The sequence below is a fragment of the Erpetoichthys calabaricus genome, chromosome 5, assembly GCF_900747795.2.
Source record: "Erpetoichthys calabaricus chromosome 5, fErpCal1.3, whole genome shotgun sequence".
Taxonomy (NCBI): domain Eukaryota; kingdom Metazoa; phylum Chordata; class Cladistia; order Polypteriformes; family Polypteridae; genus Erpetoichthys; species Erpetoichthys calabaricus.
The window spans coordinates 169,605,226-169,675,605 of NC_041398.2; the positions used below are offsets into that span (position 1 = coordinate 169,605,226).

General features: G+C 39.1%; 1 long non-coding RNA gene and 2 other non-coding genes across 4 annotated transcripts; all 3 read left to right on the forward strand.

Moving 5' to 3' along the window:
* Positions 1 to 21,232: 21,232 nt before the first annotated feature.
* On the forward strand, positions 21,233 to 30,459 carry LOC114652048 (uncharacterized). 2 transcript variants are annotated; one of them, XR_003716289.2, is made up of 4 exons: positions 21,272 to 23,201; positions 23,767 to 25,048; positions 25,367 to 25,449; positions 27,458 to 30,459. It is a non-coding gene; the product is annotated as an uncharacterized LOC114652048 (long non-coding RNA). The 2 variants fall into 2 exon arrangements; XR_003716288.2 differs by lacking the exons at positions 21,272 to 23,201; positions 23,767 to 25,048 and adding an exon at positions 21,233 to 21,262.
* On the forward strand, positions 25,169 to 25,285 carry LOC114652917 (small nucleolar RNA SNORA26). The gene has a single exon (XR_003716456.1). It is a non-coding gene; the product is annotated as a small nucleolar RNA SNORA26 (small nucleolar RNA).
* On the forward strand, positions 25,509 to 25,629 carry LOC114652918 (small nucleolar RNA SNORA26). The gene has a single exon (XR_003716457.1). It is a non-coding gene; the product is annotated as a small nucleolar RNA SNORA26 (small nucleolar RNA).
* Positions 30,460 to 70,380: the final 39,921 nt, after the last annotated feature.

The following is a 70,380-nucleotide window of genomic DNA, read 5'->3' on the forward strand; positions in this document are numbered from 1 at the left end:
GTATTTGCAACAGCTTTTAAACATTAACAATGATGTAATTTTGACATAGACAAAACACATTAGCTTGCCAAAGCCCTACCAAACAAAATTGTCAAAAAAGGTCTAAAAGGTCTCGTAGTAAAGTTTATTAAAAAGTGTTCCCCCTATAAAATTGCCATCCGGGGTGGACTGTCCCCTCCGCCTCCTAGCTATGCCAGTGTCACTCACACTCATACAAGTGTGCATATCTTTGTAGGAGGAGTAACAGAATACCTAAAACAAAAGTGCCACCTTGAGTAAGATTCTCAGAAGGAAGAATTTGACAAAGAAAAATCACTGTTAATAGTCCAAAGCCTTAGCTCCTAAGTATATATTTCTTTCCTCTCTTCCCTTACATACATTAACATGACATTCCCCATACCTGAAGACTCACCAAGAGTTAGGGTTGCAATCTAGAGACAGAAAAGTTTAACATGTTGTGATTTGATAAGATGCAAAAAGAGAAGTTATCAGGTCTTGATTGTGAAATCTGTACATGTAAGCAGTTTTCTCCTTGAGTTTACTTGTATGAGATTTGTGTGTTAAAGCACGCTCCTAATTGTATGCATTGTGCTGTGGTCATTCAGTCTGTATTTGCAAAACACTCCAGCAGCGAAAATTAAATTAACATTTTAAATATTCAAAAATGTTAAAAAAATAGTCAGTGAGGTAAGAAAAGCTCCAGAAAAGGAGAGAAGTCCTGCAGGCATGCTAAATGAGACTCTAAGCATTGTGTGTTGACAATGAAAGGCAGCCAATGCTAGGGAGTTTCTATAGTGACCCTTATATAAATCTGCTTTCTTGACAAACACAAACAATGCAAAATTCCTTGCATACTAAAAGAAATAATATGATTATGCTATATGAGTCAGACTGTTATTTCATATAACATTACAATAGAAGTGAAAGTTTCGTATTAACAAACTCTCTCAAAGCTGCCTTAAAAGTGCTATGAGTTGCATACAAGAAAAAGCACATAAAGAGTTATAGGTCAAGAAATATTTATACTTTAGAGTGTAAACATTCAGTTTACATGCAGGCTCTTTATTATCCTCAAGTTTAATGGTTTAATATTGTATTGTAACAATTTTAAGTACAGAGTACAGTGCACATTTAATTTCTCCAAAATAAGTCACCATACTATGCCTCTTGAATTTCTCTCTACATTGCTTTAACCTTCTTAGTCTGTTCAGGGTGCCAGAGCCTATTCCTGTAGCATTTAGCAGATGTATTCTGTCACAAATGTGATAACAATTTATTTTTATCATTTGTTTATATTTGTAATATGTTATTCTTTTTTAAACAATTGCTAATATTTATATAGTTCTTTGATTATGTCATTTTGTTGCCAGTTGGTGAAGTTTTTCTGCATGGCTGCCACCATTTTGTGCATCTAGATTTCACAGGTTCCACTGTTTTGTGGGTTTGTTGGCTATGATGCTGTACAGTTGTTTGAAATGTGGGTAATGTGCCATGTGATCTATGACATAATGATGGTAGTGATGTATAAATTAGCTGTTCAAATTTAATAGCATCTGAACTTTAAACTATTAATAGAATAGCCTCATGAGAGAAACTAAGAAACAATTTAAGGAAGCATTTTAAGCAATTTAAGGAAGCGACCTGCGCCTCCACCACCTAATCAAAGAACCATGATGTCCCCACATTGATGGGTTAAAGGCCAGAAGTCCATGTGACCGTCATCATCAAGTCCTTCCATGAAAACCCTGAATACAATGAGGACTGATCATTTATGTTAGGTAGAATGCCTAGAGGAGGCTGGGCGGTCTCATGGCCTGGAACCCCTGCAGATTTTATTTTTTTTCTCCAGCCGTCTGGAGTTTTTTTTTGTTTTTTTCTGTACTCCCTGGCCATCTGACCTTACTTTTATTCTATGTTAATTAGTGTTCTCTTATTTTAATTCTTACTTTGTCTTTTTCCCCTTTCTTCATCATGTAAAGCACTTTCAGCTACATTATTTGTATGAAAATGTGCTATATAAATAAATGTTGTTGTTGTTGTTTTGATTTTGACTTTTGTTCTGTTTCAACTTCAAGTTTAGATTTGTCCTTAAAATGTTTGAACAATCTTAATTGTGATGAATCGAACTTTGCTTACATGTGTGGTTATCCTAGTTTTGTTTGACTCTTAAAGAAAACCCCATTTTGATTTTTGTCGCTTGAAATCAAAATCTGCTTGACAGAAGATGTACAATTTGCATTTGAACACTATATACTGTATAATCAACCCAGGACAGCTTCTAATTTGATAACAAGACTCAAACACTAAGAATCATTCATACTGGACTCATCTAAAGATGTTAATTAACCTAACATGCATATACTGTAGTAAACATGTAGCAGAAAACCAGACAAAGAAATGTGAAGATGCTGACTAGGCCAGGAATTCAACCTTTCATATAGCTAAAACAGTGACAAAATATTCAAAAGTCATAAGAGCATCACAAATATTTACATTTAATGCATATACATGTTCACACAAGTTTTACTTCAGCCTTTAGTGCCCAAGATGTGTCAAATAAACTAGAAATTGTTACTTATACGCAATAAAAAAAATTAAAAACACATGTAAAAGTCAAAATTACTCTTGACTAACTTATATAGATTTGAGTAGGCTATGTGTCTTGTTTATATAAAATGTAGAGGAAATGCTTTTTACACATATCAGCATCAATGCTTTTCATGTGTATTTATGTATTTAAAGAGCTTCCGTGAAAAGCCAAATTCCCCCCCATCCCCCCCCCCCCCACAGGGGAGAGATAAAGTTCTATCTAATCTAATCTAAATCCCACCATTATCTTTTAATAACTGTGCAATGATTATGTTTCTAAATCCAATGATGATTAATTCAATATTTTCATTTTCTAACCAAAATGATTTTATTATTCTATAAGGAACTACCTTGTGGACTAATGTGAGAAAAATTATTTCCTGTATAAAAGATCTTATTTATGAAAAGCTGACTGTTTCAGAAAAGGTCTTGGAGCCCTGTTGCCTTATTCAGTATGCAAACAACACAGACACTGTCTTGGTGACTTGACCCTTTACCGCCACATCAGAATAAAGGAATTAGGGCTCTCAGGGACTACCATGAAGTATTAATGTTCCTCATGGTCTGGAGACACTGGAGACCTGCAACTTGCCCAAGAAGTAAAACATATATGAATTTCAAAAACTATGTTTTTTGTCATGGGGCCGTGGGATGAGGATATAAAAGATGAACTGAGATAAAAACTTACTGGCAACATTAAGACGGGGCGGGATCTAGAGAGAGAGAGACAAAGGTATATCTGGAGGTGGGAAAGTGGGAAAGCCACACCATCAGTTAGAAAAAAATAATAAATTTATAGGACACCTCAGTTGTTAAGTACAGTTTATTTTGAACTATGTCTGTTCCTTTGGTGCTTTGTGTTCTGTTATGATTGGTAGTTTTCTTAAACTTCTTATGCTTTATCCTGAATAAAAACTGGCTAATTATATGTCTCTTCTGGCATTATGAAACTTAGGGATTCTAATTATGAAGTCAGATTTCGGGTTTTATGAGAAATTTATGTGTGTTTGGCCTCAACACCAATTTGTTTTTTCTTGTTTACTGCCATTTTGTGGATTCCATTGTCAAACTGTGGATCCTGGTTGCTAGTGGCACGGCCTGTGGGGTCACAATTTTGAGAGGTTGATTGGTGAGAGGTTAAAAGGTCATCTTGTTGGCCATTTTGTATCCAAGTTTGTGGATAACAAATCTATCTTGTTTTGCAACTTTCAAGACTGTTATTTTTGATTTCCTGGTTCTCAAATCTTTTTCTCTTATCACTGACCTTTGATTTTGTTCTCATTTTGGATTTGTTGATAGATCTAGTGACTCACCTCAACTAGTTTTATGACTTTTGGTTTCTTTTTCATAAAAAATTCATTGTCTCAATTCGAGTCAGTAAAATGTCCCCCCATATTCATCCCTCCCATTGATGTTTTGTGTTCTTAATATGGAGAACCTTTAAAAAAACTTACAGAAACATGCTTTTTAAATTTCGATATCTCATAATTCCTTTTTTGTGCCAGTTTCAATATGTACTGCAATATCATATACTTTGCATTTACTAACCTCTACTATTCTCTGTTTTCTGCTCCAGTTTTCTCTGGGGCATCTTCTGCCACTGCCCTTTGATGAAAGTACTCTGCAACTGCCGCTGATGTTGGAAGGAATGTGGATACTCCAACTTCTAATTTTCTAGTATGTGCATCACAACAATGATGAATTACTTTAAAACATTTATGTTTTGTAGAATGCCAAGACAGGAGTGAGTGGTCATTTGGCTCTGGAACCCCCTAGATGTTTATTTTCTCTCAGCTGGACTTTTTGTTTTCCTTTTCTTCATCTGACCAAAACATCAGACTAAGTCATCAACCATTATAAACATCAGAGACTTAAAAACTGAGTTTAGTTGATACTAATTTAGGCCCTGCTCACAGACTTTTCAATGTCTATTACTTATTTGTTTATTTGCATTGTATAAGTTTGCTTTTATTATTTTTCTTTGTCATTATGATTCTTTCTTTTACTTCTTATAAATCACTTTGAGCTATACTTCTTGTCAGAAAATGTGATCTGTGAATAATTGTTGTTATTGTTGGCCAAATCTCTTTGCATGTAGAAAACCACCAGTTTTATAAGTGAAAAGTTTTATTATGTTATTATGAAGTAGAGAGATGCCTGAACCCATAGTTCTATTCACTTATTCAAACTGATACAGGGTTAAAGGGATAGTCATGTGATGACTGGGGCTCTCCATTCTTAAGTACGTTCTTCCACTAAGTCTCTTGCAGTTGAGGCATTTGGGCTATATAAGTTCACCTCCTGTGTATTGCTCTGGCTAATCTTTTTTTCTTTTTATTTCTGCACTTTTTATCTCATAATTATTAACGTGAAACTGTTCTGGATTTTGCCCCTACATGATTTTAAGGGGAAAAAAAATCTCATCAGCTGCTTTCAGTTTTTGACTATTGACCGTATTTCTGTTTGTGACAATGACTCTTTATAATGAAGCTGGAGAAATCAAAAAGATAAGTTGAAAAACTGATTTGTTTTTTTAAGTGATCTCAGTATCCTGGCTCTTTCAAAAACGTTCCCTCTCAAAAGCTAGTTGCACATTAGGGTGGAAAAGGAGGAAAAATATGTAAATATACAATGTGCACCTGAAATCTAAAATTGACATTAACATTTGCCAGTAATTACTTGAGGTTTATGGTTTTCTGTTAAATGGTCATTTATAGTGGAGCAACAGATTCCAGACCATGTGGTTTGTTACTTTAGTGCATAAATCAAGGTTAGCTAATGCAATATAGTACCATGATTCATTGTTTTTGCAAGTGTATTTAAAAACAAATAAGACTTTGTCTTTTCAGCTTTAGGCTTATTTCTTCAAATCTCTCCACTGAAAAAAGCTGTTCTTTCCCTACCATTCAATCTCTACTCCACATGAGACACAATTAATGTTTTTCTTACTCTTTTGCGTTAAAGTAATAAACAAAACACAGTATAAGTTAAAAAAAACTAACAGTTGCATTTATTTTATCTTTATTCATCTGTTACACTTATAGCGGTGAAAAAAAAGAAATACACAGTCTATGAATTTAAGTGCAATTTACTCAAAGAATGAAACACAAGAGATCAAAATTTTAAAGAACAAATTTTGTATGTAGTAATTTTTGAAGGTCATAATTTTAAATTTTAAAATCTAAACATGTGTATGTGATGGTGTAAAAGCCTGCTTCTGCTCCACGATATCCTCACTGGTTTATCGTATAGTGACAGTGAATGGATGTTGGGTTCAAAAGCTGGACACTGGATCCATGAGGCAGCAGCACCAATATGTTACCCATCAAAATAATATTCTTTTAATGCAGAATAAAATTCAGTTATATTTTTACAGAATGTGCATAAGATCACTACATTGTATGGCATGACTTAATAAGACAAACTGTGAGCATGGATTTTTTTTGTGGCATTGCTAGACAGTTGAGTCAATTGCAGTCAACTGAATATCTCATTTTAGGAACCCTCAGCATAAACGTATAATCGTTTAACCAGTTTCTGCTTTTTGTTTTCTGAAAAATATATTTTATTTTATAACACACATCAGAATATCAGAATGAACTCCAAAAGATCAAATCAGTTTATAGGTTATTCAAAATCAGGGATACTCAATTCCACTCCTGAAAGGTTGCAGTACCTGCAGGTTTTCATTCAAGCTATTTTTGTAATTAGAAACAAGGCTTACCAGATAATGAAACTTGGTATTTAATTATATGGTTTGTTATTGCTTTCATTCTTCCAAGACAAATCCTTATTGCATTGTAGATGATTTGTTTTCTAAGAACATTATTCACATGTTTTGTGGTCCGGAACAGATTTGTACCTCTTGGTCCTTCCCTTCTGTGTCATTTATTTCAAAACATTGTATTAACACAGATACTTTAGCGTGCACTTACACAGGTTTAAATGGAAGCACGTCAGCTGAGGAGGTGGTGGCTTCTATGTCATTTGCACCTCATTATTAACTGACGGCTGGTTAAGAAAACAGACAATTAAAAACTGAAAGTGGTTGTTTAAAACTAAAATAAGCAATTAAGGATTCTGAACTGTTAAAGAAAATTAATTAAAACTGAGGTTAAAAAAAATCATATTGTGTAGTAGTAATTAAAAAGTTTCTAATTAAACATTTGGTTAAAGCAAAAACTGTAACTATTGCAGACCTCCATGACTGGAGCTGATTACCCCTGTTTTAAATAATCCATTATACACATTAATTTGAATTATAGATAGATAAATGAACAATGCTGTATTTGTCCCAAGAAGAAACTTAGCTTTTTAGAGAAGCTCAAGGAATACAGAAATATTATAACATACAAAAAATATATAAAACAACCCCCCTTAAATACACAAAAAAGATTTATACAAAAGAAGAACGAAGCCCTCTGGCATGGATAATGCCAAAAGAGTAGCCTGAGTGAGGCATTATGCATATGTATTGGTGTTAGTCTAAAGGAGCCACAAGTAGCATTTCTTGACACACTTCCACTAAATAATTTGTTGGCTGAAAGTACTCAGTGTGTCAGAGAGATGATGGGCCACATTGTTCATAATGGTACTCAGGTTAGTTTTAATTCTCTCCTACTCTACTACCTCCAGGGGGTCCAGAGCACTTTTAATTAGCTTGTTGATTGTCAAATTGTCAATTTATTTATATAGCACATTTAAAACAACATAGTAATGCTGTGGCTAAAGTGCTTTACAATAATAGAATAAAAGAAAAACAAAACAGTTGATTCGATGGGCCTCTCTTGAAGTGATGTTACCAGCCCAGTACACTACACCATAGAAAATCACTTGGACTATCAGAGCTATAGAACTTTTAAAAAATGTCACAACCCATATTAAAGGAATGCAATCTTCTAATATGAGCCTTCTCAGCCCTTTCTTATGTAGTTCCTCTGTATTACAAGACCAGTCCAGTCTGTAACTGATATGGACCCCAAGTACTTGTAGGAGTGCATCACCTCTACATTCACTTCCTGAATAGTCACCGGACTTAAAGGCTCTTTGGTGCAGTGAAGTCAATAACCAGTTCCATTGTTTTGCTGATGTTGAGATGCAAAAAGTTCTCTCTGAACCAAAAACAACATTCTACACCTAACTGCTATACTCTGTCTAATTCCTCTTGTCAATACACCTCATCAATGCAGAATCACCTGTGCATTTCTGCAAGTGACATCACCTGGTTTTGCTGTATATTTAAAGTGCAAGCTAGACAAGGTAATCAGAAAAAGTAACAATGCTGTTCCTTATGGTGCTCCAGTGTTGCTCACATTCACATCAGAGACACAGTCCTTGAGTCTCACAAACTGCAGTCTGCCAGAGAGATAGTTAATTACTGAGGATACTAAAGGTTCATCCACTAGCATATTTGTGAGCTTAGCCTTAACAAGGAAGGGTGGATGTTACTGAAGGCACTGGAGAAATCAAAAAACATAACCTTCGCAGTACTACCAGCTTTGCACAGGTGAGAATAAGCATTGTAGAGCAAATGGGTAATTACCAAACTGCTTTGGGCCCAAGTAGTCTTTCAAAAGACAACTGAAGTACTAGGGTGTTGTACCGTGTTAGCCATTATGAATGTAGAGAAAAGCCAAGCAAAATGACACCTTTTATTGGCTAACTAGAAAGATTACAATATGCAAGCTTTCGAGGCAACTCAGGCCTTCTACATCTTGCCTGAAGAAGGGGCCTGAGTTGCCTCGAAAGCTTGCATATTGTAATCTTTCTAGTTAGCCAATAAAAGGTGTCATTTTGCTTGGCTTTTCTCTAAAGACAACTGAAATATTCCAGGACTAGCCAAGGGTTGGTGTTGGGGTGTGGTCATTGGAAGAAGATGGTGGGGAGAGGGAAAATCAATTTAAAAAGTGGTCATGGCATTCACTTTGTGCACATTACCTCGTTGCACCAGAGGACTGAATTGGAATTGTTTGAGCCCAGTAGTTATGCCCAGTCCATTCCTAACATCATTCATGTAATTTTAGTGAGTTTATTATTTTTTCTGTGGCTCTGTAAGCTTTCTTCCATTCATTCATCTTTTTCTTTACCATTCACTGTATGTCCTTTAGAGTCTCTTTTTCAACAGATTTGAAAGCTCACTTCTCATGATTCAGGAGACTTTTTATGAGACTGGGCTGGTAACATCACTTCAAGAGAGGCCCACCGATTCATGAGAAGCATATTGTTAAAAAACACTTCTTTGATTCATCAGCAGCTTTAAAATTTACAAACATTCTAAGCAACCAGTCCATTTATAGTGCTAACTACAATAGCGAGGATAATGTAAATAGTAAGGTAGAAAAATTTAATACTAAGGTGAGAGCTGCTGTTGATATAGTTGCACCTGAAAAGACAGTGTCACACACGTGCACATGGGAGGCAGCTAAAGGGCTTGAGTGACGGCAGTTCTGAGACATGCTGGGTGGTGGCAGAGTGCACTGACTCTTTTTCTCTCTTGCCTGCAGACCATTCCCGGGAGATTTCACCTGGCTCTCGTGACATCATTTCCGGGACCGAGCCAATGGAAGGAGACCTTACTGGCTCCGGCCCCTCTGACGTCACGTCCGAGCTCGACCCAATGGAGAACGAACACGACCCTGATCCTTATGACCTCACTTCCTGTCTTCCCCTTTAAAACCCTGCCCTTTTTCCTAATTCCTCAGTCTTGTCTTGGACTCAATTGTATGTACATCAGTACTGTTTATTTGATAAAAACGACTTTGCAGCCAGGATATCAGATTATATGGGTGGCTGCCCCAAACCTTTATCTGAGTATGTCTCATTTGTGTGACAACAGTTAAAAAATCTTCTAGCATTGTTATACCATGGAAGACCCAAAGAGTGTCTGATTCAAAGAGAACATGCCAGAGAGCTGAGAGTAAATGGAGAAAAACTAAACTAACTATACACTATGAGATACTGAAGGTTAAAATAACAGAATACAATAACACAGTCCATCTTGAGAGGCGCTGCTATTTCTCTAAGATTATAAATAACAATGCTAGTAATCCCAGAATCTTATTCTCTACGATTGATATTCTGCTAAACCCAGGTAACACAAAGGAATGCCTCCAAAATACTTCCAGTGAAACTTGTGAGGGAATTGCTGTATTTTTCAATCAAAAAATTAATGATATTAGAAATAATATAGTATATCTCCCCAACACTGCAGATCCTCTTAAGCCCCAGTACTCCGTTATAAACAAATCAAATTCTTTCACCAGGATAGATTTACCTGATTTACATAAAATAATTTCTCAACTGAGACCCTCCACCTGTGTCCTTGACCCAAAATCAACAAGTTTTTTCAAAGAAGTATCGGGTGTGCTAATTGATAGTATTCTTGGCATTGTAAACTCGTCATTAGATACAGGGGTCTTCCCAGACTGTCTTAAGACTGCTGTAGTTAAACCCCTACTCAAGAAAAATAATCTTGACCCCTCTGCTTTTGAAAATTTTAGACACATTTCTAACCTGCCTTTCTTAAGTAAAATTTTAGAGAAGACAGTCATTATGTAGCTAAATGACAACCTCAATAAACATGCTATTCTTGATAAGTTTCAGTCGGGTTTTAGAACAAATCACAGCACAGAAACTGCACTTGTTAAAGTAGTAAATGACTTGCGGGTAAATGCAGACAGAGGCCATTTATCTGTTCTCATCCTCTTAGATCTGAGTGCCGCATTTGACACCATTGATCACAATATTCTTAAGAAATCGCCTTAGTCAAAGGGTGGGCCTCTCTGGCAGTGTCTTAAATTGGTTTGAATCCTACCTGGGAGGTAGAAAATTCTTTGTTAGTTGTGGTAATTACAACTCAAAGACACGTGATATTCTATATGGTGTTCCACAAGGTTCTATCCTGGGTCCACTGCTATTTTCGATCTACATGCTTCCGTTAGGTCAGATTATCTTGGGGCATAACGTGAGTTACCACAGCTATGCTGATGACATGCAGCTGTATTTATCAATAGCGCCTGATGACCCTGACTCTAATGTTTCACTAACACAATGTCTTACTTGTGTTTCTAAATGGATGAATAGTAATTTTCTCAAACTAAATAAAGAGAAAACAGAAATTTTAGTGATTGGCTATAATGACGTTATTAGAAACAAACTTGATGCATTAGAATTAAAAGACAAGAGGGAGGTAAAGAATTTAGGGGTAACTGTTGACTGTAACCTGAATTTTAAATTGCATATTAATCAGATCACTAGGACAGCATTTTTTCACTTAAGAAACATAGCAAATTTAGACCTCTTATATCATTGAAAGATGCTGAGAAATTAGTTCATGCTTTTGTTTTCAGTCGACTAGATTACTGTAACGCACTCCTCTCAGGACTACCCAAAAAAGACATAAATCGTTTGCAACTAGTGCAGAATGCAGCTGCTAGAATCCTAACTAGGAAAAGAAAATCCGAGCACATTTCTCCAGTTTTGATGTCACTACACTGGTTACCTGTGTCATACAGAATTGACTTTAAAATACTGCTTATGGTTTACAAAGCCTTAAATAATCTCGCTCCATCTTATATATCGAAATGTCTGACACCTTATATTCCAAATCGTAACCTTAGATCCTAAAATGAGTGTCTGCTTAGAATTCCACGAACTAAGCTTAAAAGAAGTGGTGAGGCGGCCTTCTGCTGTTATGCACCTAAAATCTGGAATAGCCTGCCAATAGTAATTCACCAGGCTAATACTTTGGAGCATTTTAAAAAACTGCTAAAAACACATTACTTTAACATGATTTTCTCATAACTTCAATTTAGTTTAATCCTGGTGCTCTGTATATTCAATTAATTATCATAACTATTCATGGTGGCTCTAAAATCTGTACTAACCCCTACACTCTCTTCTGTTTTTTTTTCCCGGTTTTCTGTGGTGCTGACCTGCGCCGCCACCACCACCTAATCAAAGCACCATGATGTTCCTACATTGATGGATTAAAAGCCAGAAGTCTACATGACCATCATCATCAATTCCTTCCATGAGAACTCTAAAATACAAAGAGGACTGTTCATTTATGTTAGGTAGAATGCCCAGAGGGGGGCTGGGAGGTCTCATGGCCTGGAACCCCTGCAGATTTTATTTTTTTTCTCCAGCCATCTGGAGTTTTTTTGTTTTTTCTGTCCTCCCTGGCCATCGAACCTTACTCTTATTCTATGTTAATTAGTGTTCTCTTATTTTAATTCTTACTTTGTCTTTTTTTCTCTTTTCTTCATCATGTAAAGCACTTTGAGCTACATTATTTGTATGAAAATGTGCTATATAAATAAATGTTGTTGTTATCTCCTTACTAATTCAGGGCTTCTTGTTTGGAAAGCTGTGCACAGTTTTTGAAGTTACAATAGTGCAACAGTGTCGAATAAGTTAATATACTCTGACATGAAGTCATTGTGTCCATCAATATTGCTCCATCACACATTATTTCCAAGTCTATTCTTTGGAAACAGTTGTTCAGAACCATTTCAGACTCCAAGTTCTACTTTCTCTACTTTCTCCTGGTGGCAACAGCTGGCTTATAGTTGGAGGTAAGACAGACAGACTGTGGTCAGATCTGCCTAATGGAGCCACAGGAATCTTTAACATTTGCACAGAGGAGGTCAAGCTTGTTTCCTTGAGTAAAAACATGACTCATACTGATGGATGTTTGTCATTGTTCTTTCCAATGTCACATGTTTAAAGCCACTACAGAATCAGTCAGAAAGTGTCAGAATGATACACCATTAGAGAGTTGGTAAAAAAGTGAATTATTTCTGTTGTTGAGTCCCTATTTGCAGAGGAAGGAATATAAATATTAATAAGGATGACATAATTACCTTCCTAGGTTGATAATGTAGACAATTTCCTACAACCAGCATTTCAAAGTTTGGATTAGTGGTAGGGTGTTGTACCATGTTAGCCATTATGGATCCAATGAGAAGTCAAGCAAAATTACACATTTTATTGGCTAACTGAACAGATTACAATACGCAAGCTTTTGAGATGACTCAGGCCCCTTCTTCAGGCAGTTTGTAATCAATTACAATTATAATATAATTGGATCTGCTGATGTGATATGTAAATGAACATTGTGGTTCAGCATGTCAAACAATTTTTATTCTTTTGAAAGGGTTAAAGGAAAAACATCAGTGGTTACAAACAGTGGGGTAGCTAGGGGTGGGCAGAGGGGATGGTCTGCCCCAGGCGGCACATTTTTGGAGGCGGCATTATTGGCCAAAAGGCTCAGTAAAATTCATGTGTAAGCAGCAGGGTTCGGAAAACTATCACTCATCAATGAAAAAAGTAAAATTCTCTGATTTTTATCCATAAATGCTTGAAAAATAATTTTCAGAATGTCCTTCTGTGATGGCATCGGACACGGCAGTTGAAATTTATGAAGCAATAACAAAAATAAACATAAACATTACACAGATAATAATTTCTAGGAAGATAACTAATTTACAATTTATAATTTCGTTTTGTTATCAATCTGAATGTGTTCTTGCTCTGCACAGAAAACATCCTCACCTATCACTTGTACACTACAATGGTTCTGGTTTTTGCAGCGTAATTATATTAAACTAATAATTAGAACATGGATTATCAAAGCGTCTGTACTATATTCTTGTCTAGTTGATGCTTATAAATAATTATATGTGAAACATTATTGCTGTTCCTCTATATATGAATAAATCTATGCAAAATTTACTTTAATTTTTCTCTATACGTCATTTTAATTTTCTATTTAAATAGGTTAACATATTCAGATATGTTGGAAGGCAGCAACTTGAAGCACTGCCCCACCCCAAGCAGCACGAACTTCAGCCACGCCACTGGTTACAAAGAATGAACAAGAAACTCTACATACTTTTAAAGATCTCAAAATGCCATAGTGCAAAAAAAGAGAAGAACCTTTTACAGAAACAAATTAAATCCTTGAACTGTGTAAAAAGTCCTAACTAACAAATTAAACATGCTTCAGCTAAACTAAAACGTATGTGAAAGTGATAGCTTGCTGTGTCTCTATTTACTCTTTTTTCCATTTCAGGTTTGTCTCCTTCTGCATCTCCTGACTTTACCAATTGTACTACATTTAAGGTTTTTAACTCCTTAGCCCACGTTTATTAAAGGATGGGTGGGTTTGTTCGCAATTATTGGGGTGGGTTGTGAGAAATACGGTCAACATTTAAAGTTTATTTTATGCTGTTAATTTTGATTTATGCAACAAAAAGCTGATCACAAAGAGCCTGCCATCGCTTTAAATAAATTAGAAAGTATGAGGTCTGTCACTTTAAAATTGTAAACTTAATTATTTAAAAAGATGAAAGGAAAAAGTACTAGGCTCTCTAAACTATAAACCTACTACAAAAAACATGTTGTGGACAACCTCCTTACATGTATGGAATCAACATGGTGGCAGCATATTTTAAGTGCTTATCTATGATAAATATATGGAGAAGTTGCTCCATCTACGTTTTGGCACAATTCCCCAGTTCTTAGTCATGGGCAGCCAGAGCTTATCCCAGCATAATATAACCTGGAGTAATGGCTGTAAAAATTAATGCATATCATTAACTGTAAGGGCTATTTCATAAAGTAGGTCTTCCCTAATCTGTAAAGTTTATTTGGTATTCCAAAGTCAGTGGTAGATACTTGTAAAACTCAATCTGTCATGGGTGCTGCTCTCTGCACACCATAATGGTCACGAGGAGGCATTCTATTAATGGCAGGAAATGGTTTTACAACTCTCTTGGGAAAAAACAGGACGTATTGGTCTTAATTATTTTTGTTATGGTTTGCAACATTGTCAGATACTGTATATACAAGCATTTTCCAAGTGGTTTGTATGTGAACAACTTTGGGTAAAACTTAATGGCGTCAACAGCCCTTAAACTAAAGAAAAGAATCAGCACTTCCTGGCATATGAGACTACTGCAGTCTTAAAACAGTTAGTTTCATTCTGTAGTTGACACAACAGACAATGGCATGTCCACCCTTTTGCAAGCTGGCTGTCTAAATGATGACATGTACTAAGCTGTGCTGGAAGACACTTTTAGACAATGAACACTAGTTAGCATATTTTATTTTTATAATACCCCATGTTCTTCATAAAAGATGATGCACTGTAATTCATTCTGACTGTTTCACTAGCTTTTTACAAATACACTGCGTCTTATTTCTTAGGCTGTTATAAGCAGCCTAGTTACTTACTCTAATATTATAGTGCATCTTTGCCAAAACAAAATCAGTCAGTCAGACAGTTATTTTATGTAGCAATAGCTGTGCTACCTGTCTAAGATGGGTTGAAATCTAACTAATAAATGTAGACCTCTGCAATACTATTTGCAATGCCCCATGTATTGGAATGTGTTTTGTAATGCATATAGTAATAAAATGCATTGCATTTGTCATTCCAAGTGATAGTACATCACAAACAGTTGTAGTAATGAAATGCATTGCATTTGTCATTGCAACATATGACACACCAGAAACATTTGTAGTAATAAAATGCATCGCAACAAATGTTTGTGATGCATCATCCATTACAATGAAAAATGCAATGTATTTGTCTCTGCTATTTATCATTTGGAATGGGATTCGTAAAAGCAGTGGTAATGTCTACTGGTCTGACAAACATAATGCATTTTGTTTCTATGTCTGTGATGCACCCTCTGTTCAAATGAAAGAGATAGAGCAACCAAGCAAACAGACACACTTACCTTTTAATTGAGGTGGTTAGTGCTCCTAGAACAATGAGTATGGCTGGATGAATCCATAAATTTGCCCTGTTGGCTTTTTGCCTTCTTGCCAAAGTAGCTAGAATAAATTAATTGGGTTCAATAACAGATGAATATTTTATAAAGGCCAACATAACAGATGCTTTACATGGTAAAGAACAATATAACTCAAACCAATGCAAGATAACAAATAAGTACACCCCTACATTTCTCACTAGCTACAATATCTAAAATTAGGTGCACATGGTGATAACATCATTCCAGAATAACATGTCTTAATTTAATTCTCTGGTATTTAGTTTGTCTTATTCTGTGTTTTATTCTTTGTTGAAGTGTGTTATCACCATGCCTAGGTCAAAAGGAATGAAGCTTAAAGATGCCTATGAGAAGAGATTTAAAAAGATCTCCAAACAACTGGAAATCAATCATGTCACAGTCCAAAAAATCATCTGCACGTGGAGACAATTTCAAACACCTGCCAACTTGGCTAGGCCAAGTCATTGCAACAAGTTTAGCCTGTGAGCAAAATGCAAGATGATGAAAGAAGTTTCAAAGAACCCCAGAATTTAATCACAGGACCTACAGGTAGCTTTTGCCACTGTTGATATCAAAGTACATGAGTCTACATTTAGAAAGATGCTGCAAGATCTACATGGGAGGTGTGGCAGGAGGAAGCTTTTGCTATCCAGAAAGAACATTCGGGCAAGACTAAGGTTTGCTTATTAACACTTAGACAAAGATAAGGATTTCTGGAACAATGTGCTCTGAACAGACAAGGCAAAGATACAGTTCGTCGGCCATAGTATGAGAACACATGTTTGGCGAAAACCAAAGAGAGTTTTTGATCAGAAGAAGTTGATACCAACCGCAAAGCATAGTGCTGGAACTTTTATGGTTTGGGTCTGCTTTGCTGAGTCAGAGCTGGGCTGTTTACCATCATAGAGGCCACTAGGAATTCTTCATTGTACCAGATGGAACTTGAGTATAATGTGAGACCACCTGTGAGAACATTGAAGCTCAGCTGAAAGTGAACCTTGCCACATGACAATGCCCCCAAACACAGCAGTACATCCACCAAAGAATGCCTAAAAAGAAAGAAATGGAGGGTTGTGGAATAGCCAAATCAAGCAGTATTTTGATCTTTACAGTTTTGGTTTTGCTTTGTTTTTTAACTATGTTTAATCTCTTGGTCCATAACCTTTCTAAAACTGTAATCTCTGTACCTATAGCATAACAGCAATGAGCTTATGACATGGCTAATTCAACAAATATCAGAAACCAAGAAAATAAATGACTTAGTGAGCTTACATGGTTAGCGGAGCCATCATTTCAAAGGAAAATAATTCTCTTTTAAACCAAATTCCTTAACCATTGTACCAGACTGCCTTCGAGGTCACCACAGTCATATTATTTTCATTAACTGTTTTTCATTTAAATAAATAAATCAGATGTCATAAGTTATTTTAATTTTGAAAAAAAATATTGTGAAAAAGCGAAATCCTATTAGAATGTAATTTGAAATACAGGGTCAAGTAGGAAGATCTCCAGGATTTCAAAATGTTTTATTGTTTTAAATGTGGAACAAAATCATTTGTCTTTTTAACAATGAGTGCTGAAGATCTCTATTTAATGTAATACCTTTACAGGAGTACAATAGATGTAAGCACTTTATTGCAGCTTTATATCTACTGGCTTTGCTTAACCATAACCCCAGCTACTAAAGAGGGGTAAACACAGGGCCATCTTAAAGTATTGGCACAATAGGCACTGGCTGGGGGCCCCAAGAGCATGGCGCCCCCGATGTTTCTGATGCCAGATTGTGGTATAAATCAAACACCTTAATTAAAGAAAGAAACTTATCCTCCAGTAGGACAACTTGATAAAATCTCTTTGAGTCAGAAGCAGAAGGAAAGTCATTCATTGAGCAGTTTATTCTCCTGTAGCGCAATTTTGAAGATGGAGCATCCTTCCCAACAATCTGTTACAGATTGTTCACACAATAAAAGCAAGAAGTTCGGACTTATTGATAACACATTTTGAAAAGTCTTGCTTCCTGAAACGTTTTTTGCTGATTGTGACAGGTACCACTTGGGTATGCACAAATATAGTTTTGGTTTTACTGCATCACATAGGATCTCTGAGAAACAGACATATGTTTACTGACAATAACGTATTTAGTCACGTTTATGTTTCGCATAAGCTATTAAATTCAACAGAATTAAAAGTGTTTTGCTTGTCTCTCATAACATGTCTGATCTGGGGGCCAACAACAATGTCCTCTTTGATCTTGGCGTCAGTTATTCTTGGGAACATCTGTCTTAAATAACGAAAACCTTCGCCTTCCTTGTTCAGTGCTTTCACGAAATTCTTCATGAGTCCCATTTTTATGTGAAGAGGAGACAAGCGATTCATAGGCCACATTTTTCTGTCCTGGAACTAACTTTTTACGGAGTGGCCAGTTCTGTCTAGAATAGTGAGACTCTTTGGCACGGCTGTCCCATTCACAGGTGAAACAACAGTACTTTGTATAGCCGAGCTGCAGTCCTAGCAACAGAGCAACGACTTTAAGATCTCCACAGATATTCCAGTTGTACCTGCTATACTGGACATGCTTCAGCAACAGTTCCATATTCTCATACATTTCTTTCATGTGTGCTGCATAGCCAACGGGTACTGAAGGATAAATGTTGCCATTGTGTAGCAGAACAGCTTTCAGGCTTAACATTGATGAATCAATGAAGAGACGCCACTCTTTCGGGTTGTGATTACAACCCAAGCCCGAGAACAATCCTTCAATGTCACAACAGAAAACAATTTGGTTATATCATGATGTCTTCCTCGAAACACAGAAATTTTCGTACCTGGTGACAGCAAACACCATTTTTGCAGTCTCAAACCCAGCAGCTCAGCTTTTGTTTTTGACAGAACCCAAATCTCTGACCAAATCATTCAATTCGGACTGTGTTATCAGATGTGGATCGCCTGATGAGCATGGTTCAAAATCTGATTCAATGTTGCTGTCAGTACCCTGCATTGCAGTTTCTTCATCTGGTTCGTCTAAGGTCCAATCCTCTGGTGGTTTCAGAATTGGAAGACTGTTGTCATGTGGCACGAGTCTCATTACTGAAGGCAGATTAGGATATTCAATTGACTTCTTGATTTTGGCAGAGAAACCAGACACATTAGTCAAACAGAAGTAACAGTCCATCACATGGTCTTTTTGTTCTCGCCACATCATCGGAACAGCAAACGGCATCATCTTTCGAGTGCCTCTGAGCCAGGCTCTCGGACTGACAGCACATGTCGCACAGCAAATATGAGGCGCCCATTCCTTGTCATGATCACCAATTTTGCAGCTGAAATACATATGATAAGCTTTCTTCACAAGAGCAGTCATCCAACGTCTCTGAGGTGCAAGTGTATATTCGCCACAGATATAGCAGAATGTGTCGCGGCTGTTACGACATTGACGAGACATATCGCCCAACACCAAAACGTCTATAGCATCAAGCTTACTTACTGTTATATTGCTACAGATACTATACTTTACTATACTGATACTATACATACACACTGACTATCTATATTAACCAAGTGAGCAGGATCAGTGTATGCAAGCCACCTTTATAGCATGCCGAGACAGCGTCAAGCTCGTTCATACCTGCCCAGGGGTGCCCAGGATATCAACTTCCAAAGAACAGCTTCCAACCTGGCCTCATTCCATGCCTGGACATGCCCAGGCTGCACAAACCGTTGTTGATAAGTCACTTATGGGAGCAAAAATGTTTGGATACAAATATAAGAAAAAATCATAACAAAACTGAAGATTTCTCTGAAACGGTATGTGATGGGTAAATTTTGATGTGATATTCATGATCAGCACCCAAAAATCTATAAGCAAAAACTTTGTTGTGCAGTGTAACTGAATTTACACAAAAGTGCTGATTAATGCTTACATATCATACTCTGATTGGTTAAAAGACATGAGATGTTTAGCATAGAGCACAACCTACCTAAATAAGAGTCTTACATTAAGGAGTTACCCTCAATTGAACTGTTTAAAACTGGACTGAAGACACATTTCTATTGTCTACCATTTGACAGCATTTATATGTTTACTAAGGGTCTTTTTAGACTTTTCAATTGTAGACAGTCTATCATAAACAGAAGTTTGCTGTCTGTTGGTCCAGGTTAACAAACGCACCATTACAATTTGCAGCCTAAAATCACTGACTCTACTGTGAGCACCGCCTTCATGAGGTATTGGATTGCTTTAGAAACGTGACGGTCACTGAGCTGTCTAATCATTACCAACCAGTTTTAAGCAAAATGCCTTCATGGCTGTCTCCAGACATATATATTATATGTTGGACTCACTGGGACTAGGGTATACTAGAACATCTAATAATTTTGCACATACCCTTTTACATATACTAGATCAAGTATCAGCAGTTTAAATAAAAGAAGAAGGAACAAAGGTTTAAAACTTAGCATAAGTATCCGGTGAAAATGCATACTTTCCCCATGCCTTCTTGAAATCATTGTATCCTTGATGATTTTATATGGATGCCAGAGTTGAGAAGTAAAGATGCGAAATAAGAAAAACATCAATTTTATTGAACTATGATGGTAAATAAGAGCACTGTTTCTTCTATGCTCTGAATTAAAAGTCAGTCACTACTAAAGGAGATCAACTATAAACTTTCTTTGGAAGCTCAAATGAAAAAAAAATTACACATTCATATTTTGCACACATCATGGAAAGAAAATAATCAATACAGAAACGTATTTCTCAAGGAAGACAAGCAATGCCATCAAGCAGCACGGCAACAACAGCACCAGTGCCTGACTGAAAAGTGAACACAGTTAAGAAGACCTACCTAAAGGTTTTCCATGCATTGACATTCAGTTGATAGCATTTAACAACATGGAATAGATGGGTGCATGTGGCATGTGTGAATATAGTACTAGAAGAAAATGTGTTTAGTGAAAAGTGATCATAAAACTGATGTGGTGTTGTGAGGAGTTGCCTGCTAAGAGCAAGCACTGACTTTGGTTGTTGAAAGTGTACAAGGTACTATTGGCAAAGGACTGATTTTAAAAAAGGCAGAGCAATTCTAATTAGGTGATTTTTTTGATGATGGATGATGGAATATACCCAACCACTGGTGGTCATTCAGTGCCCTATGCAAGATCACACAAGACTCCACAAACACACACACACAAAGATACATACACACACACACTCCTCCCAGTTTATTATAACAAATTCCTTCAGAACAAAAACAATTGCAAAGTATAGCAACATGTGTCACCCACTGGACAGCCATCCCTGTATTCAGTCGTAAACAGACTGTATTCATGTCAGTGTTAGAAGTCTACATTATCAAAACTGTGTACTCATTTTTTTCTTTGTCTACAATCTTTCTTCTATATTCTGCAGATGAATATATTAAGTAGATGGACAGTTTTAAATTAGGTCTGCATGATTGGACATACAGTACACTGCTGTGTGGTAGAAAAACACCCAACTGGTAACCAGTGCTACTGGAATTGGCCCTTTCCCTGCAAATCTGTATAAAAACTTTGGAAAATGGTTGTAAGGATGAACTCAGAATAAAACAACAGAATACAGTCTATTTTTGTCTGCGTTTGTTGCATTACAACTTAATTAACTTCGACTACGACACAATGTGTTCTGTTTATGAACATACTCTGTTTTAATTAATGAAACTACGTTGTGGACTATTCACTTAGCATAAACTGGAGCTGTTTTCATTCTGACTCCTGCTTGCGTGTTAACGCTCGGTTGTGGTGTTGCGTCTTTAAAAAACGGAGGGGGCGTGGCTTGAGCGCAATCAAAATCCCAGCATGCCTTGCTGCGCTCTCTTTGACCGCTTGAGCTTGAGGTTGGTTACTTGCATGATTATCTGCTACCTTTTTATTATCATTAAATATGGATGTATGATTTTTTAGTACTTAAAAAGTAAAGATCATCACTTTTGTCTTTGATGTATGCATGAACTAGTGTATGTGTATCATTTAGACTGATAATCACATATACTTTTTGTTTTTGCATTTTACTATATAGTATTTAGGCCTGCCTCGTGTCAATTGATGAAGTCTTCAGCTTCGTAAGCAACTCGGATTTATTAAATAGGTATTACGTACATAAGATACTATCTTATTTACTTACTTTCGTGTGTATTTTATCGTGCAAGTAATATGCAGTAGACTTGAGGATTTTCGTAGGAATCAGGCCTCTGGGCCTAAAGTTTGCAAAGCCTTTACGAATCGGAAGAGCCTGGCAGAACAACATGTTGAAAGTATAAATGTGTTGCATATTTTTAATAAATACTCTGAAGGATACATTAAGTAACTACGTTTGTATTTCTCCGTGGAGGTTGAACCTAAGTAATTAGTGTGACGTACATGTCGCGATCTGTCTCGGTACTTGTGGTTCCAGTATTTTAAAGACCTAAACTTTTGATATTGGAAAACCATTTTACTTGCCGGGGTTAATATTGGAGATTTGAACTTCCGAGTCAGAAAGCAAAAAATAAAAAACTTAAGTTGAATCGCGGGTGAAAAACAAACAGCCGTTAAGAGCGACCCGGATACTTTCCATCTGGACGTGGTGGACTTTCGGAGATTTAAACGGACGTCGAACTTTGTGCACATTTTGTCAATAAGTGAAACACGAGGACAGCCTTTAAATGAAAGATAACTTCGAAATAGTTATAAATGTACTACTTTTTTAGAGTTGCGTTTTTCTGTGTTGAGAACTGCTGTATTGCAGTTAAACGTGGCGGCACGTTTTTATTTTGTTGTAGCTTTGTGCGTACTGTCTTTTGGAGAGACAAATCCGAGGTCAGTTAGTGTGTCGTGAATAGTGGTGGTTTATAGATTGATGTGGCGGAATATATTGAAATTTCTGGGGGGAAAAAAAACATTGGAGTAAGGATACCCTGTTCTGAGGGTTTTCGATTCTTCAACTTTGGGAACTTTTTGCAGTGTTTTGTTCATCTTCTGCCACGTGGTGGCCTGGCCCCCAGGGGTGAGTCGATCTTGGTTTTGTTGTAATGACACACTAAGATACCATAGATATTGAGATGTCATATATCTGGCATCTCAACTTCCCTCATCGTCGCATTTACCAGAATGTCTATTAAATCAGGAGATTTATGGTAACTTTGTGGCAGCTGTTAATGCCGCTTCAATAGAGATGAGAAACGTATTCGGGATTAGCACAGTTCATGAAAGTAAAACGCGATTCAACTATAAGAGTGTACCGCTTTGCCCAGGGGTACTAAGTGACTGGTTCCGGTTCCCCAGCTTTCTCCGCAATACTTTATACAGGCAGTCCCCGGGTTACGTACGAGATAGGGACTGTAGGTTTATACTTAAGTTGAATTTGTATGCAAGTCGGAAGAGGTACATTATTTTAACAAATGCTATTGTTGACCGACTGTAACCAAGTGCACTGCCAATGAATGATGGAGTTTCACCTCTCTGAACTTATTATTTCTACTTTATTTTCCATGGTGATGGGTTTTCTCTTCTTCACTGTATCACCAGCACTTGCATCAGATTTGTGTTTCAGAGACATTCTTGAAGGGTGAAGACAAAATGTTAAAATGAGCTGTTCTGCACAGCACTGTACACGCTTATCACAGCAGGAAGGTATCCCTTGTCAGCAGGTCTGGTGTACCGACGAGAGGCAACTTCCTGCTATGTATGTAATAGTACAAGCAGGGTTGCTATTGAGAATGAATGGGGGCGGCGAGGGGCTATTCACCACCCGCCCACCACACAGTCACCTCCACTTGCATACAATACAGCAGGGGTGTGCAAAGCCATTCCTGGAGGGCCGCAGTGGCCGCGGGTTTTTATTCCAACCCAGTTGTTTAATTAGAAAACAATCCTTGCCAATAATTACATTTCATGGCTTTTTAGTGCTTTAACTCTGCTATGTCAAGTCATTCTCAAATCCTAGATTTTTTTTTCCATTCTAAAGATATCCAAATATTTTGAAGTGTAAAACGGATGGGTAATTCTCAATCCTTGACTTTTTTGTCTTCTCTTTCCTTCCAAGTATTTAATTAAACCAAATAGTGCATGATAAATACACACAGGCGTAAAGGGTAACAAGCAAAATGGATAACTGCTGGTTTCTTTTGTCATTTGCATCTTATTGCTAATAAGGAGCAATTAAAAACCAAGAATGCAGCTGTTTAAGACTTAAATAAGCAATAAGGGTTCAAAATCTTAACGAGGGAGATAACTAAAATGAAGCAGAAGTGTTTCTAGAGCAATTAGTGCTTCTTATTAAGCAATTGGGTTGGAACAAAAGCCTGCAGCCACTGCGGCCCTCCAGGAATGACTTTGCACATCCCTGCAATACAGTATGCAGCCTGCAGCGGCTGCCCACCAAGAACGAACAGGGTGCGGCCAAAGGCGGGTTGTGAATCACCCACCTCCGCCCCCCCATTCAACAGGCAGCCACCCGAGACCCACTACAATTGTTCCCCCCACCACCCCGTTCACCCTCAATGGCTTCCGTTCAGCCACAACCGGGTCACTGCTTGCAGTATCATCAGGTGCCCACCGAGAACGAATGGAGTGTGCGGGCAGTGAAATGCCCCCCTCTGCCCCATCCAGCCTCCGTCCAGTCAGGAGCAGTCGCTGTGGTGGTTGGCTGGGCGGGCAGCAAACCGCCCCATCAAGCCTCCGTCCTGTACACAAGTGGTAGCTGTGGCCCAGGTCACGGCTTGACACTCACTAAGAATGAATGAGGTGCGGCCCCCGCCGTCCCATTCATCAACCGGAGCTGCCTGAGGGACACTACACTGTGTGAGCAGCAGAATCATCCCCATCCAGCCACTGCATGCTGCAGCATCCCCAGGCCAAAGACGACAGAGCAGCAGTTACTGAGGCATCTCCGTTGCATCCCCCAGACAGATGAAGGAGCAACTGTGGCCCTGTTCGTATGTCGGATGTCCGTAACTTAGGGACTACCTGTAGTTTCTTCCAATTGCTTAGTTCTTTTTAGTGGAACATCCTTCATTGAGTAGTGTGTTTCCACAACTTTGCCTAACACAGGTAGCATTCCTAATTAAAAAACTGAAATACAACTTTGGTATGCATGCTTTGCCACATTTTCCTACCTTTTTATTTTCTAATTATTTCTGATTAATCTCCTTAAAGAGAAATATATGTGAGATAGTGTTTGTTAGATTTCCCCCACAGGAGTAATTCCAATTGGGTTTTAATGCTGCACCATTGTTATGCTTCTACACTTTAAAAGAAGGAAAAAACAAGTAGTGTCATTAAGGCAAACATGATGGTTCAAAGCAGGCACTGATGAAAACCTGTTCTCACCAGCCCTCAGGGGTCAGGATTAGGGCTGTGAAGTTTGCAAACAGTACTTTAGCTTGACTTTTGCCATAAGAGTTTAATATTGTAATGTATTCTTAAAACCGTGTTGTGAAAACACATTAATAATTTAAAAAGCTTAGTGCTCTGAATCATTAATTTTTGTTGGGTTTAGCAATGTTATGGTGATATAACTCAAAATGGGTCTGAAATATGCATTTTTGGAAATGCTGTATCACTTTTGAGCAGCATATTTTAGCTAGCTTTTTTTTTTTTTTTTTTTTTAGTACTCTGCACAGTGTTCTGGGCTTTACCTACAGGTAAGTGTAAGCGACTCTAGACCCCCAGATTATGCAAATTGAAAAAAGCAACTGAAGAGCAATGTTTAATACAGCATTACATGGCATTTGCTTTTTTGATGTTTTTAACTTTCCCTTTTAATACCCACTGGAGGCTGATCATGTCTTCAGTGACCAACACCAAAGGGTAGAATATGTTCTCTATAAAACCCAAAGCAGACTTTGTGTCTTTTTTGGATCCTGTCTAGAGATACAAAAAAAAAATTTTTTGTCAATTATTATAAAGAAAATTGTGCATACATGGAGAAAAAAAAAGTACTGTCTTAATATTTCTTATAGCATAAAGAAAGATCCTTTCAGACGTGGATGATGCACAGAATGAGAAGTTACTACTCCAAGTGCCTTGGACTCCCTCTTCACACGTTAGTACATTTTGTACATTAGTATGTTTGCAGTTATTTGTATTTCCCCTTACACATTTTTGTTCATTTAAGGCTTTTTCAGTGCTTTAAATGTCAAACACTTAAGGGGTATATTATTTCTCCTAAAAACCTGCGGCATGGCTTAAATCCGTGCTTCAGATCCTGTCGGGTGGTACAAGTAATTACAAGTCTTATCTTTGCACAATGTAAGTCATGGACTTTGATTCGGTTTCTGGTTGGTTTGGTTTGAAGCAGTGGTTACACTTGCATATTCAGTTTTTTTTTTTTTTTTTTCTCGAACGCTAGCAAAGTGTTTTTGTTTACTCATTAACAGTTATACTGACACTTTAGGGTTACCTTTTTTCATATGACTAATTGCCAATAAGCAAATCAAAGTGTTGCAAAAGTACTAAAATGTTGTATTGTCCAGCATAATGGCATTAGATGGAGCCAAGATGTAACTTGCCTATGACTTCTTTTGAGGCTTTTGCCAGTGAAACATTTATAAAAGCATTTTAAGTATCTTTGAGAATCTGTTGTAGTGAGTGAGAGAAGATGGATAGAAAGGACAGATTTTAATTCTAACTCCATAGTAAAAAAAAAAACAAAAAAAAACCAGTAAAATGTAATAAATTGAAAGAAAATTGTTTTGTTGCGTTAGAGGTATTCGTTGCGTTGTACATTTTCTTTGTTTAGCTTTGAAATTAACACGAAAATACTTTTTAAAACTTTTACTTTTACTGTAAAACTTCAGTAAAAACAATATTTGGAATAAACTTTTCAATATCGCATTGAATTTTGATTCCGTGTTTAGACTTGCATCGTGACAACACAACATATAACTGCACGTGAGTGAATATTGTTTCTTTCTCTCTAATAAACTGACTTTTTTAAAATGTTTGTCCCGGTGATTTGTTGTCATAGCAAAAGCTTTTCTCATGGTAAACTATAAATGTTTTAATACAAATGGTATATCAAGATCTCCTTTGGTGTCTAAAGTTATCCGCAGAATATGTACTACATTACCTTTCTTGTCGCCTGTTAAAATTTTACATGTCAGAATTGTTCAACCAATTTTCGATGCAACTAATCTTGTCCTTTTGCATAGCCCATCACTCACACATAAATGACGCAATAACATTTCGATATGTCCTTTCAACAGTAATTCAGCTGGTGGTTAGACCGGACAATGTTAACGTTTGTAGATATTCTACGGGATATTGTAAGTTGATGTTTTCATCGTCCGCACCATCACCACCAACTTTTTCGGGATAGTCTATTGATACTTTTTAACCAATTTGCTGTGTAACCGATGGACAATTTTCGCGTTAATTGATTTGACTTCATGGTTTCTCAGTGCTAGGATTGCCAGTGTACTCATTTATTCTGTTGATAACCCTTCAGGATAAAATTCTTCAATAAGAGTTGGACATAAGTCTCTTATTGGGAACTTAAAATGAGGAAAACATAATTTATAAGAGCTGAGAGAGCAGGAACTGTCTGACAAAAGCATTCACATGAATGAGACGTGAGAGGACCATGGGTGGGACCCAATCTGCCAACTTAAAAAAACTTATTGGCGATAGTCTTGTCTCGATTTTCTTTTATGATAGAGATTTAGACTTGGATTCAGTAGAACTGTTAAGTTAACATTTAAGATTTTAGTTGCCCTGTGTATCTATCTTTGAATTGTTTTTCGATACATTTTTGCTTAGTTCTGACAAACCACTTTGAGAAGTTTATTGGTCTACATACTGATTTTTAAGTGATGTCTAATGTTTGTGCCTTTTATAAATAACAGCATTCTAGATAAATATAATAGGCAAAATGGACCTCCCCTAGGAATTAAGATTCTTTTTTTAGTTTACTTTCCTTTAGTGACACTTGTTAAATAGTTGGTTCAAAGCTTATTAGTTCCTCATTTATCAACAAGGAAATGTGTTTTGAGCTCCTTAAACTGCATGAGGTGACTAAAGTGTAAGTAATGCATTTTTATTTCTCCCTACAGGGTTGCCGGCAGGTCTGGGTACGTTGACATGTCTCAAGGTTACTGGTGTGTAGTTGTGGCTCAGTGCAAGTCTAACATTCCAAGAGACAGGATGTCAGGAGAGTCCTTGTGCCAATCAAGAAAGAAAATGTTAATTTGGCGCAACGTTGAGTGATAAAATGTCTCTCAAAAGAAGGGAAAAGGACAAAGGAGATGAATTTTGGAACAAGCAGTTTAAGTGGGGTAGAGTGTCCATTGAAGAAGACCAAACAATGGATGGTGGAAGCAACTTCCACATAAATGGGAAAGAAAATTGAGGATTTAATTCTGTCAGACAGACTAAGGTTTCCCGAATAGCTGAAGAAATGGGCAACTTGGCAGTTAGTTTGGGGAAAAATAATTTGCATGCACACAAGTTTCAGCTGGGCACCTAGTCGCTTTATTCCTCCGTGTTCTTAATGCAGAACTGTAAAACTGCACTAGAAAAAGCACCAGTCCCTACTGCACGGCCTGTCGCTTATACTTGCATATGGCCAGTTTGGGACTTGTCAGGCACCCTAACCAGTATGTCTTTGGAGTTGCATGGAGAGAGTGCAGGTTTCACATGGATAGTGAGTAGATGTAGATTTTGAACCCAGGGTTACTTTTGGATAGAATTAAGTGCTTAACTCTTTTAGGGCGGATGTCTACTTTTGTCGACTGGAGGAGTTGAGGACGCATGTCGACAAAAGTCTACATCCTGGGATAGAAGGCGACAATCAGCTGTTAATGGTGACAAAACTCACTGTTATGTTAAAGGTATTCCCTCTCTGCTTGGAGGAATGTTAGACTCATTGCCTCTGCATCTTACTAGCGTGTGCGTGAGTGTAAACAAAGGCAAGATGGCATCAACATCTCACGAGGGAGCGAAGCAAGTGCAAAAAACAAAATAATTGGCAGATGTTTTGCGTATTATCACTGACTCGGACTCTGAATTTTCAGAATCTGATTTTGTTGAGAGTGATCAGGAGATTGAGCAAGAGAATGAGGAACTGGCATCGGCTGATTGGACACCAGCCGATGTCGCCACAGCTGATCGGCTGCCAGCTGATGCACCTACAGCAAGGTTCATGTGGCAGGAGTACCCAGACATTGATCCGTGGGAGCCAAACTGGCTACCGGACTTCACAAGACGGCATGGCTTGTTGTTGGACACGACAGATTACCAGATGCTGGACTACTTCAGGCTACTCAGCTACTGTCAGACGAGACGCAGGTATGCAGAGCAATTTTTTGAATTGCAGGCTGCGCTTGCACCGCATTCATGCTTTTCAAAGTGGAAACCCACAACAAAAAATGAGATGAGGGGCTTTGTGGCATTACAAATAGAGATGGGACTAGACTGGTGATAAAACCTCAGGGAGATTTGGTCCAAATGTGCTTTGTCCCCTGGTGGCTTTGGACAGGTTATGCCATGTGATAGGTACATGCTGCTGCAAAGTTTTATTCACTTCTGTGATAACCAGAAGCAAATCCCAAGGGGTGAGCCAGGCTATAACCCCATGTATAAAGTTCAGCCCCTGCTTGACATTGTGGAACCAACATATAAACAATTTTATCAACCTGGCCATAATTTGTCTGTGCATGAATCAATGATAAAATACAAGGGACGCTTTTTTTTTTCCCCACTAGTATATGCCAGACAAGCCCACAAAGTATGGTATAAAGGATTTTGTACTGGCAGAAGCAAACACTGGTTTCTGTCTGAAAGTAATCACATATACAGGAAAGTTATTTCTTTTGAAGAGAGAACTGTCCCTTGACAAGTCAAGTTGTGCTGGAGCTGCTTCGGGGCTATGAACATTTGGGTTTTGTTGTGTACATGGACAATTTTTGTACATGCCCAGAATTGTTCATGGAGCTACAGAGCAGGGGATTTGGATGTTGTGGTACAGTGAGGGTGAACAGGAGACACATGGCTTCATAGTTGAAGCCAGACAGGCTGAAGAGGAAAAGAGGTGACAGTCCGGTTTTCATGCGAATGGAAAACTTGGTATCATTGGCATGGCACAATGTCAAACTGGTGATTTGTCTCTCCACAGTACACACTAACAATATATGTGAGAAAGTTATTCGTCAAAAGGGAAACCCACAAGGTAGGAACCTGGACTAGCCAGTTGCACTTGAGGAATATAACTGTAAAATGGCTGGAGTTGGTGTATACCATCGCATGTGTGAGACTGCACTTACAAATGGCTATATATTGTTCAAGCAGGCAAGCGGTGACAGCACTACTGTATTACTGCAGCAGATTTCCGCAAGAAGGTAATTGACAGCTTGCTGGCAGAGTATGTTGCAGTGCCTTTAGCAAAGCAAGAAAGGCCATCACAAAGAGCAGTACCAGACAGGCTGACTGAGCACCACTTGCCTGCAACATATGAGGACAAAATAATACAAACCTTGACTGTGTTGTGTGCAGCAACAGACAATTGAAAAGGAGGCACCAGTGCAACACACATTGTAAGCAGTGCAACATGGCAATGCATGCAATTAGCAGCTTTGAGCGATATCATACTTTGCAGGACTTTGCTGTGCAACATGTATGTTAAACATTGGTGACATTGTGTGTGCATCATGTTTTTTGATGATTACACCCAGCTTATCACACAGCCTGAAATCTAATCTGTAGGTTTCTTCCTCTAGGAGCATTTTATAGAAAGCAAAATCCTATATTGTAAGATCTCTCCTGTGTAATATGCCAAGTTTAGTAAGCTTGCTTTTGAATAGAAACACGAAGAAGCAAGATTTAAATGTTTCTCCTGATTTAAATGAAGGGTTAAAGCCCCAGTCATACACTAAATGTGGAAATACTGCACACTGGTAATGTGTCATATTTTATGTTAAATTATTTTTATTTATAGGAAGTATGAATAACGGCTATGATAAAATAAGTGACTTGAATAAGTAGTAAAGTGCCTTTGTTTTTGATTCCTTGTCAACTGATTCTTTTTGTAAATAATAAATATATTTTTATAAGAAGCAGATGGTTCTGAGTCTGTGTATTATCTTTAAAGAACTCTTGTGACACTGGTGAACAATGCAAGCTGACTTTGACTTATTTTAAGCTTCTTGCATATTAAGTACTCTGCAAGTGTAAGTTGTCATTTCTGTCTAGCTCTACATGAATAGACATTTTTGACAGTACACATCTTGGAGTCCAAGATAGCAAAAAAGTAATACATGATTACTTGGATGTTTTTTTTTTTTGTTTTGTTTTTTTTAATATAAAGATTCTCTCTCATTCACTCTCCTCTTGTAAATGATGGCATTTAGGAAGCAAAAAGCAGAAGATGAATGTGGATGTTGAAAAGTGGTGTCCGGAATAACACTTGAATATTTCTATTTAAAGCTAATTAGTGTTTTCTATTAATACATTGGATGAGCTTCAACTAATGAAAGAAATGGAGACTCTCACAGGAAAATGTAACTACAGCAAGCAGCTGTGGTGCTTATAAAAAATGTTCTCATTTTTGTAAGTTTTCACATTGTATTATTGAGCTTCAACTCAGTTTTAATTTTCTTTTTTTTCTTTTTTTTTTGTGTCAAAGTAAAAACGTATATACATCCATGCAATTCTGCAGACTGGTTTAATCTGTCTGTATGTCTATACACACACACCTCCAGTATTTTTACCTTTGAATGAATCAACTTTAAATCCAGCTTTAATATGGAGTATTACTGCAATCTGTTTCATTCCAGTACCACCAAGGAAAGTAAGTACCATATTCAACACTAAGCACCCAATTGGTTTTTGAAGTCACATAACTAGTTCAATTGCTGCCTTGTTCCAGAAAGAATATTCTACATGTAATTGTGTCCAGCAAGGTGCTTTAGATTTAATGCTGGGAAGTGTGCTGTGAAAAAGTAGTTCCACTTTAGTGACAAAATCACCACCAATGAGAAAGACCAATCACAATGTAATAATCTCCTTGGTAGCTGAAATGACCTCAGGGTCTGCTGAGACCCACCATTGAAGAAGTCAAGGGTGAAACTATGGCCAATACCTTCCCCAGGTACTGTCACATGCTGAAGTTTTCTGTTTTGTTTTTTTTAAATATATTATGGAAGGCCACAATATAAAAGGCTTGGGGTTGAACAAGGCAATGAATTGTAGGGCTTTTAAATGCCAGTTTGTGGTAACACTTTTGTATAACTTTTAAGATAAATCAAACTTTGTAAGTAGGTCTCTAGTCCCCTTTTGTTGGAAATTTCTCTTGGCAGAGCCCAGAAACATTTTTTTGGCAAGCTCATCAAGCATAACAGTTGAAGCAAAAGCAAGCAAGTGCAATAAAAAGGAAAAGTGAACAGTTTAATAATGAGTACAAATAAAATAGAGATGAGAGCTTTATTACATATGAGAGAATATTTCATAAGCAGTATGACTCAGTATTGTCCAAGGTATGAGATGACCCACCTGCAGCTTAGATAATACACATGGCTGTGCTGGGACTAACTTATTAAAATCCACATTTTTCACTGGGTGAAAGTGGTACATTGCTTCATTTAAAGAGATGTTTAAAAGTCAGAGATGTTTTATTTCCTCATGCAGATGAAATTCCAAATAGAGTAAGTCTTAATGCACCCACCAAGTGGCTGAAAACAGAATATTTTTGTTTAGTGCTGGCAAAATAAGTGGATCATGGTTTTCTACACAGCCAGAAATGTGACCTATATCTGTGTTTTGGTGTATCTGCTGTTTTCCTTCATTTTTGATAAAGTGCTGTAGGAGGATGGCATGTTTTTTCATATTTTAAAGAAGAAGGTTCTGCAATGAATTCCAAGAGTTTTTTTCAAAACACAGAGAGGTCTGGCTAAGTTGCACAGACTTATCATGTAGTAAGCATTTCTGTGATTAAAATCTGTGTAATATAAATAATAGCAAGATTACAAGTGTCTAAGAGCAAATGCAGATGTATGGTCCTAATCCTCAAAGGCAATCGTATTTCTAAAAGAAGACATATACAAACAGCAGGGACCTCATGTATAACGCCTTGCATAGAATTCACACTTAAACCCCACGTATGGACAAAACTAGAAATATGCATACGCACAAAAAAATTCAGATTCATAAAACTGCATGAGCAAATTTCTACATGCTTTCCCTTTACAAATCCAAATCACCTTGAATTTAATACACATGCACAACCCTACATTCCCACCCTGACTCCTCCCGGAATTATGCTTGTTTAAATATGCAAATCAATATAAATAACCCCTTCTGTTCAGTGTTTGGTTAAAAGACAATGGCAAAAGCATGTGTAAAAGAAGAAATTCAGTGAAGTGGAGGCAAGGAAAAATGTATTACTTGGTGGCTTAAGCAGTGGTATAAGCAGAAAAGGAAATTGATGGAGTGGCACAGCATGGCAGAGGCATTCAAAAGTTCAAGTTCAGAAAGTTGCACAGTGCCTGAAATAAAAAAAAACATATTAAATTTGACATGAAAAGGTGAGTCGCAGCCTACCCTCTGAAAGTCAACACTACTGGAGGAGGTAGTGGAATTCCAGGGCTCACACTGTTTGAACAGCGAGCTGCTGCAATTATTGGTGGTTGAGGGGGACTCTGACATCACTGTGGGTGAAGGAGAGTTTTAATTTTTTTTCGCTTACCATTATCCATACTTGTGTAACTAATTTGCATGTTTAATAAGACACCAAGCAGGCAGAAGATGTGGTATTACTGTTTATTCTGTTTCAGACACAAGGTGACCCCAGGTGGTGATGTTGCTGCTGTTCTGAGCACATCTTCGGATGCTGGTCATGTGCTGATGGATGCTGTTTTGGAGTCACAAAATGTAATAGTGTATGCTGTAAGAGATATGGCCAATGAACTAAGGAATATAAATGTGGCACTGTGTGATATTGACCACAAATTAAATGAATTGGTCAAAAAATAAATGCATCTGATTACCTGTTTTTACATTCTGCTAATTACATTCAAACGAAGTTGTAACGCTGTCCAATTTGGCCAATCATTTGGTGGGTCAGGGTCAGGTTTATCATACTGCATCACTTCAGGTACAGGCAAACCATGATTGTGTGACACATTATGAAGTACGCTACATGCTTGCACAATGTGACACACTTTCTGTGGACTATAGACCAGCACATTAATAGAATGGAAATGGTTTCTATTTACACAAGCAAATTCATTCTCTGAAGGCAGCTTTATAGTATAGAGTCGGTGATGATCGCCACAACGGATCCATTCTCTCCTCTTTACACGGCTCTTTGAAGTGATTCGCTGTCCTTGAAAGGACTGCTTTTGCTGCACCAGCTGGAAAAAAACACCTGCAACTGTGCAAATTTGCCGTTGTTATAGGCTCTCCTGCTATAGACAATGCAATGCCAGCTCATTCTTTCGGTGATTCAATAGCAATGCGCGTGCAGTTGACCATTCCAGTTACATTTGGAAAACTGGATGTGGCTGCGAATTGCACTTTGATGTTTCCCAGCTACAGTGTAAGGAAATCTTGTATATCTGGATGACAAGAGGATAATACCGTCCCATACAGCTGGCTTGGTGTGACTCAGTAAAGTTTGTGAAATACCCAATTGTCAGCAAGTTCACATTGAAAAGCTCCTGTGACTAAAAACCCGAGGATGGACAGAACTTGATAAGGAGCAGGTAGAGTATAATTCCTCAAAGTCTGCCTTTGTAAAGCCAGCACCAGTTCAGCATACAGCTCCAAAAGGATAGCTCTTGGAAATCAAAATCGACTTAGAAGCCAGTCATTATCATCTCTAAATTTGTGCTGTCTTCTAACAACACTAAAGCAAGCTATGCTAGTTGGAATAGTTTGGCCATTCTGTTCACCATTATATTGCTACAGAATGATTACAATCAAGTTAATTAAATTTGTAAACAATATGCAATTAATTTCTGTGTATTTGATAAATCCCATGTCATGGAATGCAAATCTGAGAAAGTAAAGGACACCACACACAAACAGTTTGCAATACTGAACAGAAAAGTGCGAATGCACGGTGTGAGGTTGCCATGAAAGTTTTCATGGCCTTATGCCAAGTTTAGTTTTTATATATTTCGAAGTGAACGTGGAAATTGGCTTATAAAACATTTTTGTGTTTTCGCCCCTGGTCTTAATAAAACTTTGCTGTTCTTCTCCCACTATTCCTCCACACTCTCAAATGACTGCACTTCATTTAAACCTCTCTCCTTAAACCTGCTCTTAAGCTATTCCTCTTTGAATCTCCACCAAATTATCCTTGGTACTGCTTGCTCTGGTTTTATTCTCTTGTTGATTCTGATCTCCCAATCCATCACTACCATTTTATGCTGCACTGTCCCACTTTCCCCACTTATGACCTTATGGTTTTTTATCTTTTTCAAATGAGATCTTCTACGCATTAGAAAATCTACTTGACTTTCCTTTCCTCCACTACTGTAAGTGACAAGCTGATTTACATTCTTGTCAAAAATGTGTTAACTATTACCAAAAACAGATGCCATGGCAAAATCTACTCTCCTCTCCCCTTTGCCATTTCTCTTCCCTACTACCCACCCTCCATGTTGCATGATCTATCATCTCTCTACTGTTTCCCACATGCCCATTTAGATCCACCACCAACAATCACCTTTTCTCCCTCTTGCACTGCCCTTCATCCATTTGTGCTCGAGAAATGTCCTTCTCCTCTTCCTCACATCACACTTGAAAAGCATATACACAAATGACATTAAATACAGTCTCAACAAGGCCCAGCTTGACGCTCATCACCCTATCACTCCTATTCACACTGACAAGACTATCTTTTAGTTATTACAGTGTGGTTATTATAACTTAAAGCCTCCTCCCAGTTCTCTTGTCTTTTCCTCTTCCATCTAGTCTTCTACACACACAACACTTCCCATCAAATCTGCCAACTCTATTCCTTTCTCAGTAATTGTCCCAATATTCAGTGTTTCCACTGTTACCATTAACTTACCCTTTTCTTTCTCCATCTCCAGTCTTCTTCTTCTGCTTCTTCTGGACTAACTTCCTTAACTAGGCCCACCCTTGGCCAGGCAGCTCTCTCTCATTTGCCACAGGGGTCAGGCGACGGCCCTGCGCTTTGCTTATGGGGTATGCCCTAGCACAGTGATTCTTAACCTATTATGAGTCACGGACCCATTTAAGAATCTGATGAAAGCTAAAAACCCCACTCCCCAGAAATATGAATTTCTTTTAATGGGAAGCCGTTGATTGGGACAAGGAGGAGGGCTGTATGGCGACCGCTGTTTTTCTCAAATGCTTGTTCCTCGCTTGATTTTTTCTCCCGTGCCATTTTTCTCGTCGTTATTTTTCTCACTAGTATGTAACTCACGCATTAGGTTTAGGTGAGATAAATATCCATCCATCCATTATCCAACCCTCTGAATCCGAACACAGGGTCACGGGGGTCTGCTGGAGCGAATCCCAGCCAACACAGGGCACAAGGCAGAAACCAATCCCGGGCAGGGTGCCAACCCACCGCAGGGTGAGATAAATACTTGAGAGAAAAATAATACGTGAGAAAAATAACGTAAATTTCATGCGAGAAAAATCAACAGTACCAGGCTGTATAATGAATATAAATGTTCATTTTTATCTGACCCTCACGGACCCCCTGAAACCCATTCATGGATCCTCTAGGGGTCCATGGACCTCAGGTTAAGAACCCCTGGGCCTAGCATTATCGGAAGATTCCATCATTACAGCTGGATGCCCATCTTGACACTAATTGTCTCTGTCCCAGCACCAAGTTGATAATTTTTTGTTATTCTAATTTTATAGTTCTTCACTTGTGGTGATCAACTTGTGTAAGTTCTCTGCTAAGCAAATAAAGGTAAAAGCTGAATGAGAAGTACAATAAATTCAGTGCTTTTCAAACAGTTAAAATTGGTGGCTGCAAAGAAAGAAAGAAAGAAAGAAAGAAAGAAAGAAAGAAAGAAAGAAAGAAAGAAAGAAAGAAAGAAAGAAAGAAAGCAAGCATTTTGGACTGTAAAAAGGGAGGAGGGATTCGTCAGACTTTGGAACCAGCACAGACGTCTGTTTGATGTTTGATAGCTGTCGTACCACAACTAGCTGGAAAAAGAAAACAAAGTATGGTCAAGATTGTGGCTTACCTCTGTGTGTTCCAAGTTCATTGACTGCCAAACTTAAACATATTTTTACTACACCATACAAGATTTCGAATCATGATAAAAATTTGAGGGAATCAGTCATCACCTGTTCTAAAATTTGACATCCTAACAGGATGCATTTGTTAAATTTAAAATGCTTTCCAGCTACAAGTCATGTTGAGCTCTGTAATGTAAAGAATGTGGCTACCTGTAAGATAAAAGCACTAGACTGACCACCTTTGATTGTGCAATTAATAATAACAGATTACCAACCTTTCTAGAAATCCTATTCCATTAAAAAGAAAGAAGTTGTGCATTATCAGCTCTTTGGACCACTGAAGGAGTATGCTCAGCACATGCTCGCACAAAAACACTCCATTATATTCCATTCAATTCTAGCCTTTATCTGCAACAAGACAGAAATAAAAAGTATCATTAGTGTTCTTCTTGAAAAACTTCTCCTAGTGATTTTCTGTTACACTCAGGGGGTGAAATACAACACAATCAGCACATATACAATAGTCGGACCAAATGTCCTGATAACTTTGAAAAACTGCCTGGAAAAGATATTAGCTCAGTTTAACTATTAGCTGACTAAACAAGCCTGATTACTCTGCCATTTATCATTTGTTTATAAATTCTCATATATTCTAATGGTCACATAATTAAATAAATAAATGAGGGGCGCCTTAATGTCACATTTCTATGCACAGATCAACAACAAGAAGGCCAAAATTATGGAAAATGGTATATTACATAAAACACAATAGACAGCACATATATGGCCTGGCATCTGCGCTCGCCCACTCATCATTTCCCAAGCAGTACCTCTCCAACTCATAACTTCACCCTTAATTCTCCACTTGACTTCAGAATCCATTAGTACTCTCCTGTTTGGCAGCTTTAAATGCTTCTTCCAAGGTAATTTTTCAGGGTGGCCAAACGATCGGTACATGCCATGTTAGATCTCCCTGTTGTGGCCTATCCTGCCCCTACATCTCTGAGCCTTCAGTTGCTTTAACATGATGGAGTCTCTAAGGTAATTTCTCCCACCCTAATGAGAGAACACAGTTCCACTCTTTTTTGTCTTGCATTGTGCCTCACCAATTAAATAGCTGAAGGTTTACAAAATTGCTTCCTACCAGTTTCCCCACCTTTAAAGTTCCATGTGCCATCCATTGTGGGGTTGGAATTCCAAACTCCTGCAAATGAAGTGCTTCACTACTTTTGTCTGAGGGCCAGGGGTGTAGTACAGAACTCTGGGCCTTATACATAAGCAGTCTCTGTGGGCCTCTTCCTCTCAAAAACAAACTTTTAATTTCAGGCCAAATTCCTTCCCCAGTGGTCCCTGGGCAATCATTGCCCTTTTTCCCCTCACCCATGCCCATCACCTCCATCATTCTTGCCCTCTTTCATTCTAAGGGAACATTCCATTCATCCAAACTACAACTCTGTCTCTCCTGGATTTGTGCTTCTTCTTATTTCCCTTTGCAGTGCATCATGTATTAAAAATTAGCCCTCCTCTAAAACACACACACACACATGTCATTACAAGTTGGCAGTGGGCATTTTTCCCCCAAACTGATGGGAAGTCAGCCTTCACTATACCACTTTGTTACAGCCCTTATCCTTGGAAACCTCTTCATAGCCAGACACTCAGAATTATAAAATATCCAAGGATCTATCAATTCACCAATTTTTAGTCTTGTTACATGTATTAAAATAGGGGTAACAAATGAGCCTAGAAGTGCATGGAATGAATCTGTGCAGTGCTTCTGAGTGCACGTTTTTTGAATACAGTCCATGCCTCTGGGGTACAGTAGACTAGATTTTCTGACAGCACTGTGCTAATATATTCTAAATTTTCTGGACAGCACTACTTAACCCCCATTTAAGAACTTTATCATACTGTAAGCTCCAGTAATGGAGTGTAACAGAATAAAAGAGTGATTGTGTTTTATTGAGCAGAGCACTCGTGTCACCTCCTTGCATTGAAGGACAGTGACAATTATCTTTCCAATTCTACTTGCTTGCTTTTCTACTCTGTGCCTGGTTTTTGTCAGCATGAGGTTGTAGGTCGAGGTTCAAAAAGGACTTTGACCAAGCAATGAACCTGGCACAAACTGGTTTCTTTGGGCCAAGAAGAGTGTTTGCCCTTTTCCATAGAGAAAATTTGTTTGATCTTCCATCCAGAATGTGTCAGTCAGTGAATAGCCAGTTTGGGAAAGGTTACTGCTTGGGAGCTGGATTGAAGGGTATATGATAAATGATGGTGCCCACAACTGCACTAAGCCTTAACAAGTCTTCGGCACACATACAGTGTTTCAGCACCTCAGCCATAACATCGATCTGAGTAGCAAATCACTAGAGACAATTCTGCCTTGTCAGCTGAAGAAGATATCATTGAAGAGGTCATCTGTATGAGCCATAAGGTTCAATTTATATTTCATGCGGTGGCACACTTCTGGAGTTCTGGACCAAAAAAAAACTAAACATCTGGTAAAAAAAAAAGGGTTAATAGCCTGAGTGCTGTTGCTTGGAAGATGCACATGAATATTCAATCTCTTTATTTGTGAAAAGCATAGAAAATCAAAGTGGCCTGATTTGTAGAGATGGTTCGTCCTTTCGCAGCATGACAAGATACAAAGCTACAAAAAGGATTAACAGCTGCGTGTATGGTTGTTGACTTTAATATATTTGGGATCCAGCCATCCACTAATGTTTTGATTGGTCACAAACCTGCATGTTCACATGGCCCTAATGTGTATAACTGCAGGAATGGACATTCCTCCCTAAATGCATGATTATATAATATTGTTTTGATTACATAATTTTATGCATTGAAAGAAACCAAATTTTGCTTCTGACTAAGGCACGAGTCAGCTATAACACAGTAGCAATTAGACTCTTCTGTACAATAAGAACATGTTTATGCAGACAAATACCCAAGTTACAGCACAGCAAATCTGAAGTCAGTGTGTCATTTATCAAAGTCTGTCTTAGCAACAGCTTTGAGTTTCTCTTGCACCATGTCAATATCGGCCATTTGGCTGAACAGACCTTGTTGCAAGTGCCCACAGCCAAGTCTGTTACTGCCTGCTAGACAAAAAAGGTAAAAAAGTTGATTTAGCTAGATTACTTGGTAATGTAACTGTATGTTTTATGAACTTCCTAAATCATTTTAATAATATACAGTATGCATTTTTAATGAGAGGTTCCAAAATGTTCGTCCTGATATTAAACTGCATTCGGCCCTGCAAGTGGTCCTCCAACTTGCAGGGAAATCATGGGGGTTGGTGGCAGGATTGGTACTCCAGCCACCGTAAAAAAAAACTCAGTTCTGAGATAACAAAAAGGACTTCATTCTGCACTCCGCGGGAGTAGCTCTGCTGCAGCCGCCCATAGGAAGGCTGCTTGCATCATGAAGGGGATGGGGGAAAGCCCTCGGGAGCCCCATACCCAGATGAGTCAAAACCGTCAGAGAGCCAATGGAGTCATGCCTGTCGTGGATCAGGGTTGGTGTGGTGCTGTGGCGTCACCCACTGCATGGCAGCACTCAGGTCCCAATTTGAAGCGGCCCACTCAGGTAGGTGCGTGGACTGTCTTGTCTCTCCAGCATAATGATCATCTTCCTCTGCTGTTGGAGGAGCTGTGTAAACTGTGCATTTCAGTGGTGGCACTCTCTGAGGTGTGCAGGCCTGGGACTGGCTGCATCTCTGTAGGTGGGTACACCTTTTATTGGTCTAGTCAGTCTGATGGCTGTCATTCTCGGGGAGTAGCTGTTACTGTACTAGATTGACTTCTTCTGATGGTGTCCGATGTCACTTCTTTCAACGAGCGTATTATGAGACTTTCTGGGTGTCTTGTCTATTGTCTCAGTGTATGCTTTGACCGCGATGAGTGATGTCTCAGTGAGGGAGATATTTTATTCGCAACTTTGCTTGGTGGTTGATGGGTGCCCACGAGGTGACACTCCTCTGGTCATGGGTGACTTCAAAGCAGCCACTGGCACTGACAGGACTGGTTATGAGGATTGTCTCGGTCCCCATGGGTTTGGTGACCTTGGTGAAAGTGGCTCCATAATTCCCTGACTTTGCAGAAGGTCAGGGACTGCAAATCACTGGATCCTGGTTCCAGTGCCCTGAGCCATATCGTTGGACTTGGTACTCAAATACTGGTGGTGCGGAGAGGGAGATTGATCACATCCTCATGGGCAGACACTGGATGCTCTTACAAAACTGCAGGGTCCACAGAAGTGTGAATTCTGACCACAGACTTGTTGTTGCTACTCTGAAGATCTAGCTTAGGTCCAGTAGGTTACCACCTACTAGGAAAATGAGGTTGGACCTGGCCAGACTCCAAGATCACGGTGTTTTTGATGAGTTTGCATGCAGTTTGTGTGAGAAACTTATGGATTTGGGTGTGACAGCCAATCCTAATGTGATGTGGGAGACCTTCCGTGACAAGACCCTGAAGGTTGCTGAGGGTTGTGTTGGTGTTACCAGTGTTCCCAGAAGGAGTTGTTTCATCTTGTAGGGCACTCTGGATATCGAGAGGCTTGATGGTGACTCCAGTCTGTATCGGGAATTGAGAAGGATGACTGCGAGGAATCTGAAGGCAGATAAAAAGGTGTTTGTTAGAGGAATCTGAGAGCAAGTGACACACCATCTATGGTCTAGTGACCCATGTCCTTCTTACAGAAGAATTGAAGCATTACACACATCCAAATCTGTTCCTCAGAGAGTTGCAGTCAGGGCGGCTGATGCAATAGTCCTTACAGATGACACTGCAGTTGCGACCCGCTGGGCTGGCTACTTTGAGCAGCTGTTTAAAGCTGATCCTCTGACTAGGACGTTGGATATCTCTTGGTCCACAGTTCTTGAGGCTGATCCTCCAGTTAGCTGGGATCATCCCAATCTCACCGAAATTGCACAGGTTGTGAACCAGCTGAGGGTCGGGAATGCTGCAGGGATATGTGATATCCAGGGTGAACTTCTCCAGGCTGGTGGTAATGCTGTCCTCCGGGCATTGCAAGCAATCTTTGCTTCCATTTGGGAAACTTGCGTCATCCCAACTGACTGAAAAACGGGACTTATGGTCCCTATCTCGAAGAGGAAGGGTGATCGCCTGGATTGCGGCAACTACAGGGGGATAACACTGTTCTCAGTGCCAGGTAAGGTCCTTGCTTGGGTCATTCTCAATAGGATCAGTGATCACTTGCTCAGCTACCAGCACCCGGAGCTGTCTGGTTTTACGCCTAAGAAGTCCTAACCACATCCTGGCACTGAGGGCTCTCAATGAGCACAAACGTGAATATCAGCAGAGTTTCTTTGCAGCTTTTGTTGATCTAGCTGCCCTGTGGGACATCCTTGAGACTTTGTGGGTTCCCCACAAAGTTGCTGGATATCATGGCTGGCCTGTACACTGGTACTGTGGGTGCTGTGCAGAGTGAATACAGAACCTCTGCGTTTTTCCCAGATGATTCTGGGGTTCTTCAGGGTTATTTTTCTTCTCCTACTCTGTTCAGTGGCTGTAGGGCAGCTGTTGGTGAAGAAAGATTCACTGATCTTGACTTTTCTGATGATGCTGTGATCTTCGCGGAGTCAATGGAGGCTCTGATTGGGGCACTCGAGAGACTGAGCGAGGAGTCAGAGTGTCTGGAATTGCGAGTATCCTGAATAAAAACCAAGATCCAGGCCTTTAATGACCTTTTGGGCAAAACCATTAGCAGTGTGTCTGTCTTCCAAGAGAATGCCGATCTTGTCAAGAGGTTTACTTACCTCGGCACTGACATTCATGTCTCTGGTGACTCTTCGTATGAAGTCAGCAGACGGATTGGGAGAACATGGGGGGTCATGAAGCTGCTGGAAAGGGGTGTGTGGCGGTCCCGATATCTATGCAAAAGGTCCAAGCCTTTAGAGTCCTGGTGTTTCCAGTCTTGCTATATGTTTATGAGACATGGATGCTATCCAGTGACCTGAGATGAAGACTGGACTCCATTGATACTGTGTCTCTTTGGAGAATCCTTGTGTATCGCTAGTTTGACTTGTGTCAAATGAGTGGTTGCTTATGGAGTCCCCAATGAAGCACATTATCTGCATTGTGAGGAAGTGTCGGTTACGGTACTTATGGCCATGTGGCGCAATTCTTCAAGGGTGATCCAGCACAGGATTGTTGAGGACCCGAGTGGCTGGACCAGGCCAAGGGGACATCCACATAACACCTGGCTACGGTAGATAGAGGGCCATTTCTGGAGGGGGGGGGGACTGGACTACATGTCTGTCTCTGGGGGGTTGCCAACCAGAATCCCAAGCTGTTTCGTCTTCTGGTGGGTATGGCAACATGCTGTACTAGTGCATGCTCCCAAACCTGACCTGACCTGTTCTAAAATGTGTGAAGTTTTCCATTCTATAACTATTTAGATTAGATTCGATAAACTTTATTAATCCCAAAGGGAAATTCACATCCATACAGCAGGAGAAACATAAAAACAAGGATGCAGACTCACAGGACAAATAATACAGCCAAACAACCAATCAATATGTAAATAAAAATAGATCAATAAATATAAACAAAATAAATAAATAAATAAATGTATATTGTTCAGATATTTTAAAAAAATATGTTTTTTCAAAATACAGTAAATGAGAGACCCAGGAAGAAGTGACAGAAGTGGACAGACCCCCAAAGGCGCTTTTTAGCACACCTCTGGCTAAAAGTGCTCCAAGAGAACACCTCCTGGAGGGGAAGGAGGGTATTTTTAATGATGGCAACCAATTTTGCCATCATCCTCTTTCCCACAACAGCTTCCAGTGTGTCCAGGGTTCTCCCAGTGATGGTGTAGGCTTTCCTGGTAAGTTTGTTCAGGCATTGTGCTTCTTTTGAGCTCAGGCTCCTTCCCCAGGAAACCTCAGCGTAGAACACCACACTGGCTACTATGGGGAACATTTCCAGCATTTTGCTGCACATATCCTTAGCAAGTACAGTCTGCTTTGGCCCTTCTTGTACAGAGCCACTGTGTTTGTCAGATCATTTTCTAAGCCAGATATCCAGCTCAGGGCCCCTGGGTGTCAGTGCCTACCCTGGCAGCCTCAGGCACAAGGTGGCAGCCAACCATGGATGGTTACAAACTTACCATAGGGCAATTTATAAATATATTGTAGCTAAAAATAAAACATCCATCCAGCTATATCCTAACTACAGGGTCACAGGGGTCTGCTGGAGCCAATGAGGAAACAAACCCCAGGCAGGGCACACACATACACACACCAAGCACCCACTAGGGACAATTTAGAATCGCCAATGCACCTAACCTGTGTGTCTTTGGACTGTGGGAGGAAACCCACGCAGACACGGGGAGAACGTGCAAACTCCACGCAGGGAGGACCCGGGAAGCGAACCCAGGTCTCCTAACTGCGAGGCAGCAGCGCTACCCACTGCGCCACTGTGCTGCCCTAAAAATAAAACAATCTCATATATTATAAGAAAACATGAAATGAAATTGATTGATAGATAGATAGATAGATAGATAGATAGATAGATAGATAGATAGATAGATAGATAGATAGATAGATAGATAGATACTTTATTAATCCCCAAGGGGAAATTCACATACTCCAGCAGCAGCATACTAATAAAAACAATATTAATTAAAGAGTGATAAAAACACAGTGCAAGTTAAAAAATGCAAGGTGAAGAGTGCGAGGCAGGTATAACAGACAATAACTTTGTATAATGTTACCGTTTATCCCCCCGGGTGGAATTGAAGAGTCGCATAGTGTGGGGGAGGAACGATCTCCTCAGTCTGTCAGTGGAGCAGGACAGTGACAGCAGCCTGTCGCTGAAGCTGCTCCTCTGTCTGGAGATGACACTGTTTAGTGGATGCAGTGGATTCTCCATAATTGATAGGAGCCTGCTGAGCGCCCGTCGCTCTGCCACGGATGTCAAACTGTCCAGCTCCATGCCTACAATAGAGCCTGCCTTCCCCACCAGTTTGTCCAGGCGTGAGCCGTCCCTCCTCTTTATGCTGCCTCCCCAGCACACCACCGCGTAGAAGAGGACGCTCGCCACAACCGTCTGATAGAACATCTCCAGCATCTTATTGCAGATGTTGAAGGACACCAGCCTTCTAAGGAAGTATAGTCGGCTCTGTCCTCTCTTGCACAGAGCATCAGTATTGGCAGTCCAGTCCAGCTGATCATCCAGCTGCACTCCCAGGTATTTATGGGATGGATGTGTCTCTGCTTGTTTCTGAAACTTCTTTGGTTTTTATGTTCACACACTCATATTTAGCTACAGTTGTTTTTAATATACACAATAATGTTAAAGAAAAACCTACACTATGTACATACAGTACTATATAAAAGTATTCAATGATTACAATTATTGTTACTATTATGTGTGATGTAGTGGTCAGCACTATTGCTTCACAGATTCAGCATTCTCGGTTTGAATCCAATGCCTAATAATTGTCTGAATGAAGTTTGCATGTTCTCTTTAGGTGTCTTTGTGGGTTTTTTCCCACATTTCCAAAGACATGAGTCTCCTTAGTAAGTACAGTCTGCTCTGGCCCTACTTATACAGTACCATTGTGTTATTAGGTTAGGCAGTGACTGTAAACTGGCTAAGCTGTGCGTACAAAACTTTTATTAGTACATGTGTACATTTTTACATATGTGCATACTAGCTGTGTAGTAGCATGGATTCTGGCACTTCTATCAGTCAATCGCATCGCTTGTGCATTAGCGGCTAAGCGAGGTTCTTTTGCCGACATATTCACCTCTGTTGTCTATCAGTGGCTAAGCAAGTTTCTCTCTCCTCTAAGGTTTTGTTTTGACGATGTGCTCGCTGTGTATTAGTGGCTAAGTGAGTTTCTTTTTTCTCAGCGCTTTCAGTTTGGTGACAGAGTTGCTTGCTTTGAGAGTCTTGCTGTAGCCTCACATTTCCGGGCCAGACAGACAGACAGGCACACTTCCACGTGTAGATGTTTATATATATAAGTTTACATGGAGGCTTTCTGTTGGCATTTCAACATTATGCTTTATAGTTTTGTTATATGTCTGCTTGCATTCTATATTAACTATACTGTGTTTTTAAGTAGAGTATAGCATATTAGGTTTTTATGATGAAAGTGTACTTTATAAGAATAAACTGAACTGAACTGGTGTGGTGTGGGCATAACTTTGAAGATGTAATTTCTCAAAGCATAATGGAACACTTTCTTTCTTCTTAAACCGGTGTGGGTGTTAGAATATCTCGCAGCAAACACTATCCATGGCATTAAAGATGTGCTGCCAGTTTCCCACAGTTACAGAAGTATTTCAGCATATACTAGTGATCTTGTTTTTAAAGCAACTGTACACTCATTTCCACAAATAATCAGATATTTATTGATGTTTACATGATAGTAGCATACAAACTGGATTTAAACTACAGATACATTCTTATTAATGACACAACTATTGGACACCAGCATTTTGAATTGGGATCTATATGAATTTCAGATGCATTAATATTATCCATAGCATGAACAAATGTGGTTTAGCTCACATAATTTATTAGAAAACTGAAGTTGCATGTCATTCTACAAATTATGTGGGTATAGACAATTGATGAATCTGTAATGTTTTGAGTCAGGCATTTTAGCTAATATGGCCCACTACTTGTATTTACACAGACGGCTACAGTGTATGAAACTGTATATTGACATTCTGCTCATAATGGGACAGTGATTACTATGTACAAGTTAGTGTGCTGAACAAAACTTACATTGTCGTCACACTATAAAATACACTAAATAAAACAGCTTAGTTACCTTGACTGCTTTGCTTTCATTTTTGTTCTTGCAATGTAAATCACAACATTAAACGTGTATGCCTCATTTTTAAAGTATATATTCAAACCATGTACTGTAGTTGGAGAAGACTGCACACTTATGTTAGGTATCTTCCTTTTAATTCTTATTGCCTTACTTTCCTTTCTCTCATTTGCATAGTCATTCTCCTTTTCAGATCCTCTCATGGTGTTCTATGTAAACTTCATCGCATCTCTATTATTTTTTCCGAATAAAATTCTTGAGGGCATTGTTTCCATCCATCTATCCATCTTTTCTTCTAAATATAAAATATTGGCATTTTTTCACCTTGTGTTCTGTCATCACTCTCCCCTTGTATCACCAACGATCTCTTCTGAAATGCTAACATAGGGGTGCACTCTGCTGCTCATTGTTCTTATGCTCAGTACTGCCTTTGACAGCGTTGACAACCACAACATCCTGATGCAGCCTAAGGCGATTGTTGGTCTGATTCAAATCGGCTACTCCTGGATTTATTCCAAACTACTTATGACCTGCTTTTTTGTTTAGTAATGTGTATCCTTTATCTGGAAATGTGCCATTCACCCTTCTGTAGCATCCATAATGATTTACCGTCCAGTAACCCTTTTATTATTTGGGGTTCCATATGGTAGCCTGATAGTCCAGTATGCTGTCTGGTAGCCCTGCTTTATATAAGGGGTGGAGGCCTACCTGAAACTTTTTACTGCAATGTTTATTTGTAACATTTCACCACAATATAAACACAACTGGCATCTTGGAAGAAAATATGTTAGTAAATAGATGACTTTTAAAGGATTATGTCATGTTGATGGATTGGCTTTTTCCAATGTACACAAACTATTTTATCAAACGTTAACTGAAATATTGCATTATTAGTGCATTCTCAAATTTGTTTTTCAGGCCTAATTTAGACCCCACCATTTAGCTTCTCTCTCAGAGACACCACGAGTTTGACCTTCAGGGTTATGCTTAGGTGTAATGTGTCCTCAGCAGCGTCCTACACCTTTAGCTGGCCACAGGTATTTGTTAGATCTTGCAGGCTGATTAGTACAGTAAACAATCAAATGTTACTGTGCTTTCAACACTAAAATTTGTATGGCCTGAAAACAAAGGAGCACTTTTTACATGTGGTTTCTGTATGCTCACTGTATAAAGCATTCTCTGACTTGGCTGTGATGCTACCCTCTCCCTGCTGTCATCTCTCCTTTGCAGAGTATCCTCCATATATAATCCACAAATAAAGTTGTTGCAGTATTAGAAACATTATTTTCCATTTTTTTTTGTCATCATGCTGCTTGTTTTCATGATTTGTTTCAGTTGTAACTAGGGGGCTCTGCCCCCTGCTCGTTTCGCTCGCCCACCCCAGGGTTTGGTTTACCGGATATACAATTTAAAGAGATTGTTTTTTTCATGGGAATTGTTATATATGCATTATTTTCACTTTTACTTTAAATCTTTTGTAAAAACAATACTTGTCCTTTATTTCCAGCCCCGGGCGTGGTTGCATCACTTTCTCGCAGGATGTATAATGCTGCTTGCATTGTGAAGGGGGGTCGGCTGAATGCACACTAAGGAGTTGCAGTCGGATCATCTGCTGGCTTCCTGCTGCTGCTGCTGCTGCTGGCAAGCTGCGTGTTCTGCTTGTCGTTGTTTTAAGAGCTGGGAGCACATGACGGGTGTCTGCCAAAAGCATTTCAACAACTGCTTGGTTAGATGTTCATGAACTTGTGTTAAATGTTGTCTCACTGCCTTGTCTCACGTGATGTTAAATTGTCTTCCAAGAAGATCACGTCTCGTCTCCCTAGTCTCCTTCCCAAGATTTTTTTTTAAAATAGAGAGATTGATATTCAAATAGTAGTGGAATAGTTTGTCTTGTCTACTCTTTTTTTTTTAAATCCATAACAAAGAATGTTTTAATTATTCCCATATTTAGGATGCAGTAAATGGCGAGAGGATATGATTGAATTTTGGCATTTGTGCCCTCATTGCCCCAGTTGCTATAAAGTTTATGCTGCTGTTTCTCTCGTATCCTTTATTAACTTGCTACTTGCTATTTTGCTATATTGCTCACTAGTCGGGGTGTATGTATTAGATGGTGGTAACGGCAGTCTGGCGCTATAAGAAGCATGTCTTTAAAAGCGTCACCTGAATTAAGATTGCATATGAAGAATTGGGTTTTTTATTTTTATCAAATTGTTTTTGATTTGGAAAATATTGAATGGACCAAAGATCCGAAACATCTGGTAGTCCACCAGGCTTTGTAAGTCTGTACTTTGGTTGTCTGGAATTAAAAACTGGTAGTCCTGGGTGTCCAGACTACAGATTTGTCCACCCTGTGTTAGGTACATACTTGCTTGTCTTTTTATCTTTGTATATCCATTTTCTAACCTGCTAAAAAGCACTGGATATAATGCAGAAATTGACCTGCACGTGTATGTGTGTGTGTATATATACAAACATATACTGTACATATACACACACACACATATACATAAATATACATGTATATAAATATATATATACAAAAGCCAAATACCACTGACTCACTCATCACGAAATCGCCCGAACCATGAGGACTTGGGACTTGAAATTTAGAATGTAGGTTACCCTCTGCCCATAGGTGCTCGCTAAGAAACAGTTTTAAAAATTTCGTGGTCCAAGCACGAAATTTCTTATAGTTTTTTAGACCCGTTTGTATGTCTGTCCACTTTTCACGAGAGAACTACTTAATGGATTTAGATCGGGTTTTTTTCTATAATTTGCTTGAACATTCCGTTGATTTTGCGTCTTTCTTATAGCGCTAGGTATCATAGTTCGCTTGCAGTACCAATTTATTAGAGCGAATCCGACAGAGACTCATTGGGCTGCAGGGAGGGGGGCGGGGCCCTCCTCACTCACGTGTCTGCTTCGGGGCGTAACCTTAACTCCGCTTGGTTAGCGAACGAGAGAACTACTTAAAGGATTTAGATCTTTTTTTTCTATAATTTGCTTCAACTTTCTGGTTGATTTTGCGACTTCTCTCATTGCACTAAGAATCATAGGTCGCTTGCTGGAGCAATATATTCGTGCTAATCCAAGACATGGATTACATGGCTGAGGGCCAAGGGGAGGAGGAAGAGTGGCGTCAGGAGTAGAGAGCTGGGCGGGGCCCTCCTCACTGCCCTGTTTCACTCATAGACAGGTGCTGGTCATAAAATTAGAATATCATGACAAAGTTGATTTATTTCAGTAATTCCATTCAAAAAAGTGAAACTTGTATATTAGATTCATTCATTACACACAGACTGATGTATTTCAAATGTTTATTTCTTTTAATTTTGATGATTATAACTGACAACTAATGAAAGTTCCAAATTCAGTATCTCAGAAAATTAGAATATCAATTAAGACCAATGCAAAAAAAGGATTTTTAGAAATGTTGGCCAACTGAAAGGTATGAACATGAAAAGTATGAGCATGTACAGCACTCAATATTTAGTTGGGGCTCCTTTGGCCATTACTGCAGCAATGCGGCGTGGCATGGAGTCAATCAGTCTGTGGCACTGCTCAGGTGTTATGAGAGCCCATGTTGCTACCAGGTACTGGTAGCTTTGGCACTGTGTGCAGGTGCCAGGTCCTGTTGGAAAATGAAATCTGCATCTCCATAAAGTTCGTCAGCAGCAGGAAGCATGAAGTGCTCTAAAACTTCCTGGTAGACGGCTGCGTTGACCTTGGACCTCAGAAAACACAATGGACCAACACCAGCAGATGACACGGCACCCCAAACCATCACTGACTCTGGAAACTTTACACTGGACCTCACGCAACGTTGATTCTGTGCCTCTCCTCTCTTCCTCCAGACTCTGGGACCTTGATTTCATCAGAGAACATAACTTTGGACCACTCAGCAGCAGTCCAAAGATGAGACGCTTCTGTGCGTGGTGGTTCTTGAAGCACTGACTCCAGCTGTAGTCCACTCTTTGTGAATCTCCCCCACATTTTTGAATGGGTTTTGTTTCACAATCCTCTCCAGGGTGCAGTTATCCCTATTGCTTGTACACTTTTTTCTACCACATCTTGTCCTTCCCTTCGCCTCTCTATTAATGTGCTTGGACACAGAGCTCTGTGAACAGCCAGCCTCTTTAGCAATGACCTTTTGTGTCTTGCCCTCCTTGTGCAAGGTGTCAATGGTCGTCTTTTGGACAACTGTCAATTCAGCAGTCTTCCCCGTGATTGTGTAGCCTACAGAACTAGACTGGGAGACCATTTAAAGGCTTTTGCAGGTGTTTTGAGTTAATTAGCTGATTAGAGTGTGGCACCAGGTGTCTTCAATATTGAACCTTTTCACAATATTCTAATGTTCCGAGATACTGAATTTGGGACTTTCATTAGTTGTCAGTTATAATCATCAACATTAAAAGAAATAAACATTTGAAATACATCAGTCTGTGTGTAATGAATGAATCTAATATACAAGTTTCACTTTTTGAATGGAATTACTGAAATAAATCAACTTTGTTATGATATTCTAATTTTATGACCAGCACCTGTATATACTGTAGACAGATGCCGCATTCACTGCTTTGCCCAGTCGACACGATACCTCAGCGCATACGCTATATTGCGAGTGGCAAAAGTGCCATTTAAACTAATACAGGTAAACGTGGAAACCGGGTTTTCTGATGAAAAAACAATAACGTTTAAAACAGTATCGTTTACATACAATAGATTTTGGCGAATCGTTTAAATGCAATTATTTATATCCATTTATACACTAATAATGACAATTATTAAATAATAATAATAATTATTATTATTATTAAATAATTCCTCCCATATAAGTAACATTTCTTAGACTGCCTTCTTCCATCTCCGAAACATTTCTAGACTTTGTCCTGTTCTTATGCAACACAGTACTGAAGTATTGGTTAATGCCCGTATAAATTACTGTAATGCTATTCTATCTGGCATCCCACAAAAACTTATCCATCGCTTACAATGTCTTCAAAATTCTGCAGCCAGGATAATAACCTGCTGTTCTAAATCCACTGAACATATTACACCTATTCTCTCTCAACTTCACTGGCTCCCTGTTAATTACAGAATACAATACAAAATACTGCTCTTAACGTTTAAAGCTCTCCACAACCTCACTGATCTCCAACAGACTTACACTCCCTCTCGCTCACTCAGACCCTCATCTGCAGCTCGACTTTCTGTACTGCACATCAAACTCTGTTCTATGGGAGCTTGAGCATCTCTCATAGTGCTCCTCAACTCTGGAATTCTCTTCCCTCTCATATACGTCAGCTCAATTCAATAACACATTTTAAAACTACTCTCAAAACTTATCTTTTAAAACTGGCATACCAATTGTGAATTTTGCACTGTTAGTGCCAGATATCTTTGTTTGTCTTTCTTTTAACAGAGAAATGATAAACTCAATGACAAAAATAAACAATTTTATTGTATACAAATTGCCTTAATAATTTCTGAAAACATTTCACTCATTCCTCTCTCAATCTCTCTCTCTCTCTCTCTCACACACACACGCGCACACACACACAATGTGGTTACTTAAATATATACAGGATGGGATCTGAAATCCATGAAGCAGAACTGTCTTACATAGCTTTTTCCGTGTGTTGCCACTCTGCAATTTGAGAGTATTCAGTCTGGCAATATGGTGCAGCCTTAGCTTGTGGAAGACAGACATAACTAAAGACATGAGCATAAAATGATGGTTGTCAATTTCAAACTGTGTTTCCTCAATGTGCTCCTTGAGAAAAAACACATCCACTGAACCAATCTCAGCCCGAACAAACTGATTGATCAAAGATACACTAACAGCTTGCCCTAATGTCGACTGTCGGATAACACGCTCAGCTACTTTGACCACCTTGACTGTACCCTCAGAACCTGTGGACACAACCTCCTTTGTTTTTTTTTTTAATGTGAGCAAGTGGTAGCTTTGATCATATGATGCCAGTACAGCATCTGTTACCAAACTAGCACGGCACACATCACAGGACAGCTTTCTCAAAATCTCCTCTAAGGGTTACCTCCCACTGCTTCATGAGGTGGATTTCTTTGGGAAAATGTCAAAGTTTGAATTTTTAACAGCGAACAACAATCTACATAGTTAGTGACTAAATACGTTTAGCCAAAACGTTGTTTGGAGTCTCACTTGAGCACATAAATGCATAGCTTTGCTAGGTTAGCCTGGCGTAGCTAAAGTTAAGATTACAAAACGGAATTTTGTAATGGCCAAATATAACCAAAACAATTGTTCAGCTTTACCTATGTAATGTAATCCCTGTGATCTGGTTTGGAGCGTACAGCGGTTTGTACAATCCCAAGCAGCGCCTGCGTGAGGAATCTTTATCCATTACTTCACTCCACAACAGTGCCACTTGCAATATGGCGGCGACGTTGACGTACGATGCTGCTGGTCATGCTTAGTCTAGTAATTCTATGTCTATTGGGGGGGGGGTGGCTAGTATATATATATGTGTGTGTGTGTGTGTGTGTGTGTGTGTGTGTGTGTGTGTATATATATATATATATATATTTGCAGCTGGAGATCCACAAAGGGAGAAAATGAATCACGTATCATAAAGTAGTTTTTGTTCCTGACCTTTATATTTATTTGGTATACTAAAGAATGATCTATACCAGGGGTAGGCAACGTCGGTCCTGGAGTGCCACAGTATGTGCAGGTTTTTGTTCCAACCCAGTTCCTTAACGAGAACTCAGTTATTGCTGATGAAGCACATATTGCTTAAGTGACATTTTAATGCTTCATTTTAGTGGTCTCGCTTGTTAAGGTTCTCCAACCTTAATTGCTTATTTCAATCTTAAACTGCTGCATTCAGTGTTTTAATTACTCCTTATTAGCAATAAGATGTAAAAGACAAAGCAGCCAGCAGTTCTCCAGCTAGCTTTTTTCCAATTACATCTGTGTGTGTTCATCATGCACGGTTTGATTTAATAAAACACTTAATAGAAAAATGTGACAGACTGATAATGATCTGTTTTAGGCTTCAAATCATTTGGATGATATCCTTGGAAAGGAAAAAAATCTACGATATAAAAGCCTTACATTGCACAGACTAACAAGCCATAAAATTAAATAAGGTCTGAGATTGGCAATGATTGGTTTCTAATTAAGCAATTGGGTTGAATGAAAACCTGTAGCCACTGCGGCTCACCAGGGCCGACATTGCCTACCCCTGTTTTACATCTTATTGCTAATAAGGAGCAATTAAAACACTGAATGCAGCAGTTTAAGATTGAAATAAGCAATTAAGGTTGGAGAACCTTAACAAGCGAGACCACTAAAATGAAGCATTAAAATGTCACTTAAGCAATATGTGCTTCATCAGCAATAATTGAGTTCTCGTTAAGGAACTGGGTTGGAACAAAAACCTGCACATACTGTGGCACTCCAGGACCGATGTTGCCTACCCCTGATCTATACCACCACACCACCGAGTCTAAATATAACCTCAAGAGGCAGGATGTACCTCTTATACACGGGGAACAAATCTTCAGCCAATCCTGCAACACGCTGCTCCCTTAGGCCAATCGCGACTGACGCAGGTGCCTTCTGCACAGGTGTTCTCCTCAGTCTTTGCAAGACATGTATTAAATATGGCTAGTGGCCTAGCGTGCACGCAACCAAGCTTAAGCACATCTTGGCGCGCTCCCTTGGAAAAGCCGATACGCACTACAAAAAGTAAGCTACTTTTTCTTGGGCATCCCCCTCTCACACTAATGCATGCAGTAACTGAACGCTCCACGCCTTTCTCTTTGCTAACGGCGGGGTTAAAGAGATGTATGTAAGCTAACATCCATTACTGTTTGTTCTGCTAATGCTAACGTTTACCTTCTCAGTATTCAGTATTATGTATTTGCTTTATCTATCTATCTATCTATCTATCTATCTATCTATCTATCTATCTATCTATCTATCTATCTATCTATCTAAATGAATTACCTCAATTCTTCTAATACATAATTTAATCTTATAAAGTGCCACTGTACTTTCTTATTGCAGTGTTCATCACTATTTTGGATTGACGTCATAATCTGAAGTGGATAAACTTGGACTTGAGAGACCTGTCCATACTTTGCAAGTAGGAATTTCAAGTGCATGGCACATTTTGTTTTTTGAGTCAGAGGTCGTAAATTACGAGTTCCAAGATCTAGTCGAAGGCAGCAAAATGTATGGAACAGCGTGAAGTATGTTAGGTTCTACATTTGTTCGTTAATGATTGGAGGCAGTAGTCTATGTCATTCTCATTATTAATTCACGAATGATTTTGAAGGTGAATAATCGTAGAATTTCTAAATTATATTACAGGCAAGATCTCTTTGTGCTTTCTGTTTAAATTAATCCAGATAGTATAGATGGCTGCTGCGTGACTACAATGCACTTAAACATATTTTTGAAGTTTGCCGCAGTGTGTACATAGTGTAATGCAATTCTTACTTGCATTGCTCTCTCTTGTTAGTAACAATTATACAATCCCAACAACAGACCAAAAAAAAAGAAAGAGAGACAATGAATACAACATACATTAAATGTACAGTATATTGTATACAAGTTACAACTATCGGCCATAACATTCAAACTACTGACTGGTGAAGTGAGTAACATTGATTATCTTCATATAATGATACCTGTCAAGTAGTGGGATATATTAGGCAGCAAGAGAACAGTCAGTTTTTTAAGGTGATGTGTTGGATGGAGAAAAAATGGGAAAGCTTAAGGATCTGAATGACTTTGACAAGGGCTATATTGTAATGGCTAGACAACTGGGTCAGAGCATCTTCAAAATGGCAGGTCTTCTGGGGTGTTCCCTGTATGCAGTCGTTTTATACCTAACGAAAGTGGTCTAAGGATGGACAACCAGTGAATTGCTGACAGGGTTATGGGCCCCGAAGGCTCTCTAATGCATGTGTGGAGCGAAGACTAACCTGTCCAGCACAATCCCACAGAAGGACTACTTTCTTCTTAATGCTGGCCTGAGAGGTGTCGGAGCACAAAGTGCACCACAGCTTACTGTGTAGCTATAGATCGGTCATAGTGCTTATGCTGACCTCTTTCCACTGTCAAAAGCGCCTACAATGAATGTGTGAGCCTCAGAACTGGACTATGAATGAAGATGGCCTGTTCTGGGAAATCAAATTTTCTTTTAGATCTTGTGGCCAGTCAGGCACATTTGCTTCATTTACCTGGGGAAAAGATGACAGCAGGATGTACTGTGGGAAGAATGTAAGCTGGTGGAAGCAGTGTGATGCTCTAGGCAATCTTCTGTTGGGAAATCTTGGGTCCTGGCATTCATGTGGATGTTACTTTGACAGGTACCGTATACCTAAAGGTTTTGCAGACCACTTACACCCCTTTATGGCAACAGTATTTCCTGATGGCATTGGCCTCTTTCACCAGGGTAAAGCACCCTGCCACGGTGCAAAAATCGTTCAGGAATGGTTTGAGGAATGTGACAAAGTGCTCAAGGTTTGAATTTGTCTTCAGATTTCCTAGATCTCAATCCAGTCAGTCATGTGTGGGATGTGTTGGAGAAACGAGCTTGATCCATGGAGGATCCCACCTTGCACCTTAACTACCGGACACCTTCAGATGTCTTGCAGAGTCCATGCTGGGTCAGAGGTGGTGGTTTTAATGTTGTGGGGATTGGTGTATACTGTATAATTTCAAGAAAACAATCCTGCATTTGTTAATATAACTTGCTATTGAGTAGCCTTGTGACTATGGATAATAAACTTTGTCTGAATTTACAAGTGAAAATCAGTGGAAACGTTAGTAGATGTCCTGAGCAGAAGGCACCTGGGTGCTGGCAATATTCTGTTGCAGCTTCACAACCCTCTGCAGTGTTTTGTTGTCATACAAGGATGTAATGCTTTCAGAGACTATGGGCTTTCTTGTTTATCTATAGGAATTAGTGAGCACATAAAAATTTGTGTTTTCTTTCAGAAACCTGAGTCAATAAAGACATGGGTGAGCCTTCTTAACAACAACCATCATGGGTTGTGCTCACTATAGGATGACAGTGATGTTGACTCCAAGAATTGTAAAGCTGCTAAACCGCTACACTGCATTTCTTCTGATGTACAGTAGATGTAACTGTGGTCTGGTCTGCCTTGGAGGTCGGCACGGTATTGATTTTTCAGTCCCACTCCTGACCAGTCCCACCATAGTTTTTTCCTTGTCCCGGTTGGTTCCAACAAAATCTCATCCTCTTCTCCCATGCCTGCCTAAGGTACCATTCCACTCTCGACTACATTCCTGCTTTGCCCTTGAAAATCTATTGAATATCATTTTCAAAAAATAATAAAAAGATTAATTGATAAAGGGTGATCAAATGTCTTCTTTTTGCAGACTATGTCATCTTTTTGGGATTTTAAAAGAAGTATGACGGATATATACATTATAAAATCTCAAAAAATTGTTCGGGGTTTTTTCTTGATCATTATTTAGTGTGTAAACAAACAGGAGACCTACACATTTTGTCTGGTCCATGTGTGACAAGTACAGTATATGCTTTGTGGTCAGTGTGACTCGCGTGCGGCACAGGGTTTGCTTACAGGACACGTGGCAGTTTGACTCAGGACTGCTATTCAAAACCAACTTATGTTTTTTGGGCACTTTTTGTACTAATAAGTGCACATCTTCAGACAAGTTAAATAATAATAGTAATACTCCTGCTTTCGACTAGGCCATAACAAGTAGGAAGCTAAATGTGCAATCAGGAAGGGCTGACATGTGCAACTTGAAGTTCATGTTAGCTTTGAAGAGCACAAAACTGGTTTTAAGAAAATTGGTCATCAGCAGAAGTGACAGACAACTTAGTGACATGGCTTCATTATATTTCAGAAAGTTTAAAAAAAAAATCAGGTGTTGTCAGTATGCTAAAAAAAAATATTTTAAAATAGCATGTTTTTGTGTTTTTCAAGGACACGCAAGCCTACAAGTCCTTGAAAAGTTTAATAAGTAATTAAATATGAATGAAGATGTTTAAATGAATGAATTATTTTTATTAGAAACAATAATAAAGATCCAGTGTATATGAAGGCATGTATCAAGTTTTATTATATCTCTGCTCCTGCTGTTTGAAAAACAAAATCTGGTCAACTTAAGAGACAGATATACCTGCTTTGATGTGTGTGCTGCTAGACAAGCATTTGTCATCACAAAACATTTCATAAAGCAAATAAGATTTCTCTTACTATCGTGACTTACTAAGCCTCACAGACCAGTGGACAGAGGTACATGTATAAAGAAAAAAGAGCAACAAAAGTAAATAAATGCTTACAAAGCATTGTGAAATGTGGCTTTTGCATTTCAAATTCCTAATATCTAACAAATTGATACAGGGTTGGAAGCAAAAACTTGTATTCTGGAGTGTTGAAAATGATAAATGTAGAGCTTAGGAGCTGATTTGTACATTATGATTCAGCATTTTACAAAAGGTTGGTATATCTGGTGCCTTTTAGTATACGATTTTTACCAGCATCATGATTCCAGTTGAAGTACAGTGTATTTTAAATCTGTTATAGGAAGTACTTTTGAAGTACAGTCAAAGGCCAAATGTTTTGAGAATGACGCAAATATTAATTTTCACAAAGTTTGCTGCCTCTGTTTTTATGATGGCAATTTGCATATACTCCAGAATGTTATGAAGAGTGATCAGATTAATTGCAAAGTCCCTCTTTGCCATGAAAATTAACTTAATCCCAAAAAACCCATTTCCACTGCTGTTTTGAAGAAGGCTTCAGGGTGCCCAAGAAAGTCCAAGCGCCAGAACAGTCTCCTAAAGTTGATTCAGCTGCAGGATTGGGGCACCACCTGTGCAGAGCTTCCTCAGGAATGGCAGCAGGCAGGTGTGAGTGCATCTACACACACACAGTGAGACAAAGACTTTTGGAGGATGGCCTGGTGTCAAGAAGGGCAGCAAAGAAGCTACTTCTTTCCAAGAAAAACATCGGGGACAGACTGATATTCTGCAAAAGGTTCAGGGATTGGACTGCTGAGGACTGGGGTAAAGTCATTTTCTCTGATCAATCCCCTTTCTGATTGCTTGGGGCATCCAGAAAAAAGATTGTCCAGAGAAGAAAAGGTGAGCGCTACCATCAGTCCTGTGTCATCCCAACATCAAAGCATCCTGAGACCATTCATATGTGGGGTTGCTTCTCAGCCAAGGGAGTGGGTTCACTCACAATTTTGCCTAAGACCACTGCCATGAATAAAAATGGTACCAAAACATCCTCTGAGAGCAAGTTCTCCCAACCATCCAAGAACAGTTTGGTGATGAACAATGTCTTTTCCAGCATGATGGAGCACCGCGCCATAAGGCAAAAGTGATAGCTAAGTGGCTCGTGGAACAAAACATTCTGGGTCCATGGCCAGGAAACTCCCCATTGACAACTTGTGGTCAATCCTCAAGAGGCGGGTGGACAAACAAAAACCCACAAATTCTGACCAACTCCAAGCATTGATTATGCAAGAATGGGCTGCCGTTAGTCAGGATTTGGCCCAGAAGTTGAGTGACAGCATGCCAGGGAGAATTGCAGAGGTCTTGAAAAAGAAGGGCCAACACTGCAAATATTGACTCTTTGCATAAAGTTAATGTAATTGTCAATAAAAGCCTTTGAAGCGTATGAAATACCTGTAATTGTACTTCAGTATACCATAGAAACATCTGACAAAAAGATCTAAAAACACTGAAGCAGCAAACTTTGTGCAAATCAGTATTTGCTTTCAGTTTGTTTTGCTGTATTCTTATTTTGCTGTTGTGATGCGGAGGGTTCATATGTTTATGACTCATGCGCTGCATGACGTGAAATCATAGCATTCAGCTGTTTTAAGCACAAACTGTGTGTGATTTGGCCTCCGAAATTTGTTTATAATAAAGAAAAGACTCTGTTGTTGTAATTGCTTCAAAATCTTTAAAAGCTTATTTTCTTGTTTTAACTTAGCTATTTTAACAACATAGAATATTGTTTTATTTTGCCCTTGAAACAAGTTTGTCAGCCTTACTAGTGTGACATTGTCATAATCACGATGTACTGTATTTACAAACATGAACAAAACAGATGTTTAACATACTGCAACTCTACCTCCAATCTATTAATGCTTATTTTAGACTGTGATTTGTAAAAAGGCAACATTTGCAAGTCACTTAACTACTAAATATACAAAGATACAGTACAGTACTTAATTTACAGAAAACGAGTACAGCCGTTTTATGTAAATGTTTTTGTGGTTGCAGGATATCCTATTATGTTGTAACATACTGTAAACATTCAAAAGTGATCCAAGAGAGAGTGCCAGAAGTTGCAACATACACCAAGACTGAGGAAGACCTTGCATGGTTACACTGGGATTGGGGCAAATGCAATTGAATTATTTGCATAATCTCTTAAATCAAGAATTATGCCTTTCTTAAGATCATGAGTAGTGTTATGTGCTAATAATAACTAATACAGTACCTGGTACTGGAACACATGGGCTGTAACACTACTGCTACAGTTTGGTGTGGGGCCCAGTTCTAATGGGGAGTTGGGTTTTGGTAATCTACCAAGAACAAGAAAGTACAAATCTTGCTATAAACTGTGATTCCCAAGAAATTACTTAAGTGTTCGTCTATGAGAGGAGAAATAAGTGCATATCAAATGTCATTTTACTAGATTGTGGAATTAACTTTCACCAAGTCCTTTAATTGTTAGATGGTACTTTGGTATAGTTAATCCCACTTTTGTCTTGTCAGTTCATTGCTAATTTACTGTAGGCCTTTTGGACTGAGTAGAAAAGTAGTGGAGAGAAAGAAAAAGTTGCCTTTTTCTTATTGAGTCAGAATGGTTATTGTTATTAGCTTTTAATTTACACTTTACGGTATTCTGGTAATAATGAACTGATCAGTTTTGTGCTGGAAATAAATGCCTAACTAAAACTAAATTATTCTAGTATTTACACTTTACACTTGTAAGTGCAGCACAGATGATCCTGATATTCTCTTTGTACAGCAGGAACACAAATGTGTGTGTGTGTGTGTGTGTGTGTCTATCTGTTTTTATAAAGTGCCTTACATACTATCTATTTTAAATCTGAAAAGAAGGTGAGTAGTAACCAAAGGATGGCTCATCTTGAAACCATCCAAAGGAGACTTGAGTACATCTTGCAACACTGCGTATGAGATCACAGCAAAACGATGCTGAATACCTAAAGGCCACCATCCCCAATACGCAAAGTCTGAAACTGATTGGCTCTGGTATGTTCCCTTCGTGCCAGAGACTTGCTGCTACAATCAAAATACAAAACAATTCATGGCCTGTCAGCTGAACACAAACAAAGACACATCTGATACACATTATGCACAGAGGAGCAGTTTGCTCCAGGCTTTAGAATCTAAACTTCAGTAAGTAAGAAAACTCGGCACTATCATTTTATGAATTTAAAGAGAAAGAACACTTTTTTAAACATTTAGAAAACAATGTTGTTATTTTAGCTTTTTTTTTTTTTCTTCTTTTTCTTTTTTTCAGTGGTGAATTGTGATGTGAGGCTTGGACTCTATCCAGTGACCAGAGATGAAGACTGGACTCCTTTGGTACTGTGACTCTTTGGAGAATCACTGGGTACCGTTGGTTTGATATTGTGTCAAATGAGCTCTTGCTCATGGAGTCCCGAATGAGGCACATTTCCTCCATTGTGAGGCAGCGTCAGTTACGGCACTACAGCCACGTGGCGAGTGTGATCAGGCTCGCAGGAGCATCATTGTTAAGGACCCGTGCAGTTGAACCAGGCCAAGGGGTCGCCCACGTAACACCTAGCTGTGGGAGATAGATGGTCATTTCCATAGGGTGGGATTGGACCGCATGTCTACCCTCTTTGCCAACAGGGACTCCAAGGTTTTTTTTTATCATTTGGTGGGTGCGGCAATGCACTGTACCAGTGCATGCTCCCCAACCTGACCTGTGGTGAATTCATATGACAGCATATTCCATCCATAACAAGCATGATAATAACAACTTTGTGTTACAGACTGAAGTATGTTGCAAGACTCTCCATTCATTTGTTTTTTTCACAGAGATTACTCATTTTGTTGTTTATGGTCACAGAATGCTTTCTTAGTTCTTGAAATATGGGGAAGAGTGAGATGCCAAAGTGCTTGTTGAAACTTCAGGAATAGTACACATAAAGTGTGCGATACTCAAAAGCAAACATCCAATTTTGTAGGTGGATGATTACATTTTGGGATTGTCCAGAGGAAGTTACCTTAACTGCAAGCAATTTGCAGTTACTTGGAAGCACTGCGGTTGGGGGGGAGGGAGTGAAAATAAGGAAAATAGCTGCAATGTGCAGATGACGTACATGCAGAGATACACTCGTTGGTTTTCATATTCAAATGAAAAAGTAGAGACTTTAGGTAAGGCAAAAAATTATATTGTTTCAGATATTACGTTTTTTTGATGGTGCTCTTCTGAAACTTTTATTAATACTCTGGCAGGACTAGTGTAGCCTACCTTTTTTGAAAAAAGAGAATTGATTGCACTTGTACTTGCTACAGCAGTCTGAAGTCATGCCCTTCATAGTAATATATCAAAAAGAAAATACAATGTGCACCTGTGAGAACTAGGTAACCAATCGCGAACTAGATAATAAATGGCAATATGAAGCACACACCTTTCTTACAGCTCTCTTGTGTTGCTGAACATAGTAATCACCTTGCAAAATATACTTTAATTCGTCAGGAAAATCCTGTACATACCCATGGAACTCTTAGACATTGAAATATTAGATATATTTGTGTGAAGTATTGTCTTGTTCTACTCCAGACTGGAAAATGATTACTACAGAAATAATGAACATAATATTGAATTACTTGTTCTGCAAACAGATGAATTGTATAAAATAAAATAACAAACTAGATAAATAACTGGGTGGTGCAGTGGTAGTGCTGCTGCCTCGCAGTTAGGAGACCTGGGTTCGCTTCCCGGGTCCTCCCTGCATGGAGTTTGCATGTTCTCCCTGTGTCTGCGTGGGTTTCCTCCCACAGTCCAAAGACATGCAGGTTAGGTGCACTGGCGATCCTAAATTGTCCCGTGTGTGTGTGTGCCCTGCGGTGGGCTGGCGTACTGCCTGGGATTTGTTCCTGCCTTGCGCCCTGTGTTGGCTGGGATTGGCTCTAGCAGACACCCGTGACCCTGTGTTAGGATATAGCGGGTTGGATAATGGATGGATGGATAAATAACTGAACAGTAATTACAAATATATAAACTCTGAGTGCAGGAGACTCTCAAATGTGGAACTGAATTAAGACAGCAATGTGGAAATGGAAATTGACTGCATATTATATACATTAATAAATTGGATTAATAACCAACAGGTAGTTGCTGATAACTAAGACATAAACATATACATTAATTATAGCTGAATACCTATTAAATTAAAAGCAGGAAATGTCTGCTATGCTGTTATATGCCACATTTATAGAGATAAAGCTCCACCTCAACCACTGCAACAAACATGTTACAAACCCCAACACCATATATACTGTATAAATATAGCATAAATTGTAATCTTCAAATTACAATAGACTGTTAAATGTAGAGATGAATAAAAATATAAAGGTGTAAACACAAGTAAACCAGTGCAGATCATAAACAGTTAGCTAATTATCTGGGCATATCGATCAAATGCTCCCCAGCAAAAAAAGAATAAGAAAAGATGTGATATCATGGGAATCTTATTCATATCCCTTTAATGTTTCTAGCAATTCAGGGAAGTACAACACACTCAGTTAAAAAAGGGGAATCTTGTAAGGTAGTTAGTAGCGTTTCTTGATTCATGGTGTACACTGTTTAAAAGGGATCACAATTCTTAGTATTCAAAGTTTAGTAACAAACTGTAATCTGTGACTCAAGGATATGGCATTTCATTTACTTTCTAGTTTGCTAAGATAGGGAGAAGGAGCCATTTCCATTTAAGCACCCTCTGTAAATGTTTCCCCAGTCATAATTCAAATAAAAATGTATGTAGATGACATCTAATAAACATTGACAAGCCTCTTCAAAGACCCTGTCTTCTACGTGGTGTAATGTCTTCATTTAAAGGCTGTGGTTAAGTGAGAAAACATACTGTAAGTCCACTAAATAAATTTTGGGGTACCAACCTGGTCATCCCTGTTTACTTTCAACAAAAATTAAACAAAAAGTACAAGTGCTCTAAGGCGCAAAAGGCAGTGAAAACAAACCCAAAAATGGGGAAAGCTAAATACGGGCTTCAAGTTCAGAATTCCTTCTGGAGTGTCGGGTATGCAGGAGCTTTGCCCTGTGGTATGCTCTGCTCACAGAGTGAAGGGTAATACCGTCAACCTTGTAATTTATAGATGGGAGACTGGAATTGGCGGAGTCAGGTGTCCTCACTGGGCATCTCCTTGGTGCTATGGAGGGAATAGGAGCTTAGTGCTTATGGAGGGAATAGGAAAGAACATGGGGTGGTACCATATACCTTAGAGGAGCCCTGAGGCTGATCCACCGATGCACATGCATGACAAGGCATATTCTTTTTTGGGACACCACATATTCTCTCTTTCTCACAGACCCACACACACAAAGACAGACAGTTTTGCTTATAATGTACACAAAAATAAAACTGTCTTTATATAACAGCTTCTTTGACCAGCTAGGCTACTGTATGAAGTTTCAGAAATTTGAGTCATATGGATGGTGTTCCCCTTAATGAATACTTTGAGGGAGTGACAGTGGCAGATTTTTATGATCAATGGAGAGTTGGCTAATAATTCTAAAGCAGAGCAATAGTGGTTTAACCCACCTTAGATCAACTGGATGCTGTTGACCTTCTTCAGACCAGCCGTTGTCCATATAAAATAGCACAGCCTCTGCAGATACGGCATTTGATCTGATATATTGATGCAGGCTGTCCATTAAGTACAATAAATCTGATGCAGGACTGATAGCCTTTAGAATCACTATAATTTGCCTGACACTGCTGTTGTACTGATATAAATGGAAAGGTGTTTCCTACTCCTATTAGGTACATGTGTGTTCTGCCTGTGGCAATAGACTAGCCTCTATTTTATAATTACTACAAGTCTCTTTGGGAGCATGGTGATAAATTACTTCTAAATATCTTGACTTGCAGACTTGTTTCCTTTCACAGATTACAAAGAATCAAAATTCAGTCAGACTGCCAGTCACTGCTGTGCAACAGTGCGTGTTGGAAAGTCAGAGTTTGCAAGGGTGGCATAGTATCCTTGTGCAACATAGACGTTCACAGGGCCCCCTAATATTACTTATGGCGAGGAAGACTGTTAAGGCAAATTATGTACCTGTCATCTGTTACTGACAGCAAAAGCATAATTAGAGTGTCAGTAACAGAATATATATTTTTAGTTAAAGACTTTGCTTTCAGTTGAGTGACACACTACACCTTCTCATTTAAATTCCCAGGCTCTTGCAGAAATTAAAGAAAATAATACGGTGTGGGTGATTAAACGCAGAAAGGATTATAATATAAATGTGAAAATACAGCTTCATTTTCTACCACCAGCAGACCATAATTGTGGCTATTCTTTATCAACTATCAAATCTTTACCTTCCAGTGTACATTATGGACAGGTCTGTCAGCATTGTCTATCTGGCATTCGTTCTCTTGATAGTGTAGACAAAGAGAGAGTTTCTCTCTGTCGTTGGCTGGCATTCTTACCCTTATGAAAACTGGAGCTAGTGACAGACAGCTTGGTTTAATGGATGAGGAGTTGGGCCATTCTTCGCCCCACCTGTGGAATGAGGAAGGGGTCATTTTTACAGTGAAGGAAAAGCTTGTGGAATTTTAATCAGGATTGTCTGTTGAGGGCTTTTGCAGTTATTATGCAAATGCCACAAAATATTTTAACTTGAAGAGGCTGTCGTTTTTACTGTACGAGAGAGACAGGGGTTGAGCAGAGCACCTGGCAGGGCAAATTCTTAATCAAATATCATCAGCCCACCTGAGGGAATGTGCATGTTGGCACGGAAACCATAAAACAAAGATTCAGCTGTGTGCTGGGGACACCCACACATAGTGCCCAGTTTTTAACTGTTTCTAAGTCACAGAAAGAAAGAACTGGATTTTTTATTCAGTAAAATGTTTATTTTGATGTGAATATCTATATAAACTGCACAAAAAAAATTAAAGGAACACTTTGAAAACACATTAGATCTCAATGAGGAAAAAAGTCATGCTGGATATCTATACCGATATGGACTGGGTAATGTGTTAGGAATGAAAGGATGCCACATCGTTTGATGGAAATGAAAATGATCAACCTACAGAGGGCTGAATTCAAAGACACCCCAAAAATCAAAGTGAAAAAATGATGCAGCAGGCTAGTCCATTTTGCTGAATTTCATTGCAGCAACTCAAAATCGTACTCAGTAGTTTGTTTGGCCCTCACGTGCTTGTATGCATGCCTGACAATGTCAGGGCATGCTCCTAATGAGATGATGGATGGTGTCCTGGGGGATCTCCTCCCAGATCTGGACCAGGGCATCACTGAGCTCCTGGACAGTCTGAGGTGCAACCTGGCGGCTCCTGTTGGACCAAAACATTATGTCCCAGAGGTGTTCTATTGGATTTAGGTCAGACGAGCGTGGGGGCCAGTCAATGGTATTAATTCTTTCATCCTCCAGGATCTGCCTGTATACTCTCACCACATGAGACCAGGCATTGTCATGCACCAGGAGGAACCCAGGACCCACTGCACCAGCATAGGGTCTGACAATGGGTCTAAGGATTTCATCCCAATATCTAATGGCAGTCAAGGTGCCGTTGTCTAGCTTGTAGAGGTCTGTGTGTCCCTCCATGGATATGCCTCCCCAGACCATCACTGACCCACCACCAAACTGGTCACGCTGAATGATATTACAGGCAGCATAACATTCTCCAGACCCTTTCACGTCTGTCACATGTGCTCAGGGTGAACCTGCTCTCATCTGTGAAAAGCACAGGGTGCCAGTGGTGGACCTGCCAATTCTGATATTCTATGGCAAATGCCAATCAAGATCCATGGTGACGGGCAGTGAGCACAGGGCCCACTAGAGGATGTCGGGCCCTCAGGCCACCCTCATGAAGTCTGTTTCTGATTGTTTGGTCAGAGACATTCACACTAGTGGCCTGCTGGAGGTCATTTTGTAGGGCTCTGGCAGTGCTCATCCTGTTCCTCCTTGCCCAAAGGAGCAGATACCTGCTGGTGGGTTAAAGACCTTCTATGGCCCTGTCCAGCTCTCCTAGAGTAACTGCCTGTCTCCTGGAATCTCCTCCATGCCCTTGAGACTGTGCTGGGAGACACAGCAAACCTTCTGGTAATGACACACATTGATGTGCCATCCTGGAGAAGTTGGACTACCTGTGCAAACTTTGTAGGGTTCAGGTATCGCCTCATGCTATCAGTAGTGACACTGACCATAGCCATATGCAAAACTAGTGGGGAAAAAAACGGTCAGAAAAGATGAGGAGGGAAAAATGTCAGTGGCCTCCACCTGTTAAACCATTCCTGTTTTGGGGGTCGTCTTATTGTTGCCCCTCTAGTGCACCTGTTGTTACTTTCAACTGAAATTGATTAACAACCCCCTCTGCTACTTAACTGACCAGATCAATATCCCACAAGTTTCACTGACTTGATGCTATACTCTGATTAAAAAGTGTTCCTTTAATTTTTTTGAATAGTATAAATATTCACATTAAAGTAAACATTTTTTGTATGTGAAAATGCATTTATTGGGTATCTATTTGCCTGTTGCAGAATGGGTAAAATGCAAAGAATGATACAGAAAAGGTCTTGATCATGCCAGTGTGGGAATGCAGGGTCCAACAGGGGACAATACGTCCTGTACGTACTGCATGACCTGGAGGGGCATTAATCAGGGGAACCAGCATGAGTGGGAGAGCATAGTGGAAGCATGCAAAGCTTTCCAAGTACACTCTGGGACAGGGTTTCCAAGAGCGGGAAAGGATACTGGCTGTGAGTAGATTTGTGAGTAGGTTTGTTCTAATAGGAGGTATCATCAACAATTGATTCATTACTGACACTGGCGATGGATTTTCCTTTGATGATGATTTGAAGCACACGATTAAACACATCATAAAAATCCTATTTACATTAGGCACTTGTATCCTGATTATGCACAGATAAGTTGTAAACGCATTATACATGCAGTGCATTCGCACGGTATCTTTAAATGCTTCTTTAGCAGAAAGGTACAAATACAACTTGCAAAATGCAAGTTATCAACCTGACAGTCTTCTCTGTTGTGGGATTCTATGTGGTAGGTGCACTGTTTTGTATGCTTTACATTTTTACTGATAATGAAAGCCCATGGAAGAAGCCGTTTGCAGTATGTTATTGAGAGAAGACAAGACAGGCAGAGGATGTGCTATAATGTTCCAGTTTTAACAGCTAAAGTATCTTGGGCATTGCCCCAAAAATAATTTGATTGGGATTATTGCTTCTAAAAGGGATCTTGCTTAATTTAACTCTAGGCTAGGAGAGGAGATGAAGGCTGAAAGTGTGTGGCTTAACAGAAACAAATAGCTTTAAAGACATGTTGGAGAGACTGCATAAAGCAAACATAATCTATTCATATAAATAATGTGAAAATGTGTGCTCAATCCAGAATCACCAATAATTAATGACCAGTGAGACGAGCCTTTAGTCCTTGTACTGTACTAGCAGCATTGACTAAACATGCGTATCTCGGCTTGATGGGGTACGTGTAAATGACTATGCGAGCTCATTGTTTGTAAAAGACATCTTCCTTCTTAGTCAACAAATAGTTTTGGTTTAATTATTTAGATCACCATGTTCATTTGATTGGAAGTGTTGCCAAATAGGCATAGTTGATTTCTTCTTAGCCATCTATTCACCCAGATGTGCTTTTTTACACGCTACCCGTGTAGAACACCTCCGTTTTTTTTCTGTTTTTATTGAAATGCACGCAGTTTAATGTCTTACTTTTTCATGAATCAAGGCATAAAACAAATAAACAGTGGTAAATTAAAAAAAAATAAGTTAAGGAACCATTAAGTATACAAAATTGCATTCAAATTTTTGATTCATCAAAGTAGCCTCCTTTTGCTGATATAACAGCCAAACTGTGGTAACCCTTTAGATTTAGAATGCCAGTCACTTTGTGCAAGTCACCATCTCTGCTCCCAGCAAAAGAACCCCAGACCATCACACTTCCTCCTCCATGTTTGACAGTTGGTGTCACACACTGAGGAACCATCCTTTCACCAACTCAACAGCATCCAAACACCCTGCGTGTGTAACCCAAGGTTTCAAATTCTGATTCAAGGACCTGTTTTCTCCTTTAAGGAAAGGCTTTCTTACTGCCACTCACCCTGTCAAGCCTACAGCACAAAGTCCCCTCTTCACAGTAGAAACTGAGATTTGCTTTTTTCAACCTTTCTTAACTGCTTTAAGACAGACTGAAATTTTTTAAGTAATCAACAGAAGTTGGAACACCTGTCCAAGTTGTTTGCTTCAAATTGCAAGACTTAATTTACTTGAATTGGTGCAGAACATCTGTAGGTTGTAACATATTAGTTGTTCCCTTAAGAAGGCCCACTTGTAATATTCTTAAATTTCCTTTTTTCAGTTTTTGTTAACCTAAACTGCCTCTACCTCTGGCAGTTTAATGCTTATCCTTTTACAATTTTAGGTCATTCATTGCATTTCAACTGATTAAATTTGAAGAAAAACTGGAAAAACCTGAGGTATTCTAAAACTTTTGACTGGTAGTGAATTAAATGAGATAATTTCATAACTTGTGACAGTGTATGGTTGTTGATAATAGGGACACCCTGTGGCCAAATTGAAACTTATAGGAACTGTAGAAAAACAATATTAATTTACTCTTTTTAAAATGGTTATGCCACTCGCCTTGCCACTACAGTAACATTGCTAATTGGCAGCATTTAAAAGGGGTGACTGATTAATCTGAGAATTTTACACATCGCCCAAACCCTAACTGTGAGGCTGGGGATACTTCAAGTAGAGAGAGAGAGAAAGAGAGAAAGGCCAGAGGTAAATAGCCTTTTTGTTATTTTATGTTATGCATTGTGAAGAAAACACAGACACACACAGGTTTAGGGTTGGGGATTCTGTCCCCATACACTGTAAACCACAGTATCAGAACAAGAAGTATTCTTAACAATGGTCAGCTTTTGTGAGATACAATTGACAATCAATGGGGGAAAAACGGACGTATTTATGAGGTGGGGAACGGAAGTAGGAATGCTGGGAAAATGACGTGGAGGATCTTGGGATGGTGGTGACGTCATCTGCAAGGGACCGGAGGTGAATTCAGAACATGGAAGCAGTTCAGATGTCTGGATGAAGCTTTTGAGATGAACCCAAGGTGCCGTGCTCTTTTGTTGTTCGTCTTTCTTGTTGAAATAAGGAGAGAGCTGTTAACACATTGTCTTAAGTCTCCCGTCTTGTGGTTTCTTACGGCTTGTTGGGTCCTTTAGCTGCTCCCTAGTCGCTCATGTGTGACAGCATGTAATCAGGCCATCACTCCTGTGTGATTGGTTCAAGGCCTATTTAGGCAGGCCCATATAGGCAGAAGGGTTTAGAATCTATTTAGTTTATACTTTGGGTTTTCCATGTCTTCATCCCATACTGTAGTTATTTTTTTAAAAAAATTGAAGGCACAGTTTTTGCTCATTTGTGCCACCCTCAGTCTATGGTTGGGTGATGCCATGAGAGCTCCCCCTCCTGCTGTGATTATGTGTGGACATGTGAGTTAGCTTACCAACAAATGACTTGCATCCTGTCCAGGGTAGGTAGCTCCTGCCATATGCTCATTGCTTTTAAGGGATATGCACCAGCCCCACAGCCTTGATGAGAGAATAGGTGTATGACAAATTAGCCTAGAGCTTTGAATTGCTCCTGCAGATGTGTTTGAA